This window comes from Homalodisca vitripennis, chromosome 7, assembly GCF_021130785.1.
Source record: "Homalodisca vitripennis isolate AUS2020 chromosome 7, UT_GWSS_2.1, whole genome shotgun sequence".
Taxonomy (NCBI): domain Eukaryota; kingdom Metazoa; phylum Arthropoda; class Insecta; order Hemiptera; family Cicadellidae; genus Homalodisca; species Homalodisca vitripennis.
In genome coordinates, this window is record NC_060213.1 from 92010771 (window position 1) to 92082859 (window position 72089).

A 72089-nucleotide genomic window follows, 5' to 3' on the forward strand; every position below is an offset into this window, starting at 1 on the left:
AATTGTAACACGTAAAAAAATCAGTGATATTTGAAACATTGTGTACTACATTGTAACACCTTTCACATTCCTTATTGCACTAGACCTACTTAATTCACTCATTTTTACAATAAAACACAATATAAAACAGTAATAGTCAACTACAACACCAAAGGTATGATGCAAACAACGACGGAACAGCAATAAACAGAACGACCGAACCGTATGACTTGGAAATAAACATACGCTTAGAAACAGCTGTCGTATAGCGCCGGTCTTTGAGCAAAGACGTGCTCCATAGAGTATAACGAGTTCCGCATTTCTTCTAGTTTAATACTATATAAAATAGTTCGTGATATTCCGTAATATATAGCCACTAGCGTGGTTTAAAGAGATCGCGTTTCTGACATCGCGCTCCGCGAGGTCAGCACTGGAAACAGGTACGCTAACATCGCGCTACGCGATGTCAGCACCTGGAGGGTTAAAATGTGAAATGTGATAATTTCGTGCAGTACTATCCTAATTAGTGTTGATAAAATATGTCTGTGTCGCATTAGCAACTCATAATTATTTCATTCTAGAAAAAGTGTGTGTGTTATAACAAATTGTTGTGTTGTATTCAATAAGCCCTTTTACATTTTTTACGCACCGAACTAAATAAATGTAGACTCTCTTTTGTGGCACAATAATAATACACTTTCCCATAAAATATATTTTAGTAAAAATGATGCTTTAGACTGAGATAAAAACTAGTAAATGCTAAAAAGCAATCTGTAAAAGTGAGTAGTATATGTTTGTATAATTGCTCCATACAATTTGTAAAATACATTGTATTGTAGAAATTTATTTATACACACATCCTTTACAGGATTGATTACTATTTGCATTTTATTACACCAGTAAATGCAATATTCCTAGTTGTCTTGATTTACATTGAAAACCAACTGAATATTTGCATAGCTAATATAACCGGTTGGAACCTGAAATAACCTGCGATACAGTGTTCTATACGTGTAATTTAGAACTATGTAGATTGTTTTGCATTTTATAACTTCCCTCTGTTTCAAAAATGACTCTTATATCTATCTCGATTGACTCAATAATACACGTTGCAATAACTTATAAAATAATTGTAATTCTTTGATAAGTTTCAAAACATAAGGGAGTTTTAAGCTCAATTAAAAATACACAAGACTGATTTAATAATAGATAAATTAATAATTATTGTATATACAAACTTCCTCCTCCACTTTAATGTATAAGCACACTAACTATAAGTAGGAGGAAAAACATAAACTGTAATAGCAATATATATATATATATATTTGTGTAGTAATGTACAGCAGGATTATCACTTCAACCGAAATGGATTACAAGCAGGGAAGAAGGCACATTTTGACTTTAGTAGGCTTATTATTTTAACGTGTATATACATGTGTGCAAGTAGACAGTGTCCCAGCTATATCGTTGGTAAAATAACACATATCATAAAATAAAGAGTAACAAAATTTTGTTATGAAACAATTTTTTTATATTAGTAGTATATTACTTTATTAGTTATAATAATTTTACAGAAATATGTTTTGTTGTTTAGAGGCGAGTTGTATGTTTATGATTGCCAAACTTCGGCTTTCTCTTATGCATTACTAACGAAAAGGTAGTACATTTTGTGTCTACCAGCTATGCACATTTTTATCTTACTTGAAATGTAAATAATTTATTGAAATTAAAGTTAGTTATATTAATAAATTTTGATACACATAAAAATTAACTTAAAACTATGTGCTTGATGCATGCTTACTTACGTTTTAATGTTCCAAGTTATCTTATATGTACTACTTATATGTAATGTTATTACATATTTTTATATTATATAGTTAAACCTAGTTTTTCATTAACGGTTATTCATTTTAACTTCACTATGTAAGAGGGAAACTCTTTCCATCTTCCACGGAGCTTTTCACTTTTATCTGTTTTCAGATATGTTCAATAAATTATACGTAATATTTATACTATTTTCTTATACTAGTTACATAGAAGCTACGTAAATATCACGCATACATAGAGGTATGATGAGATCTATGGGATTCAGTGATTTATGTGTTCTGTTACTAGAGTTCCGTCATGTGACTGAGATTTATACTTCAAATATTAACTAAACGAGTAATAACAAACTATTAAAAAAGGAGTAATAACAAACTAGTATTATTAACCAAAGAATTAAAGTTATTGAATTTATCGATAAAAATTATAATAAATCTTCAAATAATGTTATGACAGATTTTTTAAATAAAAAAGCTTAAGAAATACCATGGTTTAGAATTTCTATTCATGTTCTTTAACTTGCTGCGTAACGTAACTTAAGCTGATATAAGTTTAAAATTATTTTTGTAAATCATTTGCTACAGTAAGAATGGATTTTAAAACAAAAATAACAAATTGATTAAAACTATACCAATATTTATGTGGCGTAGTATTTATGCATGGAAATACAAAAGTAGAACAAGCATTGTTTGTGAGGTTTACATTGGAAAACTGGATTCAATCCTGATTTGAAACAATAGCTAACAAAAGCCGATTTTGATTGGCCAACCACTATTGTACTCTGTTAATAAAGGTGATAAAGAATACTTCTAGAAAGTAATGACATTTTCACGTGAACGTATGCCAATTTGAAGTGTAGTTGAATTCACCTACCCCATGGAACACTTGTATTAACAAATAATATACTACAAATAAAAGTTCTTTACATCTGAATACAAAATACTTTACAAGGTTTAGTTTATCTGTATGTGTACGTTATCTATTCCATACAATATTAATAATTTAAGTCTAATGTCTTCAGGGGCCGGACAAAAATTTCATTTCTGTCCCTGCGTCTATCTCCCTCTGCCTATCGCTATATATAGTAAACGAACTTGCCACTGGGGTTCATTTCTACGCAATAATTATTATAAATTAAAAGAGAATAATACATATGTTAAAACAATTTGAAATATATCTGTGAACAGAAATCTTATACTACACATTTCGGATGTATTATATTCTTTAACCAACGAATTATAACTACAGTACACGAGTGTAACACGTGAACTTAAATAAATACTTTGTTATATTTAACCTAGCTATACAATAATTTGCCTTTACAAAATCATTGGCATGGATTTTTATTACTAATCAAGAACCGGATGAGAGTCATAGTGATAGATTTTAATACGGAATTTATTAATAAAGTATTGTATACATACTTTTCGTGTAAAACAATAACATACAGCATTTAAAAAATATACCTGTTTGATCTATAGATTTAAAAATGTACACTTAAATAACATAAATTTTATTTGGTTTTAGAATTTATTTTCGAATATATTATTCCACAATAATGTTAACTGTTTTACATTGGAAATTACTTATTGATGTTAATTACAATAAAAAAGTTTATTGTAACCCTTCATTGGTTAATAAATTCTAATTACAAACTATAACGAGATAAAATCCGAACGACAGACATAACAATAATTGGTCTACTCTAGTGATCAATCCAAACCATTAGTACCGTTGTCTGGGCTGGTAACTTGTCGTCCTGTCAATCTCAAACATGGTTCCTGACATTTCATCAATCTACAACTCTTAACGTTGGATTGTTGTAATAAACACAATTCTCATTCACCATTGAGATTTTTTAAACAAGGAAAGTGTTTTTTGTTATACAATTAGCTGGTTTCTTATAATTTTAGTTTAACACATATGTTACAATACAAATTCCGATTATAATTCATAACAAACACATTATGTAGTAATATGGCGCCGAATCTCTTGTGTTGACGTGCAATTTTTATTATTATACAAGGTAAACTTGTATTTTTACTATTTTTAAATTCCACAGACCTTTGTAAGAATAAATTAGTTCATAAAGATTTCATACTTTGTCAGTCTGTTAATGAGAATTTGCAATTCATCTCAACTCACTGAATGTCACAGACAGCTTTATCTTACTACGTTGTGAATATCCAACCTTGCTGTAAGTTCTTGGGACATCACCTTATAAAATAGCTGAGGTTAAATGGATTATAGTTCACCATATAGTACAAGCGAAACTTAAAAATATTATTTCAGCTTGCTTTGTAAGTTATTTTGAATTTTCTACTGATTCAAAGTAAAAGTTCCAACTCATTACATAGTTCTACCTACTAGCTAGCTAAGACGAAAAATAATTTATAACTACCCCAATCACCAATTTAAACGGACTCTACTATATTACATCATAACTGCTTAAAACTTAGCTACTACGATATATTTAATGTTTTCAGGTTTTAATAAATAGCATCATCACCTTGAACGTAAAATCGAATGATTCTGAAGTGGACCGGGAGACTGGAGTATCTTCCAAAGACCATTAAATTACTCGTATGTGTGTGTGTGTGTGTGTGTTTATGTGTGGCATATAATGTGTTTAATACGTAATATCGTGCAAAGTTGTGCGTAATTACTAGTTACCTTTAAAAAAACTAACTATAAGTTTCACCATGTGTTGCCTCCAAAAGGCATTTAATACATTTTCCAATTATATATAGGTACCTAAGTTTCTCTAAGGTATTACAGCTTCTAAGTACCAAAATCAGAAGTTATAGCTGATTCAGTTGTATTAATTTTTGTAATTAATTTGTTTCATAAGCTAATCAAGACAGACAGTAAAAAGCATATTTCGTATTATCCATTTTTGTACTAATCTGTATTATTCCGACCCTATCAGTATCCACCGGGGTTGCTGCACCCTACACAAGAACCCCGTACTGTAGTACTGACTGTTCCATGGCGAGATAAACAGTTCTAAGCCATACTTTTCCAGTATATATCATTGATAATTATTGTAAAATCAGTCATCTTAGGTATTAATTAAGATATAGTATTAAGTGATGCAATTTCAGTCAACACTCCGGTAATACACCCGAGTGGTTCAAAATATTATTTCATGACAACAGTTCAAAGCTACAATTGGACACTCCACCTTCCTGACAAATGAGCCAGATTCCTTTAAACTTATGTAATAAACTCTCTTTTAACGTCAAAAAGCTTGAGCTTAGGGAAATATCATGGAAAATGTATTCAAAATCTTGTTTAGTTTTTAACCATGTAGATTTAAAATTAAAATGTTATCCTCTTTTTAGTTAATTTTTAGTTAAATAAAATTTAGACCAAATTATAAAATTTTATGCAAGCAAAATGTTACAACTGCCAAGAGAAGACTTATGTGTTCGTTATTACCGTTATACTACTGATAAATAAATATTGTATTAAAATAAGTTAATCTATTTATCTAAGTTATATTGATCAAACGAAAACATTTATTTTCATCGTAACTTCTGCAATGTTATATGTATACGTGTCAAGTACAAACACATATGTATAAGGAAATTGTAATCCTGTAATCATGCTACAAATTCAATAAATCTGTTTTACTTCAAAAACTTTAAACATAATTTTTATTCACTCAATATTCATTTAATATACAATAAAATTGCTTTCCAGTATCAAATATTTCTCTTTGAATAGAATCAGAGTGAATAGAATAAAATTGCTACTATTTTCGCTGCTTAATTTCTAATCTAGCTTTTCCATTCAAACACAATCTAGATGTCTCAGTATACCTATTCATTATTTATGGAGGTTTAATAATAAATTTTGGATTATAGGTAATTTAGTAGTTAAACATCAATAAATTTATAGAACAAACAAGTTATCTAATTTAGTGTCCGTAACTTAACAAAATTGTATTTTGATACTGTGTTCCAGTCAACATACCTGTACATATAGTATTTGTCCGTTTTGTTAAGCATTTCTTTGAAAACGTACACCATCGTTCGGTACTATCGGTAGTGTATAATAATTACAAAAAATTTATACTTATCTAGTCATATTGCAGAAATTTAAAACTTATAACTGTCTTTGTAAAACATATACTTAAATTTGTCACCTGACTTTATTTTACATTATTTATTATGCATCGTCTTTCTTAACATAATGTTTACTGGAGATTTACATCTTGGTAAAAAATCATTTTATCTATGTATACACTCCATTAATATGGACTGAATTTTCTAATGATTTCTATACTAAACTAATTTATTATCTCTAGGAATGTTATACTACTCTTAAAACTGCCTATTTGTTATTGCTACACCTTAAAACAGTTGTATATGAGATCAAAACGAAACTTTAAATTACAATTTTGTTCTTGTGAAACAGTATTTTAAATTTAATTTCAATATAGAAACTTCATGCATTTATAATATAAAAAAATAACTGCACGTAAGTTTTTTTTTGGGACAATAATATAAATTCATGTTATCTATAAACATTGGTAAAGGCCAACAGGTAATTAAAGCAAAAACAAATTTATTTATTCAATAATCTTTAATACAATGGTGTACTATTTCATATAACAGTAATTTATATACGTCTACTCCGTTTTATGTTACAAAATATTATAATTAGAAAATATTAATATTTTTAATAAATCACTTTTTATAGTCGTGACATTTCCTACGTGTATTACATCAAAAGGTCGAATTTATTGAATCACCAGTGGAGGGGGGATGAGAGCATCATCCCGAGGGGTTGAAGTGGTAGGGATATTCGATGAATCTTTCACCGAAGAAGATGGAAGTGTTGTAGCAGTAGTATCGGAAGAACTTCTGCCGTTGATAGTATACCCATACGTTTTAGATGGTTCCTCCTCTGGACATCGAATGAATTAAATTGTTTGTATTTCATTAATTTAGTAACATTTTAATCGTAAAGGAAAGTAATAAAAGTACTATTTGTAATTAAGTACGTAGTTTAGTATAGTGATCACAGTGTTTTTCACACGTTCACCCTAGATCAAACACTTAAATAATTTAAACAAATAAAAACGAAATATTCAAAAAAGTAATACTTGGGTCATAAACTTGGTGATTTTTTATTTAACATTATTAATACTTGTAATCTTTTCAACAATAAATTGGAATATGGATTCACGATACGTACCCAACCTAACCTTGTGTGTATTTAATTCCTACACAAGTAACCCCGTATCTCATGATGGCAATAGTCCCCTTTTGGATTTAGCTGAATTTTGCTACCCTCAATATGACTCGAGAGGTTTATACTTTAATCTTTACATGAAACGTTTAACTAGAATGAGTTTAGTGGTTTCGCATGTCCAATTGTCTATATTTAAGTGATTTTTCTTTCCTGCACTTTACCTGTCTGTCTGCCCTATGCAATTTCGAGCTATATCATTCGAATTTATAACTTCCTTTAAGCGTGTCACGTAGCGCTCGTTGTGGAGTACTCTTACCTTAGTAATATAATTGTTTGTATTTCTTTTGGAAATTTTACATTACGAAAATTACAAGTAAAGGGCACATATTGCTTAGTGATAGTATTTATTGCTAAAGCATTTACATATATTTTGGGCACTGTAACTACCTTGAACTCTTACTTTAAAACTTTGAACTAAGGAAAGCTCTTCTCCTTTCATTAATAATACATATAATAATATAAACTCTTAGTATGGCCCGTATGCTAATATTATTCTTACTATTACCAAAACTATATTCTCCTAATTTCTTTTTGCTACGTTTCCATTACAGTTATGAGAATTAAGTATTAATTTAAGTACTCAAAAAACCTATATTTAGTATCAAACTTAAAAAATACGCTAGCTGAAGCAGTTATTTTAAAACTATAAATTTATTATGTTAATTAACTTTGATCTCCATTTTAATATACTCTATTACCTGATAATATATACCAAAATAGGTATTCTAAAAAAATAAATTTTTGATTTATTAATATTTAAACTGTATTAATAAACATAATTTTATACTTATTAATTTAATTATTATGATAGTTGACTGACTACTACGTATGGCAGTATGTAGAGATAAAATTCTATGAGTATATTAATATTACTAGATCAATTTCAATTTCAAAGCATTGTAAAAAGCAGGCCGAACCATGTATACGATCCATTTTTGGGTCAAGATAGGTATATTTTGATGCAAATATGTATGAGTTGCTCAAATTATCAGTATGTACTATAGTGCGGATCAGAAAAGAATTAAAAACATAAAATGTATTTTGCAGATAATGCTTCATACTGAATGGTATATTTAATTCGTATCAACACAAGAACCAGTATAATGCTTAGCAACATACTGTAAAACATGTCAATCTCGTTGAACGTAGCTGTGTGGGAAGGCTACTTGACAACAGAATTAAATCAAAAATTTTGGAAGCTTATCACGCTCCTTTTACTAAGTAAGTGGAAGTCATCAAGACGATCAAACGTTATTCATATTTAGCTAACTTTAAAATTTGGAAGATATTCTAGATAATAATAATAATGGAAATAATAAAACGCTTTTACTGTTAAAGCATACATACCAGATTGATTTTTTCATAATAATAAAAGAATGCCTAATGTCCAATTACACTTAATAACAACAGTTACAAATACTATGCAGTAAAATAACATTAAAATTTTAAAGGTAGAATTAATAATAACACATCAAACTAATCAAAGCCCATTACTACAAAAATGTTTGTAAAAATCTTATTTAATATAAAACTTAAGTATTATTTTCATTCTTCATATATCAATTTATACTCCCACTAAATAAAAACGTTTTAAATGTTTTTTTTACTTTCGAAAAGTATAGTATAACACAATTTTGGTAAGGCCAATATATAGATTGCCCCGAAGTAATAGAATCTTCTTTTTCCGTCTTCGAGCCTAACTTTAGAGAAGTGAGAACTTCTCAACCCAATTTTAGATTTCATAACACTCCAAAGATTTGTATTGTTCTAAGCTTTCAAGGTACTGAGCATTTTTAACCATGACTGCTGAGCCGCCTCATGCGTTCTAAATATAAAGCTGGTGAGTACTTACAATAAAATATTTCTTAATAATAAAGTAATTAATTAAAACGTTAATATGACTTTAAATATTAAAAGTAACTAATTATTTGTAACATTTACTTCATCGTTAAAACCACTTAAACTTACCGACTACGTTGAGCTTGAAGTCTTGCGTAATCCAAGGTTCCGCATTGACTTGGCACAGATAAATGCCTGAATCTCTCAACTTTGTGAAGCCGATCTTGAGCGTCCAATCGTCTGTGTCGTCATCATGAATAGAACGGAACCTCCAGTCACTCGTGTAGGTCACATTATCGAGCGTCAGGAGATGCACGTCTCGTACACGAACCCAGGCAACCTAATGAGTAATAAAATTACATAGACTTTGTTGTTTTGTATTATCTTTAAAAGTTCTAGTATGAGCAATTCTTACGAGTCACAACTCCGTTTATATCCGTAAAGCTCACATCAATGTACACTTAAAAAATTATTAATCCTAAATAGAGAACAAAATGGGTGTTTTTTCGTATATGACGAGTAATAATTGATAAATAATGGACTGAACTAAAATCAAATAGTTTTATTAGCAAACTAAACTACATAGCTTTACGAGAACAAAGTGTTTGTCTATAATCTTTTTACTTTGCACAAAAAAGTTATATTGTTGGTATATATATATATAATTGTTGGTATATATATATTACTAACGCAAAAAGGACAAGATTTACTTATTTTAAATAGAAACGTATTGCTGTATTTTTCTATCAAAAAAGGTGACAAATACATTTAGTCATGAGACATTTTTATTTTTCCTTTGTTAACTTAAAGCGTGTACGGTATATAAAACTGTATTAACTTCATATGTACTCTAAATATTTTGGCACCTGTTACGAGGTGAATTTTAGACGAATGCATGCAAATTACTTCTATTAAAACAATTTCTAAAATGGATAGTAGGATTTGGGAACGCAAAAGTCTTACACGTAGAAATGATGAGATTTTCCTGGTATCAGAATCTTTTTAGCTTATCACAATTATTTCTTAAATGTTGTATTAATAAAATGAAATTTCATGTTGTTAGGAGAATTTAATATTTTTTATTATAACGTATTCATTATTATTATTTATATTCTTCCTATGTACTCTTTTGTGTTTTATGATATTATTTTATAAAAGAAACAACATAATTACCTATATTAAAGAGTCACTATTCCGTTATTTAATAATGACCACTTTATCTATAACAGTCGTGTTTATTAGTAAGTAAGGGATACAAATACTTTTATATTCGATTTCAAAAATAAAGGCTATTATTGGCCACAGAAAACAATGAATAAATAATTAAACCAAATGAAAGATAGATGAAAAGTAGTTGGCAGGTGATGGAATCATGATTAAATAGTGATTCAAGTGATGTCTATAGGTAACAAGTAGAGCTAAGACGATATAGGTCGCTCGATAAGAGCTCAGGATCTTCTGAGGAACTACAGGTGCAGATGAAATTTGTCAATCTTCCTCTGTTCTATTTTATCCCTTACAGCTACTTTATTTATATGTTCATAAATAGTTAATTGTAGTTAAATATATATAGTTATAAATTGTTATAAACCGTAGATAATACTGATATTGCATTTACTAGTCATGATTAAACTACACATATATGCACAAATATGTACGCTTATGTAACACCTTATAATACATTAATTCTCACTTCATAATTATTTAACATAGGAAAATGTGAAAATAATACATTTTTAAATGCAAAGTACATCCATAGTAGTATATACTATTTATTCAGAAATTGTATTGTCATACTTACTAGATGTTCTAGTTTTCATATTAATGTCACAGGAATTTTTTCACTTATGAAATTACATATTTAAAAACGAACACAGATATAATGATACCCATAATTTGAACCGGTACAGTAAGAAGGATATATTTGAGCACTTCCGTCAGACCTCTGAGAATGAAGCAAACCTGTAAATTACCTCTATCATTGGCCAGGTTTTTACATCTATATTCTACTCAATACATACATTTCACTTGGTTCATAAATCTGCATTTTTCACAGAACTTCTTACGCAGCAATTGTCTTATGCAATTATTTTATAAACACTGTTCCAACATAGTTGTTCTATAGCCGACTCAGTATTTGATTAAACAGCACCTCCAAGTTACAGGAACAGCTAATATAATTTTTTGGTTTTAATTTATACCAACTGATATATCGAATAACTTCTCATTTTTCAGGGTTAATATAGGGTGAGAATATAAACATCTCTGTCTAAATCAAATAGGATCGCAAATGTTTCGTTTCCGAGAAGATTTAGAATTCGTAAAAAGAATAGTAGTGTTTGTTCCCTTTGAGATTCGGTAAAAATACGCAAATATACTTAAATAAAACTTCATTTCCTTTGTCTTTAAAATAAAAGAACCAGATAATTTCAAAAAGAATGTAAACAAATATTATTACACCAAATTTATAAATTCCCCCCGTTACGTTGATGCAAAGCTGAGCTCTTTGAACATCGAATGCATTAAATTTTAAAAGAATCTGAAATATTTTAATTTTGGAAAAAAATTTATGTAATTTTTAAAATTAGTATGGTAAGTAAACTATAGTATTTTTTTGTAAATTGGTTCTTTTATAATTTTAATTATAATGATATATTGCGTTTTTCTAGCCGAGCCTCAAAGGGTAAAGTAAGTGTTGCCTACAGGTAGGTGTTTCACAAATTCTAATTTTTTCGGAAATAAAACATTTGCGGTCCTATCCGTATTTAGACAAAAAATGTTTCTTTTTACATCATCTCTTTATAATTGTTGTAACTCTGAAAATTTGCAATTATATTGAAATAATCCTGGTATATAAAAAAACATTTTGTATTAGAAATCATTCTTCCTACAGATTTAGCAAGAGATATAGAGATCTACTTCCAATTGCAATTTCTATATTTAAAATTATAAAATAAAAATCTAATGCTTAAAGAAATTGTAATATGTGATTCATATGTAAACTTTATAAAAATATACCAATTAGCACGTTATTTAGATTCAATAATGAAATGCATTGTTCGACGTAAAATATTTAGTTACGCCCATATATTATAGTGTAACCTTGACCCTGCAGTCACGACTATGTTTTAAGATGAATAAAATAAAAATCGCTTATAAACTTACACTAGAAAACGGAAAATCTTACCGTTTTATTGCCCAAGTTCTTTACACGGCAGTGCAGGTAGGCACTCTGCCCCTCGGTGATGGTCACATTCCTTTGATAGAAATTTTCAAAGTAAGGCTGTGATATTAGATGATCGCCATGTTCATTCGTGTTTATTGTTGCGTCTGTAACTTCTACTTTATTATTTACGTGCAGCCACTTGTGTTTTCAGCAATTTTAGCCTGATTAAGAGACAAATTAGAGCTATTTTATATGTTTAGTATATTTGAGCATAACATAAATAACACAGAACACTACTTCAGAATACAAAAGTTTGTAAATTGAACAGGCAATAATTCCAATGCTTATAAACATAATTTATCTCAAAGACAAATTTCTGTTATTACTGTATATACTGCATAACGGACAATATTTATGAAATGAAAAAAAAAATGGTTCAAGAGAATTCTTGTGACGGTTGTACAGGGTTGCGCAAAAAGAACGCATGGATTTGAGTAACGTAGTACCAGTGGAGTCGTGAGGAGCGGTCAGTGACCACCGAGCGACGCCATTTTGTTGGTTGGAGCGTCCAGTTTTAGTAGCAATGGAGCAGTGGAACGTGCAGCATCGCGTCTTCACTGTTGATCACTATTTCAGATCAAATGAACCTGTCATCTCTGTTCAATGACAATTTCGTTTACAGTTTAATGTCGCGTGTAATGGTTCGGTACCCGATCGCAACCCGATACATCCTTGGGTTAACTCGTTTCGTACAACAGGGTCAGTGTTGAAGAGTAAATCGACTGGTCACCCTCGTACGGCGTGAACTCCGCAAAATGCTGAACGTGTCAGAGCCTCAGTTATTGAAAGTCCTCACCTATAGACGGCGTGCTCCGACCTTGGGGATGTCACGTCGATCACTACAGCGCATCCTGATATGTGAGTTACAATTCCACCCTTACAAGATAATGATTGTTCAGAAGCTCTATTAACGTGACTTCCACGAACGAAGAGTTTTTTGCGAGTAAATGATTGATGTCGTTGGATATGACAATAATCTTTTAATGCTGAGTGATGAAGCTCATTTCCCCTTAATGGCTCAGTAGAATTGCCGCTACTGGGCAGCTCAAAACCCATAGGAAATTCATAAAAAACCACTGAATTGTCCTAAAGGTACAGTATGGTGTGGGGTCTCTAAAATTGACAACGTTGGACTATATTGTTTTTGAAGAGCGTGACCAAACTGTCACTGTTAATAATTCTGAACGTTACGTGACAACGCCACGCATATTTTTGCAGCCAAATCTTGAAGCTTTGGTGGTCGATAAGGAACAAACATGATTTCAACACGATGGAGAAACAGCCCACACGAGTAATCAATCTATGGCTGTCGTTCGAGGAATGTTTCCTGGTCACGTGGTTTCACGTTTCGGCGATCTCTATTGGCCAGGGACACACCTGAAATTCAAAGTTTACCGTCGTAAACCTCGGTCACTCGAAGAATTGAAGGTTGCAATAAGTGAAGAAATTGCCGCTGTATCACAGGACACGTTGGACTAAGTTAGGGAAAACTTTGAAGAGAGAATTCTATTGTGGATTCATGGAGGAGGACGCCATCTTTCCGATGTTATTTTTAAAAAATAGTTTTTTTATAATTGTTAACACCCGAATCTTAAGTTAATTTATGATTTTTTTGATGTAATTAAAATTTTAGTATATATTTAAAATTAACCATCTTATAGCCTTTTAAAATCCAAGCGTTCTTTTTGCGCCACCCTGTATATGCGTAATAAGCTAATATTTGTAATTTTAATGTTATGAGTGTTAAAATCAACTTGGATAATCGAAAGGTCCCTGCAATATGTATAATATGTAATATTTTATTTATCTTGCAGGGTGTCTCCATTAAACAGTATTTTTCAAATTATAATATATTTTAAACTAGAACGCTGCACCAGGAAATGCAATTTTATGAAATTGAATAATGCATTGCACCGTATGCAGTACAACAAATATACAGTTATTGCTAAATAAAATGGTTGCATAAAATACCAATTCAAAAATATTTCGTGACATGTTTATATGTCGTATTCAATACCAAACATTTCGGTTACCTGTGTTCTTTATATAATTCTATTTGCGACTTTTAGTGGCCTTCTGTTTTACAATAAAAAATAAATAAATCAAAATCTTGACTCTTACTTTGTTTTTCAAGTATATTTTATAGGATACATTACAATATTCCCCATTATAACACACCTGTTAATGTCATATTATGTTCGATATGTAAAAAATTTGTTAAATATTTAACAAATTTAATTACACCATTACTATTAATAATGACGCGTAATATTCAACGATAAAAAAGGCTATGGTATTTAATAGAAACATAGTACTCTTTTAAATTATGTACTTTAAAAGAAGTAAATTATACGCCCTAATGAAGGAAAAATAAATTTTCTCAATGAAATTTACAGGTTATAATAACATCTTACAACTAAGGTTTATTGTGAGATGTTTTGGTAACCATTACTTACACTGTAAAGCGTGTTTTAACATTTAAAACTAAGATTGGGTCCCGTATTTTCGTAAAGGCTAGACTGAGTGCTCATTTGAATTTGTTGATATTATGCAATTACTCTCCAGGCGAGGACCCACTTCACTCACTTTGAAGCATATACTTTCCAGTAGGCCTCGTTACAGCCATTAAAACATAACGTATTATCCTAAAGAAAACCGCTCACACAAAATGTTTCAGTTTAAAAAATATAATCTTTAAATAAAATTTAAATTAACATATTGCCTTGAAAGTCTTTCTTCAGACATCAAACGATATTTATGTTATTAGATATGTAGTCTCGAAAAGTTTTTGATAAAAGTGTTTTATTGTTTGTTGCTGTTATTTAGCTAGTTTTTAATGGTAAGGTCACTAATCGTCTATAAAAAGTTACAACTTTTACGGAAACGTAAATTTTATTCCGTTAGCTGCAATTTTGTCTACAGTCTCGTAACTACTCAAACTGTAATACGGTCACCATCTTTTATGCTCCTTTACATAAAATTATGTTTGTTTTTTAATGATATATAGCTCAGTATGACTATCTTTCGCTGGTGTTAATTTTCATTAAATAATTTGGATTTAATAGTTTTTAATTTGTTTGCAGAGGTGAAAATTGAATTTGTTAAGTAAATCAAGTGCATAGCAGTGTTTATACAATAAAGGTGTGAGTGAGCTAGGGAGAGATATAGTAATTATAGACTTAAAGATATGTAAAAGCGCTTTAAGAATATGCAACATTTTAAATTTATTTATTTACTACACATTACTTAAGAACTTACTTGTAACATATTTCATACCGGTATTTCTTTTACTTTATAATCAGTAATAAAAAATTTAATTTTATTGCGTAAACAGATCATTAAATAACATTTATGAAAACACTGGAAAAGCCCAATAATGAAACAAAAATCAGCATCGGTTATATTATAAAAGTGGCAAAAATAAAGTAAGAAAATACAAATATCTGGCACATAATCATTATAATTTTGCCACGTTCCTTTAATAAGATGATATCAGTTTCAAGTTTAAGTTAAATAAAGTATTTTGTACATGATGTTGGTATCATAAAAAATTTATACCACACAATTTCCGGTTTAATTTTTCAAATTTAAAACAAAAGTCTGAAATGGGTTGAAACGCTTATAAGTTCTTTATTTTTGTCTCCCCGATGCCATATAAATAAAAAAAATACAAGAATTGCCATATTTTACTTAACAGACTACCGGCAACAGAAATTAAGACGAAATATAAATGATAGTACCGAAATAAGCTTTTTGAGTATATTAGATTTTCACAACAATATTTGTTTATACTTACTTGTTAGGGATCAAGTTAAACGTTTCTATGACACCGGAGATACTTTAAGCCGGAAGTGTAGTATAAATTAAATTATACACTTATTGAATATGCGTTTTCAGAAATATGTAAGTATATAATTTCTTTGGCAAGGCAACGGTGCAAACGCTCATAGGGACCAAAACTGTTATTATACATGAGAACAATTACTATAATAGGAAGTAGTAACTGTTTAAAATAGAATAATTAGACCAACGTCTTCATACATCAGCACTTACTATAATAGATTACAATAACCTGTAATAGTTATTTTACTAACAACTGCCTTTATATGAAGTACAAGTAAAATACTACAAAGGGGCTGGAAAATACATTCAAACCGGAGTATATTATTTGAAATGTAATTATAAACTTATAAATGCTGGAAAACTGTTAAAACCTATGTATTAATTCAAGGATATAATAGTATTTATAATTAGCACTACGCATTTAAGAATATGTATTCTTTAAACTGCATATTGTCTCAAATTTAACGTTTTACGAATTCCAGTTATGAAAATGAACCAAGTGTGAAATCATTTATACGTCTTTGTTGGTTGAATGATGCTTAGCTCTTTCCAACTGGAATACCCAGAGAACAAGAGTGCCTTTTTATTAGCTTCATTATAGTTAAATAAAAGGTATTTTGTTTAGGATATAAATCACACAACAATCGCAAAATATGTTGGAAAGTTAACTATACGATCTGTTTGCATCACACAATATGTTATGTGCTGTGCTGTTAGGGAATAAAATAATAATAATTCCGTATTTGATTCCGTAGAAACTGATCTGTTATGATAAGTATAATGGAAACAGGATTTTGTAATCGTGATTTGTGCACTGAATTATTTACCGCGGGTTTTAATCTGGCTTTTTAATGTGCTTTTAATCAATAAAACAGAAAAAATCTATTTAGCGGTGTGCTTTAGGATTATTGATTATAGTACAAAATGGTTACATTTAAGACTAATATTGAAAGATTTTTAGTAATAATAGTGTGTAAACTTCATGAGCTACGTATTTGCTCATAAATACTAATGACTTCCATCACATTTGCCAAATGCGATTCATATATATTTTAACATAATATATTTAGGATATGTCAAATATTTATTCTAAAGTTATATATTAACTTTTTTAGGTTTCTTTCAATTTATGACAATTGTAAACAGTTGATATTTTTTTCCTATGCACAATATATTATACATAATTTGTTTTATTAGAGGCCGCTTAAGGGAATAATTATTATACACAATTTTCATTAGATTACGCAACAATCAAATAATGAGAGTTATTACGATATTATTCATATTTTCCTTGTAGTTTTTTTTAAGCTTTAGTGAAACCTATCGCTTGAGTGGGTGGGCTAATTTTATTTCGTCTCACGGTCCAAACGATATCTTAAAAACGAACTGACCTGTAACCTTCACAATCTGTAAAAGTTCTTTTTTACATTGTTAACACTACTGTTAATGATAGAGTGTGTTACGCTGGGCTGATATGTATTAATTATCTAATTGTAATGTGATTAGGTATTCATCTACAGGCTTATCCATTAACATTTATTTTTGCATAGAACAATGTTACCAAAATTTAGTCGAATGTCACTTTTAATATCAGTTTCCTTGATAATTGAAACAACCTTTACTACTTTAATTGTTTTAAACCAAATTGTGTTGTGAAACTAATAAACACCATTTAGGTTGAATTAATACATCTAGAAAAACGGAATAGCTGAATATATATGCTGAGCATTGGCGAAGCTTTTACTCAGATTACTAGATCTATTTTATTTTTGAATGATTGCAAGGTATCTTGTAAATTATTTGATTTGTAAATTGTGTCTTGAATCCGTTATCATTATTTTGAAAAATTTGTTCAATAAGTATAAGAGTAAATAAAGTTGAAATCTGTAAAGGTAAGTCGTTACCTGCTTAGGTAATAATAAGTGTGTATGGTTGAGACTAATTAATTAATTACATGAATATAAATAGCATAATTTTGATAGAAAAAAATCCATTATCTAACACATTATAAAATGTACATTATAAAATATAACTAATGTTATATTAAATGATTATAAAGCTAACTTCTAACCCGTACCTACTAGCTAGAGTACACGTTTCGTAATATGTGTTTTAAAGAACCTACCTTCATCTATTATAGATCTTCCGTTAGTAACCGAAAAAGAAGAAAATAATATGAGCACTAAAGTTACAAAAAACTGACAACTATCCAAAACAGCCATGTTGACCAAGTACTGCTGTGTTACAGAATGACTTGAGAGAGCTATATTTTAGGAAAGTTATCAACACCTCTGACCCTAGATTTATCAATATGAATATATCAGCAGTTATTGTCGTAATTCATAGTATCATTTGTTTGTATAAACAAATTAATTCTAAGTAAATTCATGTTCAGTCATGTAGTTTATTTTTTGTAACGAGTTAGTATCTAGCATTATCAGATGTAATAGTTAACGTAATGAACGTTGCATTATATCGGATTAAACAATATTTTCCCATAAACTGCATCGTTTATCGACTAGAAGACAGTGGTTTAAAGAACAGATTAAAGATCCTACAGTGATAATCCTGAAAACATAATAAATGAAATGTTTTACTTCTTTATTTTAAAGTCGATTAAACTATAAGAAATTACATAAAACTATCTGGAATTAAAAAACTACATAACTTATTTCTAAATAGTTACACTTGGTTACCATATACTTATTTCCAAAAGGAAATCAAAAATTAATTTCCTAGGAAGTGATAGTTATATCAACATTTCATCCTCGTCCAAAAAGTAACACATATTGAATTATAAGTAAAAAAATAGTTGCTCCAATATGAATAGTAATAAATATGTGATTTGTTACTTACATTGCTTATGTACTTATATTACATTGTTCTCGTCCATTACTTTAATTCAATAAACAGCATTCAGATGACACTGAGTTCGATCAAAGAGAAAGTTCTCCCATTGACACAGTTACTCAGACGTGCAATTTCAAAAACATTACTATTCCGTTTTTAAATGTATCCAATAAATGATAGATCCACTATGTTCTACTATTGACAATTCGCCTATTGTATTTTTACATTCTAAAAATCCGCAGTAAATATATGTAGCTCTAATATATTTATGTCATAAGTCAGGTCTTAGATGAAAACCTTCTTCAAGATAATAGGTAAGGTAAATTTATCTCTAGTAAATGACTCATTAAAGTGATAGTGATAGTACGTAATTTTTAATTTTTTTACTAAAATGTTGACGTATTTAATAAATTTAGAGAGAAGATTTTTTTTCAGTAATACAAAGTGTGCTTTTAGGTTTTTATGGGTTTAATCGATGAAACCGAAGGAATGTGTAGGGAATTCTGAATAAAGAACATAAACAGCAAAAAACTCATCAAGAGAGTAAAATGTTTTGGTGAGTAACCCTGATATAATAATTATGATTTCAAATTCCTTTTTCTCCACACATTGAACGGCCTCAGGGAGTTTTTTTTTAACATCCTGAGTGTTAGCACTGGGAAACAGACCTTTGCCTTACTAAGCAGACAATAGGGTAAGTCCCTAATTTTTAAACCACGGAGAATATAGGTATTTGTGTACGCTTTAAACTGGGAAGAGTCTAAGTTCTCTCTTATATAAACCAGGCTCTGAAGAATATATTGGGCGAAAACAGTCTCTATCTCAAGTCTCTGAAAAATTAGAGCACAGTGATCTCAATAACCAGCGGATGAGATTATACGAAATACTTTCCTCTGAAGGAGAAGCACAGCCCGCCGTGTTATCCTAGATCATAAGTCCATATATAATGTGACTATGAAACAAGGCATGGTAGATCGTGACCAAATGTGCATCAGATAGCATGTTTCTAAGTCTTCTGAAGAGAAAGGTTATTCTTGACAGGTTATTTTAACCTAGTTTGTAATTATGTGTTAAATGTTGCATTTACACTGAAGAAGAGATCAGATTGAAGACCTCGGAATGTAGTTTTACTAATGTTAGTATCACTGTATGGCAAATGTCTGGGAAAAAAACATGTTTCCTTCACAATTCTTCCATCGTCAAAAACAAACTTCAAAAAAATAACTAATACTAAGAGTAACTTAAATGTATTGCTTAACATTTTTCTGTTGAACATATCTGTTCAAAATATCATAAACAATTTTCAAATTATATTATAATCTACCATAGAGCCAAAACAGCAATAAGTTTCTGGGTGAAATTGGTATAATCGACGGGTAGTTCGAATTTTGAAATAACACTTACGGCTTTTATAGTCATAAACGTGTTATTGAATATATTTAACATTTTTTCTACAAATCGTCATAGAATAAACCAAAAAGTTTAAGTCTCTTGAAACCGATAAATCCTTCTTAAAATTAGAGATCTCGTTAAAAATATTTTTAACATAAAGCGCTTAAAATTAGCAAGTGCTCAATAAGTTTTGTACATTTGTATGGGTTTGTTTTGTTTAATTTTTTGCATACTAAATATTTTAAAGAGCTACGAAGAAACTAAAGGTTTTAAGCAGAACAATTAAACCTTCAAAAAAATACATTTACCGTAATGCTAAAATAAAAGATAAGGTTAATAATGTGGACAAATTCAACGTTGATCTGATGGGATAAAAATCAGGTTCATTCGGTATAACCGCAAATAATTTTTAAGTTTATATTATTTTACTAGAACAATGTTTCTGTATTATACATCACCCTCCCTTTCTTAAGGTAAAAAAATATAAAATGAATTAACATTTAATGAATTTAAATGAATTTAAAACAAAACAATTTTGAAAGTTTAAATGCAGCCACACTTCCTTAACTGTAAATAATTTAAAGCTTTTTTACGTGAGATGGATGTAGCAGACAGTATTACGCTAGCCCAGCATGTTACGTGGCTACTACATTATACATGGACATTCCAGTGTATTGTAAAGGTCCATTTGGCCTTTCATGTGCATTATACTTGCAAAACAGTGAAATGAGCTTCTGCAGCACCTAGATAACACACCAATCCTGATTTTAGAACTCAGTTCAGGAAATCGTAAAATGTCTCTTTTCTTTTACATTAATCTGTTACATAATATAAAATTTTATTTGAAATACAATGCATGTAATTCAATAAATTACAAGTTAAATACAAATTCAGGTAGTAATATATTGAAAAAAAAAAATATATAAAATTTGTATGTTCATAAATAGCTTACTGGTTTATTGCAAAGCCTAGTATTACAATCAGCTCATATAAGACAACTAAAAGACAGGAATACTTGGAATATTTTGCTTGAAGCTTTGTTTATACATTGGGAACATATTTACAAAGGTCTTAAGGACAATCATGTTTGCGAAACATTTTTTGAACGAATTAATTTTTATGCAGAATGAGAAAAATCATTTTATACTTTTTAATATGTGGAATACTAACATAGGTAGCGCTGGAAACATTTTGAACGAGGTCCCCAAACTTAAGAAATTGGCAAACAAACAATGAGTTACGCTTACATCCCTAGTAGTAGTTTTGTTATTGAGTTGGATAAGCTGTATTTGTAACTACCTAATACGTTATATTCTGGGAAAACGCAAATAAATAATAACCCATTTAAAATATTTACAATACTAAACAAGTTGTTTTTACAATTCTACGTTAAAACATGCATACCTTAAATAAAATACACATAACGTAGTTATTGTAGGAAATTTTGATATGTTGAGAATGGCTTATGTCGAAACAATGCAAATAGTTCATCTTACATCAACTTTGTAATCAAACAATCTCTTCAGGCTTACAAGACTACAGATTCCTAAAATCACGAATGTGAAAAAATCAGAGTTTAGACGCTGCACTAATCGGAAAATCAACTCAACATTCTCATAAAAATATAAGATTTTTAATTAAAATTCAAATATAATTATAGATTATATATTTGTACTCTATGTTACGTGGTCATGAAAATTGTTTCAAATCATAATGTAATCTAATAATTCCAAAATATTGTTAAAATACGAGTATATAATGAAAATTAAATATGTACAACTCTTTAAAACAGTTACAATAATTTTTATCTCGATAAAAGTACAAACCTTTCAAGGTAAGGTACATTTCAAAGAACGACATTAATATAATTGGTTTACTGTTGTGATTAATCCAAACTATTAGCCGTTGTCTGATTTGGGAGCTTGCCGTGCTGTCAGTCTAAGACATGGTACGTGACATTTCATATATCTACAATGAATAACTTTTTGTATATCTTCCAATGGATGTCGATTCCAGATTCCAGGAGTCAAACCGATCACAGCGTGTGAGTCCAGACACAGTTGAAACACTAACCCCTGTTCACAAGCGACCACAAACCACACTCGCTAGTTAGTGAGCGACGACAGGCAGTAATTGCATATAAGAAGGTTTTCTCTCGGCCAATTACCTGGGGTTGGTGAAATTGCCGTCGCGTCCATGCCATACATTAATTTACTAATACATTTAACTAACAAGATAAACTGTTTCATTGACTAATGTAAAACATTTTAACAAATGTATCAAAAGTAATAGGCCACTAATTTTATGATAGGTGTATTTATTAAAACTACATTAAATATTTATTGCTTAATTGTATGTTGCTAAATAAATGATGTAGTGCTCAGTTATAATTTCAAAATTATCTTCAAATAATAAATATAAAAATAGTCTTTGCTAATTATAATAGAGATATAATATCGTTTTCGTAACAAGTACTATTCATACTTGAAATTATTTAATTATTAATTTCATGTACATACGTTTTTTATTTATTTTAGGAATTAATATATGGCTTTATATGTCATGATGTTTATATTTGTTTGAATAGGTATGTATAAGGGAACCAGTCAAAATTGTTGGATTAGTAAAGCACTAACTGACCTTACATGTATAGTCTCAATAACCCATATATAAATACAATACGAATTATATTGAAAAGCAGCCTCCACGATAGTTCGATATAGTATCAATGTTAGATATCGAGAAGATATATAAACTATAAAAAAATGTATCGAGTAAAAACATTTGACGTAGATATCCATGGGCAAGTGTTTTCATATAACAGACACATTCCTAATAATATTATAAATACTAAAGTACCTTTGTTTTTTTTTTTTTGCACGCGTAAAGTAATCAACTGAAAGTAATGAAGATTTACATGTACATTCCCTGGGATGAATATAGGCCTGCTCTTATCTCAAAAAACCGTACTGGCCCCGTATTTTTAAAGTAGTGAAAAATGCCATATTGGTCCCTAAAATTTTGTAATATTAATTTAATAAGCTGTAAAATGTAATCAATTTTTCTGTGTAAACATTAACTGTTTATAGTTGTTACATTTATAGTGAGTGACCAGAATTGAACCTTAGAAGACTCAACACATCTGAAAAGCAAAATGCATTAGTGTATATTAGCATATCCTAAAACATAAGAAGGTCAGAAATAGACTCCAAAGACTGCCTTTGAAGAAGCCGAAAAGAACTATACTAGATAAAATTTTGCTGGAGTGTTCTTTTGAACTATCAAGCTCAAAATGTAACAAAATGTTGAAAAACTTTACTAAAAATTATTAAAATAAAAACTTATATAAAACCCATCTAAGATAAGTTATGACAGAGTTAAGCTTCTCTGATATGATACATATATACACCCCCACACATGTATATATATATATATATATATATATATATATATATATATACATAAATCTAATATAAATGTCGAAAAGAATTTAGATTAGGTTCCTCATGTTCCAAGTGATGTAAAATCAAATGGTAAAATAAGGAAGTATATAATACAAAAAATTTATAATCCTGGAATAAATTTGTGGTCCAATATTTTCATATTATATTGCAGTGTTAAATAATTGGATCACGTGAATGGTTGTAAAAGGGTTATTATATCTGTCATGCACAATAATCGAGAAATAACTCACCTATAGACATGGAACTATGCATTAAGCGTACTTTCCATAAGCAACACCAATTTTGATTATAGGAAAGCTAACTGCATGGAATTTTATTACTTAATCATGAAAACAATTACAGGTATATAAAGACACAATAACGCATATAAGTTTGTAAAAAAATCGATTACAATAGTATTGCATTTCAAAGTAAAAATATATATTATTGCTAAAATCTAATTTCTGACAATTACGCAACACGGGGTAAGGCGTAGTGATAAGGAAATAAATGATAAGGGAAGATATATAAATTACGTTTCAAATTGAAAACGAGTAAATTTAATTGATCAAATAAATTGTTAGTTTTCTATTATAAAGCACGCTTAAAGTACTGTGACACTACCAGTACTTTTCTAAACGGTTTTAGGGTCTTAAATTGCTATTTTTATTCCGAAAAATATAATTCTAACAAAGATTAATAATACACAAACACTAATGGATATAATATGTTGGATGATTTTTCTATTTCCACACAATAAAGATAACATTTTTCACATAAATATATGTCATATTTTGTGGATGTAACTTTGCGTAAATCAAATGTAATACTGCTCTGGATATGTATTAGAAAATATATTGCTACAAATTCAATAATATATGTTTTGCACCGTAATGCAGATGGGAGGCACATTCCGAGTGACTGATTTGTTATTCTACTGTCTGATTCATATGGAACAGTACATAATGTAGACTGATTCGACAATGATTTGCGTCGTATCAGTGATTGTTGATACTAAATCATTTCCGGTTGTGAGATGTTATAAAAGCACATTCGCTACATCACTATTTATGAATTTATAGAATATTTGTGTGGCTTACGGGGAAACTTTTCAGTGCGACGTAGTATTACAATTCCTTTCAATGGGCAGAGATCCTGTATTGAGCCCTTTCAAAGAGAGAAATGATTTTTTATGAAACATCTGCGTTGATAATTAAGTAGGTTTTCTTCCTTATAAAATATTATTTATAGTTGTAGGTAGTTGCTAACGTATGGTTCAACAATGAATTTAATTATACTCTAATTGATTGTATCCTGTCATTTCACTTCGGAGGGACTATTTAATATAAATTATTTTTAAGTAATGGCTTGAAAATTTAAAATTTGATAAACTTAGTTATTCAAATAACATTCAAATAGTAGGTTTCTTGTAGAAAGTACTGGTGAACAAAACATTCAATTCACACTTCGATGAAAATATACCTGAAGTATGAGATGTTATGAGAGAGAAACTCAAGCATTCTCCTCCAGGAGAACTTTGTTTGTAATGTAAATATAACAAGTGCTCCCTCCTTTTAGTTCTAAGCATTTTCGTTCACAACCCTTGAGATTGAAATATTTTTTTCTTCTAATGCTTTCTTCCTATTTCGGTGTAAATTAATGCTATATTTTTCTGCAAAAAGATTTGTTAAAATATGCATTGTTTCAAATAATCTTACAAGCGAATGTTACTGTATTTAAAACACACATAATTTCATTTAGTAGGATAATAAAATCATCCACCTGGATATTTAAAATGTTTATAATAAAAAGTCAAATGAGTATCAATTCCATTTTTTAATTCATTTATAAAATTATTGGTAAAAACGTTTTTAAGGAAACGATTAAATCTAAGTATTTTTAATACAAATTATTACTTTTTATTAAAACTAAACTCATATTAATCAATATTTGGAGCTTTTTGGAGTAGGTATTTATATTAAATACATAAAAATACATTAGACAAACCAAATAGTTATAATGATTTAAACATTCTACCGAATATTATTAGATTATGACTGCATTTATACTAGTAGCATATTTTCTAGTTATTTTATACATTATTATACTGCTTAAGCCTTAAATAAACTATCTATTACTTTGCTAAATATTTTTATTTTGCTGTCATCTTTTAAATGAATTTCTTTCAATTTTTAAAAATTGTATTTTATTTCTTATTACCCGCTGCTTCACAAGTAATTTGAAATGTTTTTTTTACGTATATGATCACTTTTGGTTCCAATGAATAATATTTTCGAGTACAATGATGAGTTGTCTTGTTTGCATGATCATTAAAATCCGTCTAAATGTGTATATTTGTTGCTATTATTCAGTGCAGTCTTAATATATATTAAATAGTTTATTTTTGTACTTTGCCAGATCAAAAATATACACTAATGCATAGATCTCACAAGCCTACTTTTGTTAAAAGACCACAAGAAGGGCTTTTAAAGGGTCTTTTAATTCAAAGTAAAACCTAGACAGTACTTTTGTCTACCTGTATAAGATTATCTAAAACTGTACAGCTAAAAGTATATTTCAATCATTATATCTGGATATGTTGAAATAAACAATGTCTATACAGAACAGTGGATTACATTTAACAGCCTTTTCAATTATTATTTCGCAACTCTAGAGATCTCGTCAGATTTTTTTAAATTTTAGCTACCAGTAGTACGTGGATTTTAGAATTCTTAGAAATATGAATAGGCCTAAATTCATACAAGGGCACTCAAGGAAACTTTGAGGACAATCGGTTGACTAGTTTACGTAATGAAAAGGAAAACAAAAGCAAACTTAAAACAGTATAATATCATTAGTATCATAAAATAAACAAATACAATATTTGCTTTTATAGTTTGTACATTTTCCCAAATGTATTTGAGATAGTCGGTATATATTTTGCTAATAAAAAATAATCATGATTAAACAGAGATGTATTATCAAATATATTTGATTTAAACAATTGTAAAGCCAGCGTGTAGGTGTGATATTCAATGTAAACTTAATAGTATTAATTTTTGTCAACACTAAAGTGAAATAATTTCTCTCAAATCATTTAAATATAAATATATAATTTTGTTATATTATTAGGATTGTTTTTGAATGCAATATACATTGAAAATTGTTTGAGAATACTTGAATTGTTTACGGCAGAATTTTAAACATAAGCACACTTCATTTACAGCGCAATAAAAACAGATTCAAATTGTAAGTATGAGTAGGTAGTATGAGTAGGTTTATATTTAAAGATAAAACAATATCAAGCACTCTATAAGGCTTTGTAATACTACATACTTAAATAATACCCTTTCTTCTCATGGAATGCAGATTCCTATATTTTTAGTACAGGGTGATATTATTTAATAACGATAGTTTACAGAATTTAACTGAATAAAAATTAAACTTTTTCTAAATTTTCAGCGAATATTTTTCTAGATAACAATACTCATTGGGATAAATGTCGAGAGAGACATTGAAGCTGTAGTCTAAGAACAGTTATTTCCAGAAGAGGAGGAGAGATGGGAAGTGGTAGCCATCTATTCAAACAATACGTGAGATACATCAGCTACGTAAACTCCCTAAAACAAATTCGCGACGGTATTAGCCATTTAATGATACAAATTACTATTTATAACAACGTGCTCGTCGCCATAAGGACGACGCCACAACCTTTATCTATCTCCATCAAGCAAATAAAAGATCTTCAAGGGTAAGTTACTTTACTATTCACATCTTTACTTTAAGTTACATTCATTTTATACGTTTGGCATCAAAGGGCTAATTTAATAATACGAAAAGATAGATTTTACTTACGGACAAAGCGCGCGAGGTCTGATCGGTTACGTAGTTGGGCTGCTACTAAGGGTAGAAGGAAAAAATTCATACGCGTGCTAATTAGGTAGTTACTCCGCCCAATAATTTAGTTCCGGAACATTGGATGTAAAATAATATTATATTATACTAGCTGATTAGGTTGCGAAATTTACATTGTATGAAATTGAATTAACTAATTTACGGTACAGAATATCCCCCCTGTTTTGATTTCGCAACCTAGTTAGTCGCTTTACTTTAAACATATTCTAAATAACAAACTTAATTCAACCTTTTATTCATTACATAAATTCAAATTCAACCATAACAATACGATAGCGCGGGGTTTCAAAAGTTTCCTATGAAATCCGCTAGATCGCATGCCAATGCAGTTCTATGTCTGCTCGCTTAGGGACCAAAAATAGAAAATCAATTTAGGCAAACTATTTTCATGCAGTGCACGTTGCAGCGTTTTAGAATTTGCGGGTCGTTGCAAGAATAAGGGCATTTAAGGCGATTAAATCGTAAACAAGTGTAGTGTAGTGTTTTGTTATATAGGCGCCACATTCGTACTAGTGTTTGTGTATAGTGTTGTGCCATTAAATACCCTGAGACTTGCGGACAAGTTACCAATATGGATCGAATACTTTGGAATGAAACGTCCCCTCACGAGAAGCTGTCTCACATTTCGTATTAATACTGCATCACTCTTAATATATATATTTACATACAACATCCGATACATCTTACATCTATATGAATTTTAACACTTCAAATATATCTACAAAATTCAACATTTCGGCATACCTACAAAACACAGACAATTTTTTCATATTTGGTTCCCTCATTAAAAACAGTCAGGATCAACTTTGTCTCGTTTCTTTACACTAAGTCTATTTACAAATTCTTTTTCTATATTTTATTTCCATTGACACATTCTTTAAGAATTCACCAAACAGTTAACTTCCTGGATTTTATCTTATCTTTTAAATTTGGCAGCAAGTGGTTCCTTAAGCGTGGGATGCTACAACAATTTTTTTTTTTATTTATACAGAACAGGTCTTAATTTAATTTTAAATCTACAATATGAACCTTTTTTACATTCAAAACATTTTCAGTGTGTTGTACAATACAAGTTACAGGGCTTAAAAAATATAAAATTCTATAAATTCCTACATATGTTGGTGCTAATTTTGCACAAAACTTTTCTACCTTATTGCTTAAATAGTGGGTTCTAATCCATACTAAGGAATGCAACTTAAAGGGATGTTTTACATTTTGCTCTGAGTACTTTTGTCTATTACTTTTATGTGCTATACTCCTTTTTATATTTACCACAGCTCTCTTTAAATTGTTTACAACAGTTTCCTTGGACAAATTCTCACCAATTAGATCATTTAGCTTCCATAAATTAGATAAAGCATTATTACAGGAATGATTAAACATTAAATCAAAGGCAGCAAAACCTGTGCTTTCATTATGGGCGGTGTTTTTAAACTAAAATTGTATATAGCCTAGGTCATTATCCCAATTACTATGACAGTTGTGATAGAAACTACGTAATAATGTAGATATGTTTCTAATATGCCTTTCTGATTGATTTCCATTAGTCCTGTAAGGCGCTAGTCTACGGTGTTCAATAAAATTCTTAAATAAGAACTTCTTAAAATACAGTGATGTAAAATATGCGGCATTGTCTGACACTATTATTTAGGTACAGAAAAGTTGTTAAAATTATGCGGTCTAATTTATTACATATTTCAGCACTCTTACATTCCCTCAAAGGGATTAGCCATAGAAATTTACTGGCGGCATCTACAACTACAAGTAAATATACATTGCTGTTTCTAGTTCTCACTAAGGGACCTAAAAGATCTATGAATAAACAATCCATATTGTTCTTAAATGGCACAGATACTAATTCGCCTTCATATTTTTCTTTGGCAAACTTTACTCATTTTACAAACATTACATGCTTTCACTTTTGCCTTTATAATTTCGTCTAAATCAGGTCTATAAAAAATACTGATTAATTTTTCTTCGCGTTCTAGCAATGCCTAAATGACCTCCTATTAAAGAACTGTGGAAGAATTCATATACTAAATCAATTAACTGTACAGGCAAAAATATCTTACTCTTACTTTTTACATTCCTTTTGTACATCAGTATATTGTTTTTTTATAAAATAACATAAATTGTTACTATTGCTTTTTACAGATTGAATGATTCGCTGAGTTTCTTTATCTTGAAGTTGATATTTTTCTAAATCTTTAAACGCTAATAGCAAATCATTAATTAACACAACCACAAATTATCCTTGTTATTGCACTTATTATTTATCTGCATTTTAGGCTTTTACATTAGATGTTCGTTTACATGTTTGCCTTCGGGAGGAGTTTGAATGGCAGAAGGAAATCGATAATCTATTTTTGTCCTGGTCTGGAACGTTCCGGCAGTCACTGGGGCTCGGATCAGCTGTTCCCGTCGACTCGCCCTCAAACATACGTGAAAGGGCGTCTGCCAGCGCATTATCGTTGGAACTTTTAAATTCCACCTCAAATGGCAAATTCAAAATCCTCTCGATCCACCGGGCAAGTCTTCCTACCTTCCTTTTGTGATTGAGGACATAGGATAAAGCTTGGTTATCAGTTATTAATTTAAAGTTCTTACTTCTAAAAATTCGTGCCATTTTTCTATGCAAATTAGTGCACCCAAAGCTTCTTTTTCATAAACAGTATATTTTAATTCGGCATCAGTAAATTTCCTAGAGTAATAGGCTATTGGCATTAATTCATTTTGGTCGTTTTACTGTAACAAACAACCACCTGCGGCTATTCCACTAGCATCTGTCATTACTATAAATTGCTTTGAAAAATCGGCTAACTGGAGTACAGGAGGATTCATTATAGCTTCTTTTAACTTTACAAACGAATCTTGACATTCACTTGTCCAAACAAATTTAGCGTTTTTCCTTCTTAAACGATTTAAAGGATTACATAATTCGGCATAATTATTTATAAATTTTGAAAAGAAATTGGTCATACCTAAAACTGTGAAAATTTGTTTGGCGTTCTTAGGCAGCATAAATTCTCTTATTACTCCTTGTTCGCTCGGGGATCTATAGTTACTGTATTATTTTTTATTAAGTTCCCCAAAAAGGAGATTTCCTAAAAACAAAACTTTGCTTTCTCTAGGTTTGCCGTTAAGCCATGTTTGCTTAGTCTATTTACAATCTCTCTGACATGTACTAAATGCGAATCAAGGTCTTTACTGTACACTAAGATATCATCAGAAAAATTTATCACATATTTAAATTTTATATTGTCTAGGACTTTATCCATATAGGCGGACAATACAGCACTACCCAACATGTAAACCAAAGGGTACTCGTTTAAATTTATATTTACCAAATATAGTGCTAAATGAGGTTAAGATCTTGACTATCAGGTGATAATGGACATTGCAAAAAACTTTTTCTTAAATCTATTATTGAAAAATATTTGGCTCCACTAAGATGTTGATAATAATTATTTAAATCACCAATGGGAAAATCAATTTTCTGTAACTTTTTATTTAATTCGGTATAATTGACTACAAGTCTGTCCTTTTTGGATAAAAAGGCTGGACTGGAGTAGGCTGAAGTACTGGGTTCAATTATTCCTTGGTCCAACCAATCCTGTATTACTGTTTTCATCTTATTTACAATAGGAGGGCTCATAAAATAAGGCTTAATATTTACAGGTGTGGGGTCATTTAGAATTAATCTCACTTCCAAATCTAGAGCCTCTCCTAATTTTGATTTAAAAAACATTTAGAAAATCCCCTATAAGGTTTTGTATCTCAGCCTCAGCTCTAGTGCACCCTATTTTTACATCAATGCTGTTTACTTCATGTTCAAAAGGCTGTTGTCTGACAATAGTTATTTTCTCATTACAATTGAATTTAAAATAACATGAATCTCCATCAAGATCTAAAATTAATTTGCTATTAAATATAAATGGGTTTCCCAATACAATGTCCCATTTTAAATTATCCAATACAATAAATTTTACTTTCCAACAAAATTTAGAAATTTTTGTCTTAGCATAACAGTAACCAAAACATTTTATTTCAGTGTTATTTGCAGCAAACATTCTATCATCTGACTTCATTAATTTAGAAACATTTTTATTCAACAATCTGCTATCATAAAATCCTTTACTAATTATATCTCTTGTAGCACCAGTATCTAATAAGCAGTTTGTTTTTACCTTTTTACCCACTATAGCTTCAATTAAAGGCATATTATTACACTGTCTAACATTTAGTCTTAAATTAGGTTTTCTATAGTTTAATTTACTCCAATTTTTAATTACCTTACCATAGACTCTCATAAAATAGTGTTTTTCTTTTCTTACTGTATTACTATTAATAAAATTATTATTCTTAAACTTATGAAACCGGGGAGGGATATTTTTAGGTGTTGTGTGTAATACCACTCCCCTGCCAACTAGTTTTTTTTATTCCTAAAACAGTTTTTTGCTAATTGGCCAGGCCTATTACAATTGAAACATAACTTTGGGTTTCTGACAGTAGGCCTACTTTTTCTAAGTTCAACATGTGGCGGATACATGTTGTTAACATATGTCTTACTTAAATTGTCCCTTAAGTTATCATTAAAGGTTATATTGTTACTAGCTATACACACATTTTCCAAATCTGTAAAACAAATGGGATTGTTTTCAAAAATTAACTTATTTCTAACTGTAGGCTTAATACCTCTTTTTATACAAGTTACCAAGTCCTGTTCACTTATGTTACACAATAAAACTTGACTGAGCTCATTGATGTCATAGATGTATTCATACAGTGGCTCATCAAACCTTTGTGGCCTATAAACTAAATCTAGTCTCAGTCTTTCAATTAGGCCTACAGGGATAAAAGCACTAATTAATTCCCTGTGTAGGTAGTTGACATTTGGCAATGACAGACTTACACTGTATTATTTTGGCTAAAAGTTGGACCTTTTGCATAACATGGTAACAATGCTAAAATTTCATTTTCTGATAGGCTAGTTTCACATTTTAGTTTTTAAACAAAGTTTTCAAAAGTTTATTAGCTCAGGTACTACTAAGCCATTTGTTACTGTAAAATTTTGTAAATAACATTCTACAGGGTTGTTTAACTTATTAAACATATTTAAACCAGACATAGGTTGACTAATACAATCATTGTTTGCATTATAAATAGGCATTATAGGCAAAGTGGGGGTACTGGCAGTAGGCTGTGAATATTGTTGGTGGTTGTACAGAAATAGGGCCTATTTGTTCTTTCACTGCCTGTTCCATAGCCTCATCTTGTTCTAATGATTCATTTAAATTGGCTTCTAACACTTTAAGCTGTTCTAGGTTCACTGTAGGTAGCAAGTTTTTAGCTAACTGTTGTTCAACATTTACTAGCCTACACTTTAAAGCTGATAAAGTTTCACTATGTACAGAACTTAGTTCTAGCTGGTTGTCTAAAAATAAACGGTTTATTAAATGTTTACACTTTTCTTAGAATTTGGTGATTTCTAAAGGTGAACTAGCACTGTTCAATTCACTGCACCCATGTTCTAATAATATCACTTTTTCACTGAGAGGTTTTACTTCCTGATTGTGGTCTATTTTTAATAGGCTACTAGGAGTAGGTAAAATATTGTTTCTCAAACACTGTCTTAAGGACTTTCTGAGTTCATTTACTGTACTGTCACTATTTAAATTTAATACCTCTAGATATCAGTGAAAATACCAACTCATCTTTAGATAAATATTCTATTTTAATGGCAGGCATTGTGGCGTTTTCACTCAGTTTCACCCAGTTGATGGCAGAGTAGGCACATCAATAGCAGAGTTTAGCAATATATGTTGTTTCTACTTAAATAGCAGAGTTGCGCAATAAAAATTGTGTATACCGTATGACGATAACACATGGGGGTGGTGGGGTGGTGACTTCTGAGGTCGTAGTAATAAATACTAGAAAATACAAAGTGTACTTATGAGTTCAGTTTAATTACGAAAACTTAAAAAGCACCACTTTTAGAAGTTAAAGGAAAAGTTATGTACTGCCACGTTGCTGCCAATTAGAATATAATAACTAAAAAGTATATCTTCTAGGTGGGCCTAAAAATATCCAATGTTCTATTGAATTATGCGTACGACGTTTTACTTTACAAAACAATAATATTTCACTTCCTTTCACAATAGGTAGACTCACAACCCGGGTGTCGGCGTCTTGGCACGAGACATTGAAGCTGTAGTCTAAGAACGGTTATTTCCAGAAGAGGAGGAGAAGTTGGGAAGTGGTAGCCATCTATTCAAAAAAACAACACGTGAGATACGTCAGCTACGTAAACTCGCCTAAAACAAATTCGCGAAAGTATTAGCCATTTAATGATACAAATTACTATTTATAACAACGTGCTCGTCGCCATAAGGACGACGCCACAACCTTTATCTATCTCCAACAAGCAAATAAAAGATCTTCAAGGGTAAGTTACTTTACTATTCACATCTTTACTTTACGTTACATTCATTTTATACGTTTGGCATCAAAGGGCTAATTTAATAATACGAAAAGATAGATTTTACTTACGGACAAAGCGCGCGAGGTCTGATCGGTTACGTAGTTGGGCTGCTACTAAGGGTTAGAAGAAAAAATTCATACGCGTGCCAATTAGGTAGTTAATCCGCCCAATAATTTAGTTCCGGAACATTGGATGTAAAATAATATTATATTATACTGGCTGATTAGGTTGCGAAATTTACATTGTATGAAATTTAATTAACTAATTTACGGTACATAGTGACACCAATTTATTTAACGCTTATTCCCTTTTGTATTGCTGGCTATTGCCTGAGAACCTCAATCAAATCCATTACTTGTCACATTAAGTATACAATAAAACAGCCATTAAATATTCATTTTGGTTTATTTTGATGGTACCAAAAGTTTTTTTTAATTATCTAAGCAAAAATTCAACCAAATATTATTTTTGTTTTATATATCCCACTTACATCTTTTCAGCATCATATTATTTTGATAATTAGAAAGTAAATTAAAATTGAAAATAATCGTAATTATGGCTACAGTTCAATGTTACGAGTAATCGTGTAAAGTTACTAAGGCTTGAAGATACAGTATACATACATTGAATAGTTCAATATCGTGGAGTAAATTTTTTATTATATAAATCGGTATATATTGTTCAGGCACAAATGTGAATTTCGTTATGTTGCTGACTATGGTTTAGATTTCATTTTCGTTTCTGGCTATGGATCTATCAATAGAAATAACCGTAGTAAAAATGTTTACTGAAGGTATCGCGTGATGCTAAAGCGTGTTCATGTGACATTAGCGAGTTCAATAACCAAACACATTATTACTGACCTTACATGCAAGTTACTGGGATAGTATTTAAATAAATAGGAGATTTTTATTCTTGAATTTTGTTAATGGCAAATTATGGATTTCTATGTATTCAAAAACCAAGTGTTTTTCGCTTGACACAGAAATGTTTCTTTTATTTTGCGTTTGTTTTTGGGTCTCTTGTTTCCTTCAAGTAATAAGATTGTAATAAATTCACATAGTATTCCAATAACTTACGGTTTTTATCTTTTACAATAGCTGATTGTGTGTTGTGACTCGATATTTTCTAATCTCTATTCTTACGTAGTGTATTTATGTAATAGAATACTGTATTTATTAAACAAAAATTGATTATTAAAAACATGTAGTTCTAACAACGTTTCTAACAATTATTATATACTTTCAGTTAAATTGTTGTTCTAATTATTTATCTTGTCATATATATTTAGATATATCATATATGTTACTCATAATAGTGACAAATTAAATAGTTGTTGAAATGACCACATATTAGTAATTATTAGGTAATAACCGTATTAAAGTGTAAATGATTGGATTTTTATTTTTAAAAATGGTCTTAATAAAGGTCATTTAGACAGTATTTACAAAATAATCATAACAAATACACTTCAATTTAATGTCGTATAGCATATTGTTAACTGTACAAACTTAAAACTCTTAATTCTGTTTTATACAAATATTTTGTTATATTAAAGGTAACTTATATTGATGAAGATTTCTCAGTTATCACCAAAACAAGTCGTTACTCCAAGCTTACTTTCACACAAGACATGTTACTAACTTACATAGTGGTTAGATATGTTCTTTTTATTTTGTTGCAAGAGAAATATATTTTTCCATATTTATACGGGTAATCAATTCCAAAAATACACCTATTAGAAAATAACATAAACTAAGATTGATTTATGATTTTGTTCAGGCACTTCCATGTTTCATTAATAAGTACTAAAGTAAATCTACAAGACTATTGATGTACTTTACGTTATTTTTGGGTATCACGTTACTGATATGCAATAACAATCGATAACAGATTAATGTCATTTTCGTTACATATTGTAATGCCGGTAAATGCTAATTCAGCATTATTTTGTAAATTTGTTTGATGATGAAGCCTCTATGGAGCAAATGGCGTCAATAAATAACGACCAAGTCAAAGCTAGTTGGAGAAGTTAGCAGCTATAAACGGGTCATCTGGTCGATTAATTATTACAACCTACATTTAACACACTCAATTGCTTATCGGTTAGTTAGAGTATGATGTAAATCTGGACATTAGTAAAATAGAAGGTAAAAGCTATTGCCTAAAAATTGCACTTAAATAGGCAATCTGTCCCACAGTTATAAACTAATCATAAAAATTTTTATATTTCGTACAAATAACTAATTTACAGTATGATTTCCCTTAAAATTTTAATTTATTAATTGAAAAGTTTAATTATTTAAATACATTGTTTACTCGTGCTATTATTTGCGGTGATAAACAACATCTGTTTTAAGTCATTATTATTCTTTACATATAAATAAAATAATTAATTACAAGTAACTAATTCTTGGAGTTTGGGTAACTTTTTACGAATACGTTAATAGATCTCCAGCCATAACCAACATTAACTCATTATTTAGACTATGTATGCATGATCCAATAAATTTGAAAATATCAAAATTTTGAAAGTAATCTTAAAAGTAGACCTTAAAAAAGGAATATTTATAGTTTGTTGCGTTTATTCTCAATATGTTTTACGATTTTAGGTTATTTATGGTTTTTGTGGGTAAAACTTTTATAGGACCATAGTTTTATTCCAGAAGCACTTGTCAGATATGAAATTTATACAAGAGTTATATATTGTTGTTTACTTTTTAAAATCTTATATATGACACAAACATTAAAATACAAAATATTGAATAGTTTAAAATAAAAGCTCTGTGGAGTAGTAGAAGCACGCTTACTCAAAAGACATCCGGATTTTGAATTCCGGCGGAGCAATTACTTTTTGTGATTTAATATGAATAAAATATATACATACATATATATAAACAATAGAAGAAAAAGACTTCATACAATTCCTTTAATATTTAGACTTTATTGTCGTTTTCAAAAAGGTACAAAAAGTGTATTTAATGTAAGAATTAAAAGTAAACATATAAATTTTTATAATCAACTGAAATGTTCTATTCTGATTTATAGTGTAATTTATAAACTCCTTGGTATATTATACTAAAAAAGGGCTTTATATTAAAATTAAAATTTAGATTAATAATGTAAAAAAGGCGTTCTAACAGCATAAAAATTAATTGAAATATTAAACAATTTTGTAGTTTTGTAGTTGTACATTCATAAAAAATTAATAAAATTAATAAATTTAAATATAGACAATACATTGTTTTAGATTTGCTAGATTAATTTAGACTATTTTAACAGATCATTGTCCAGGAAGACACACCGCTTGCGGTGGCAGAGTCACCAAGGACAAGCACTCGGCAAAAGACTGCTTTGCCGATTCTAGCTCCGGATTCACCAGATGGCTGATGGGGCTGGGCAGGGATCGGGTTAAGCAAGTGATTGCCTTGATCACTGGACACGGCCACTTCAGGAAACACCCTAAACACTCTAGGTTTACGAAATGAGGACTCGGAGTGTAGACTCTGCAATAAGTCTGAAGAGACTGCACAAACACATAATACTGGACTGTGAGAGACTGGGAGCAAGGAGAAAGGGCTCTTTTCGGTGATAAACAACCAGGGCGACGAACCAAGATGCTAGTATCGGGGAAAAGCTTCTTAGCCTAATTAAGGGCACGAAGATAGGCTTACCCCTCTAACATCAAAAGGGGCACACAATAAGCTCAGGTTGACGTGTGAGGATCTATGAATCCACCCCAATATAAAGGAAAAAAAAAAAAAAAACAGATCATTTTCTTATTTAATGCAAAAGGTAATTTTGACTTAGTGGCTAATTGATATGCTTGTTCTAAATTTTCTAATTGAATTTTTTGAAGAATCTTCTGGTACTTTACAAATCCCTTTTTAATGTGTAACAATTATTAAATATTTCGTTATGAGCCAATGCATGTTGCGAAACCAATTTGTCGTCTTGTCTGTTGGATGAAAGACCGATGGTTATTCAACCTAATATGTAAGGGATTTGTCGTTAAACCATTATAGTCTTTGGGACAAAATTTGCAAGACAACTGATAGATTACATTCTTCGATTTACAGTTAATGTTATTTGAAATTTGATATGTTTTATTAGTTGTGCTACTTGTAAAAGTTTTAGAAGGATTTAGAATTTTGCATGTAGCACAACGCTTGTCTTCGCAAGAATGGCAACCTAAAAACTTTTGATCAGCATCTGAATTTGGAATTTGGTTAGGCAATAATTTAGGTCTTACCAGAAGGTTCTTCAAATTAGGGGCTTTACAAGATTAGAGAGATTAGAGTTCAAATTCTTGACAAAGGGACAAAGGGAACCGACAAATATTTATTTTGGATTTATATTACATATATCAAGTTTGATATAATATAATGCATATTGTAATATGTAAAACTATTTATTCTCTGATATGATGTGTAACCAATAACAAGATATTTTGTTCTTAGCGTTAACATAAAAAGTAAAGGAGAAAACTTACCAAAGTATGGGTTCTCTCCTACCCACTCTATCTTAGACATGTTTAATTATTTTCTTCTAAATTTTTAAAGACGCTTTATTAGATAGTATCATTATCATTGTATGTACATGTCCCAATTACGAAGTTCATACTATTTATTTTTCAACGTAACGAATCATTTCCATTTTTAACTCCACGTAACTTAAACTTAACTTTTAACTTTTTTTACTTAAAACTGATTATGTTTTCTACAAATAATATTGTAATAACAGAAAAAAAGTTTCGTATTACACAATGAATGTAACACACTTTTTTATTTATCAATAAATATTCAATTGAGATTTAATTTAGCAACCCTAAGTATCATTGCCTGTAAGTAATTTTGTCATAAGTATGTATTATGTGTATTATGTTAAAAATATAAGATTAAAAAAATGATATCGTTTAAAATCTTTGTGGTAAATCTGTTTAAAAATTTGACTAAAGAAATCATTATAGTTAGGATGGCTAGAAAGTCTAGGGGTTTTCTCTGTCAAACTCTTTAAAATACCTCACTACACTTTGTATGGAATATTTAAAAGTTTACAAAAAAGTTTCTTGTCTGTCTAGAAATTATTAAATCTTATGATTACACATTTTCCATATGTATCAACACAATATTATAAATCAGAAACACTGCTAATTACTTTATGTAGCATTATTAAACCTAAATGAAGTGAAGTTATTCATGATTTAAAACGTAATGAATTGAAGTAAGAGGTGGTTAGTTTTCCTTAGATAAAAGGTAAAAATTATTCATTGTACAAGAACTATTGTAGAATGGAACCTTCAAAGAAAGTGAAAGTGGGCCCCAGCCCGGGGTGGAATTGTGAATGCAGACAACTTCACAAGAGAACCCTGTTTAGCCTTTATAAAGGGTAGAGCTCAATCTGTACTCCCCTTGTTATGATAAAGAACAGTCAATATTTGAGATAAAAATGGCATGATTAATGAATATTTGCAACGGGATAATAAATCGTTATTTAGAATGAATATATCATATAATTTTTTATAAAGTACATAGTTCATTAACTTCAATTGAAATATTTGTTGCCATAACTTATGCATTGCTAATAGTATAATAAAGTGTTATTTAAACTAAAATTTGGTTTCCTTTGAAAATTTATTGCACAGTGATAAATCTAAACAGCTAAGTAAATGACTTAAGTTAATTAACTTAAGGCACACTTAATTTTATAAGTAATATTCAACAAAGTGCCAAAACAATGTTATTTATCTGTTTAAATTTAACACTAATTGTTTAAGTTACAATCTGGACAGGAAATCTAACACAATCTATACACATGTACTTACTATAAACTCTTTAATCCTCTTTGCTACGTCATCAACAGGCTGTAAAACTTCATCAAGAATAATTTGAGCAATTCAATCTTGAATTTATTTATGATTTTCTATAGGACTGGTTATCAATTATAACGTATATAATATACACCACCAGATTTTATGCTCAACAACAATGTGACATCAGTTAAGCTAGTAGTCCAAGAATCTTAATGACCTCTTATAGTCGACTGGTCTGGAAAACTTAATTTTCGGGCAGGACATGTGCCATGTCGGAGATTATAATTTTTTTTCTTTATCTCTCGAAGAGTGTAACACCTCTAGTAAGCGTTTCATTTGAATAATGTAACATTTAATAACATTCTTTCCTTTTACTAAAACATTGTTTATCGCGGATAAAACCTGGGTTTATTACAATTAAGTTAATTCATCATATCTGCAAACGTTTTTATTTTCACTGACCATAACGATTAAAAATTAAGTTATTTAAATTATCCATAACGATACAATGCTGTGTGACACTAAATTCACTGACTTGCAGTTAACAGTGCCTAGCTAGGTGATTTAAATGTCTCTCTTACTACTTATTTACTACTAATTTTGATGTTCCCTTTAGATGGGAAACCGTCTTTATGATTAATTTTTAATCTTTCTGGTAAGTAAATGAAGAGAAGTTTGGAAACATTATCAATTAACTTAATTTCCCTAAAATCAGGTTTCTTCCACGATAAACAAAATCGATAACTAGTGAATCATAAAAACAATAGTACTAATTAGGTATAAACAATAAAAGTATTACAATAAAGCACTTTTAACACCTTATTATAGAGTAATAACTCCCAAAATAATTATTTCACAAGTTATGTTAATAAAATATTGAATCTTTATACTTTAATATATATTTAATACTTTATACCTTAATATATTAAGTCTAAGTTTGCTTATGCAAGAATTTATTGATTTCGACAGAATCTCAGAAACAAATAATTTGTATCATCTATAAATTTAAATTATTATAATCCAACTACATAAAGTTCATTTGATGATGGTTTTTCAGCGGCCATTAGTTTAAGGCAACATGTGGTAGCCATATAAAAAAGGCAAATAATTATGTATTAGTTAAAACCGTTATATGTAGTAGGTGTCAGAAAAATATGTTGTTTCAAATTATATATCCTATAGATATATAAAATATTTGTAGGTAAATCTTTTTAATTAGAATCATATTGTTTAAAATATGCTAATGTAATATTGCAACTTTAACACGAAAAAGAGTGATATTTGCGTACATTATTATTCTATTTGTTATTGACACAAATGGGCCGCTTCTTATTGAAAACTCGTTAATATTTCGTTTTAGAAAAATGATAAACCAAGTCAATGACTGACAAAACTTTTGGACCGAAATGTTGCCAGCAATACAAAATATTTACATACTACAAACCAGTGTTAAAAGTGATTGATATTCGTTTTATACCTTTCTCCAGAAAAAAATTATATCTTATTGTTAAAATTGAACTATACACATATATTTTTCTCAGATTAAATACTTTTTGCATTTTACTAAACCAATAAATAAAATTTTCCCCTATTATTCTTCTATTACATAGGTAATAGAACGCATATCCAGTAAGTTACATAAAATATAACCTGATGGAACCTGTGATTAATCTGCCGCTGCAGTACGGAGTGTTCTACATATGTAACAGAGAATTATATAGATTGCTTTGAAGTGTGTCATTTCCTTTCTTTCCAGTGTTGCATATATCTTGTTATGTATATCAAACTTAATTCAATATCTCCAAGTAATTGCGTGATAAGCTCAACTGAAAATACAAACAAATAAAACATGAATTACTAGTTATTTTGTATCAATACTTCTTACTAATGTTAATTTATATTGAAAACAACTTATAACAAGACAAAAGAAAAAAAAAAATTGTATAGCATTAAACAGTTAAACAACATTCTTATGTACACCATGTGTACTGCATTGTTAAATTAAAACTATACATAATGTACTTTGCCGATACTACGTTATTTAGAAAACTGTTCTAATAACAGTGAAGAGATTCATCACTAAAGTAGGTCATTTCAGAAGTAATGTACAGCCGGATCTTTTACTCCACCAGGAATGGTAGCGGAATTAGGTGCTTTTTGACTGTAATAGACTCATTATTTCTAAGTATTGATATATACGCACATATACATAATTTATTATATTACTAAAACTAATCTGTTTTTTTTTTCTTAAGTTCAAGAGTATATTAAAAACTAATCAGTTTTTTTTCAAATTCAATAGTACTTGTTCTATTAGCTTAAATTATTTTATAAAATTCCCTTTTTATAAATAGGTTCTTTTTGAATATTGAGTTTATTATTAGTAATATCTTACTCTTTTAGCCACACAAAAACACGAGAACAATCAATGCAAATAAAATTAACTTGAAACCGTTTTCTTAATCTATGCCTACTTGCGTTTAAGTGCACCAAAACTCTGGCCTTAAAAATGGATCAGAGAGTTCAATGATTTTTCTGTCTATATTAGGTAAATCTTCAGATAAGAATCAATAGTGTCCTATTTGCCATTTAGTAGTTAGTAGCCAAGTAGATTATCCTAGATAATGGTTGCAAATAATGTTAGAAAAACAGATAAAGGATATAAATTTTACACACACACACACACACACACACACACACACACACACACACACGCACACACGCGCACACACACGCACACACACACACACACACACACACACACACACACACACACACACACACACACACACACACATATATATATATATACAATGAAATAAAAATACACCGTATAATCCTTTTATAGGTTAAATTTTTTAAATTTTACTGTACATGTATTTTTATGATTTTTTGAATACGAAGTCTTTTTCTGTTACTGTTTAAAGAAGACTCTGCGCATTTAATTTCTGCATACAGTATATAATACGTGTGTGTGTGTGTGTGTGTGTGTGTGTGTGTGTGTGTGTGTGTGTGTGTGTGTGTGTGTGTGTGTGTGTGTGTGTGTGTGTGTGTGTGTGTGTGTTAGATCTAGCATAGGAAAACATAAATCACTGAATCCCATGGATCTTGGCATACTTCGCTGAAAATAATCTCCAAACAAATAAAAGAATAAAAGTTCTTTAGAACATGCTAAGGTTTTTCCTCTACTACAGTGATATTAAAACGTAGAACCAAATAATTGGTCTAGGTTTCTAGTAGGCTTCTAAATCCTATTCAAGCTGGTTTTTTATTAAATTATTTACGAAGGGGTCGGGAGAAGAAAGGAATAAGTCCCCTTTTGTTAATTGTTCAGGAACATCAGATTACTATGTCTAAACTTAAGTACAAAACAGTATTTACGTAAAGTTATGAGTTGAAACGGGTTTTATGTGTTATAAGTATATGAAAAACAATGCTTACGCAAACAGTGAATTCGATTTTTTTAATACCTTTTGTTTGAGTAGATATGAATTATAGCACATACACTATTGGAAATAAAGGGATATGTACAACGGCATTATCTCTTTCACTCCGCAGTTGATGATCATAAATAACTAGACCATGTAGTTTCAAAGCAGAAATTACTTTATTGTTAAATTATTTTTAAATAAAATACATTTAAAAGTTAGGGGTCAAAAGACCTCTCTTTTTCCCAATTCCATAAAAAGCCGCAAAGGCATATTTACATACATCCTACTATTTTGTTTCACCTTAAATTTTCCTCCTTACTCAGTACTTGTAGCTTCTTTTTGCCTTGCCTCCTATCCAGGTTTCCTATTCCGTTGACGAACAGCAGGTACAACATAGATTAATCCGGATAAGTATGAATCCCCTTCGTCAGAGCTAGCAAATCAAGTTAAAGGCATTTAGGATTGATTTCTTGGCACCATAAGGTACTCCCTCAAAACAAATTAATCTGCAGAGGCAGTCTTCTCCTGTTATGACTAGATAAGTTAATTTTTTTCATTATACCAGAAATTCTTCCCGAGGCTTTTCTTTTTCTACTTCCCCTACTCATAATCTACTAACGTCATCACTATCACTGTTTTCCATATCAATGTAATTATAAACTATTTCCTATATACCTAACCTACCTACACTTCACTCAACACAATCATACTTGAAATAAAATCTGAATTATAAAAACAATTCACAACACCATAATAGAACTAAATTATTGAAAACTGCACGATAATTAATTAATTAAGCAACTGTTCCGCATGAAAGCAAGCAGGAAACTAAGAAACTTAATGTCAGTAAAAAGACAGATCCCGAACTGTGTGTGGCGCAGAGGACCGTGAGAAATCCAAGTAAGTGCGAGGACTGATCTCTCTATTTCAACTTACTAGTTTGTTTCAAGAAAAGATCCCTTTCTTTACCCTGAGCGTAATTATGTTTTATTATTTTTCTGGTTTCGTTGAAAGCACAACAAATCGTCCTGGACGGTATATTTGCTACCTAAGAATGAAGAGGCATAGATCGTTCGCATATGTTCGAAAACAAAAAAATAGACTTATCCCCTTTTTCTCTCCATCCGTCCATATTCTCGGTAATAATATCCCCATGGTTTATGTGCAGTCAAATTTTATTTTTTCCTTGAACGATTTTGCTCCTTTTGCATATTATTACTATATACTAATCCTTAAAACATTTAGTCTTATGCTTCACATTTAATTATATTAAAAACTAAAATCACAAATTTCATGTTAATAATATTAAAGCTGGGTTTTTAAAACTAAATAATAATAAGTATCAACATTGCAATGATGAGCGAATATATACGATTCAATCACGAAAGGTCTTTTAAATTTAAAAGTTTTAAATAGCGTAAAAGATGCCTAAGAATATTCTACTTAAATCCGGTAATTTATTAGAATGAGATTTTCCAAGAATGATTCCTCACTAATTCTTTCCGGTAAATAAAGTAATTTGTCTTCATCGATGTAATCCAGAGTCGGCTGGGTCACTTTATCTTGTTTCCTATTTGTGTTACATTAAACTTCTCTCTCAAACTTCTGAGCTTCGGTTTGGAAACACTTTATAAATAAAATAAAATTATTACCGTATATTTTATGTTGTGCAGAAAATGTACAAACATATTTTACGTTTTATATTAGTAGATTTTATAAAGTTTAAAGTAACTATCCAAAATTACACAATTCTTATGCTATTACTTTATTTCCCGTGTTATAGGGACATTTATTCAATTATAAATTAAATTTTCCTTGCGTATGTTATGAATAGGGAGAAATATTTTGTGAATAAATGTAAAGTGGTTATTGTAATTTTTCCTGTGTAAAAGTAAATTGTTATTTCGTATTTCTTGGATATTTTATGAACAAGCAATGTATACGTTTAATTGTGTTAGTAGCCCTTTTCATAGTAAAATTATATGTTTAATTTTTCCTATTTAAAATAAACATAGTATACTTAGTTTTCACAGCAAGAAATACACTGGTTTGGGCAATATAAATGTTGGATATTTAAAGGAATACTTGTTTTACCTAACAGCTGGAATAGCTTTAGAAATATAAGTAACTTAATATTAGTACTGAAATGGGTTTCAATCACACACTAGTAACTGCAGTTTTTATTCTGTGGTTTTAGGCGCATATGTAAACACATACTTGGAACAGCCGTTCTAAAGCCTTAATTTCTACAACTATTCACGACGGGAGGAGACCATTACCATAGTGCGTTGAGTTTCTACATTCTCCTTGAAATTGTGAAGTATGTAAGAAATTTTTATATTATATTCTTTTTTTAAATTACAGTATCATAAAACACACACACACAAACACACCTTTCTACGAAGGGGGAGTCAAAATAAAAATAAATAAAATTTTGTTAATAAACAGCCTCCCAATTATTTCACACTTCGATACTTTTTGTGACACAAGGAAACTTAAAAATTTGAAGCCAAATAGCCTATTTATTGTATGGTAACCCTCGTAGGAATGCATATATAATACACAAGTTACGAATTCGCCAGACTACTTCGCTGATGCTGAATCTAAAATTCTATAGCACATTTCATTAGAACACATGTGTTACTATATTACATATTAAAACCATGTATGATTTAAATCACGTAGTTCCAAAATTCATTTATTCTATGAAAGACAGAAGTGAAATGTTCTAGCACTTCGAGTAAGATATTTTGTTAAAGACTATCCAACTTAATACATCCATCCTTTTTCTGTTTATATAATAATGTCTAATAACTATGTATTTATAATAACAGTTCTAACTGTTCATAAGGTATATGAAATATAAGAAGTAAAAAATTAATCATTTTTAGTTTCACTATAACCCGAACAACTTCTAACTTGTTATTTTAGTTTTGTTACTAAAACATTGATACTTATTGTGTTTTATTTATTGTGTTATACATTTATGACATACATTTGCTAATTAAAAAAAGTCAGTGAAAACACATTTGTTAGTAGAGTGAAACGCCGCCTACCGCATCAGAATACGACGATCCAGTCAGAAATGGCAGCGCATAATGTACTTCACAACGTGTACCTAAAATAAGCCGCCATTTCTGATTGGATAAACCTTTTGAGATGCGTTTTGCGGCATTCAACTCTACTAAGTGAGCTCTTTCAAATGAGGTATCACTCGACCCATGCTTCAATTTAAGATTTCCATGTTTTCCTCTGTGGGCCGTCCCCCTATGGTTGGCATGTCATGGTAATAGCAAGGAAAAATAGTTTACATAGCCATATGACACTGTGCAAAGTTTATAGATGTTATCACCTATGGTTTTTAAAATATTGAAGCCGTACCCATACTTTTCAAACACCCTGTATATATATATAAATATTATATATATATATATATATATATATATATATATATATATATATATATAAAACAGGCAGATCGCCTAAATATAACTCTAGTTAATTGACATAAACACGTTAGAACTCTTACCTTTATGTGAGAAAGCACTGTCACCACATAAAGTTTTTAAATTAAGGTCATAAATAACTGCGCAATGCCTTAAACATCACTACAATAAAAGCACATACTGAGAAAATACATAATATTAAATAGCTTCTGTACTTTGTAAACAGTAAGCAAAATAAGCATTACTAAGATAATAAGTATTACCTTATACGATTAAATTAAAATATTAGCTGAGGTTACATATTCCATCAGAAGCTTGTCCAAAGTAAATGCGAAAGATGGTGCTTTCGTTTTCGTTTTTTTTATGAGGACAAGATGCATTTTATACTCCATTTGGTCAAATAAAGCTCTGATCTTCTACTTTGTGTTCCGACCTGACTTACATGGATAATCTACTTTCTATGTAGAGTTAAAGACACTCTCTTAATTTATTTTTATAACATGTGTGTACACATGTTAGATGGAAACTAGACATATTATATTTAATGTTCTAGGCCAATTATTATTACATCTTATTTTAACTGGGTACATTTAACTTAACATTTCATTTAATTAAATAAGCAATATACATAAAATACATGTTAAAATATATGAATAACAATTACATTTCAATTTGTGTGTCCCTATGTTTGCAACGGGAAAAAATTAGTTAACAATCTGAGAAATTCATGGTATAACATTTCACCAAATAAAAGAATCACGAGTGATAAAGACATTTTGTAGTCTGGTAAAATTTACTTTATATAATTTTGAATTTTCGAGACTACGTTGTATCGATTTGTATAAGGAAATATATATGTCCATTTTTATTATTTGATGTAATTTATTTTAGTAATACAAAGCAATGATTTTGCAAAGTTGAGTGCGTTATTAATGTAATAAGTAGAAACTTTAGATGAACTAATTATTATGAACGGCATTATTTGCCTAATGTAAATAAATACTGTTTTTCAAAAAGATTTAAAATTTAGTGAGACGCAAAAACGACGGAGTATTTTACTAGATTGCCAGGGGTTGTAACCGATACAGCTTAGCAGGGACCTTCTAAAAGGTTTCCCCTCCCCGTGCTAAATAACTGGCTTACCGCCCTTCAACTACTAATCCAAGCTAAAAATTGTTTTGTTCTCATAGTGAATGTAGTGTACAGTCTGCTTTTGTTTTAAAAGGTATTAAATTATTATACACAAATCAATTTTTAATTTAGACTATGTGACTAGATATGGAACTATTATTGGTTAGATGTTATCTTCCTGATTCATATTAGAAGAGTAGTTTACCTATATTAGTCTTCTCATATTGGTAATGAAAACCATATTTTCTGCTATGATGTAGTTCTGTATTATATTATATTACCGGGTTCCGAGTAAAAATTGTTCTTACTTTAAATTTATATTGAGTAAACTATCTAAGAAGTAACTATAACGTTTAACAGAATTTTAGATTTTAGCGATTAAGTAAGTAATAATATAGAAAAATATTAAAACATTTTTTAAAGACATAAGGTGAGTATTTGCCTCCAAAAACTCTCTATGAAGCAGTCGACAAAAACTATACTATATGAAACTTCACTGGACTATTAATTTTAACTTACGTACTAATTCAAGCTATAATTTTTTTTAGATATTTAAAAACTGTTAATATAAATAAAAATACTGATATAAAACCCATCTTAGTTACAGGATGACAGATGCATTATCTTTTATCATCTATGTTATATATTATCTTCGTTGGAAAACAAAACAAAAACAATTATGCAAGAAAACATACCGAGAACGTAGTAAATAACATATAAACATAGTTGTAAACATTTCATGTACTTTCCTGATCGTTGACTTAAGGCACATTTTAAGGTTTCGTCAGAAATATAATTCACTCTAACCAGCAGTATTCATAAATATTCATCGCCTAATGCGTGTAAAGCAAAGGATAACAGCCAAGAGTACACATGTAAGAGACAATGTAGTATAACTTTTAATATGCCTTTAAAGGTAATTATTAAACCTAGCTAAGCTGTCTTTTAAACATGTATAGTATATAATATATAAATATACAATGTATATATAAATATAAGTACTTTTTGTGATTCAATGTTTATTGAAATTAAATAAGACTATTGCCATTTACACAATTTAATGTAAATAAAAGTCGTTTGACAGGTATTTTGTCTGCCGATCGTATGTTAATTTGCTTATTTAAACGCATATGTGACAGATACGACCAAGTACAAAATAATTAAATCGGAAAAAGTGAACGCTCTGTGGTTTAATGGTAGCAAATTCACTCGGCAAGTGAGAAATCCGGGTTCGACTCCCGGCGGAGCAAGTACTTTTTGTGATTCAATGTTTATTGAAATTAAATAAGGCTATTGCCATAATTTATGCAATTTAATGTATATATATATTATATATGTATGGTTTGTTTGGTTTCATATGATTAATTTACTAGCATTTTACTGAAATAGTACAAATGCAAATACAATTGAAAAGCAATACTGTTTTGGGACAGGCTAGTTAAACTCATGTAATGACTAAGACACAATTGGATTATGTGGAAAAATATGTTGAATATATCTTTAGACTTTTAATAGATACATTTTATTCGTAAATAAAAGTTAGTTCTCAATCAAAAAAATGTTATGGATAGTTATTAAATACGTATTTTTTAACAAAATATTTAAGTAGAAAAAAGTTATTTAAAGCCGTACATGATTTGTACTATACAAGATACTATGCAAACAGAACCATGCTGTATTGGATTGCCTTAAAAATGTTTTGTCTCGCTGTTTCAATTTCAGAACAACCAATAGTGGACTTGATTGGAAAGATTACAGCTGCAATGTGGAGCCAATATGGTGAAGCCCGCGCTCGTGAGTCAATAAAAACGTAAAGGGAAGTCAATTTTCAAGTTTTAATAATTATATATTAAGTTCGAATGCAAAATTCTCATATAATGTCAGAACCATTAGGCCCACCCCTATGGTATATAGTTCACTATCACTCACTTTGGCAGCAATGTAGCAATACAATATTATATTTTTAACATCTAAAAACGGTGCTTTTTTGTTTGCCAGATTTAAAATTTAAGTAAACTTTGCAAATTGAGTAATCATTACTACGATCCCAGTGGTATCCAACCCCTTATGTGTTTCGACCATTCGGTACAAAATTATAAGCCATTAACAAAAACCGAGTGAAATTAACAGTGAACCATCGATATTGTGGTATTTAACTAATTGTTAGTCTGCTATTTTACATCTTGCGTATTACAAACCCTTCCTCGACTACGTAGGGATTATCCTTACACAAATGTCCTACTCATCTACGAAATTGAAAATATGGATATAAACTAAACGGCAATACAAATGTATAATCCATTTATAGTTTAAGCATAATACAAAGTAGGAGTAAGCGACACCACTTACCACGGTTCCATAAAATTTTATGGAAAGTTTCAACACCATATTTTTATTAAATATTGAGATTTCCTTCATACTGACAGGCTGATACACAATCATAAGGAAAATAAAACTTTATATCCCTGTACAAACAAAATGTATAATTTAACGTAGAGATAGGCTTCAACGACTCTTTCCCAAGTTTCATGGCCTTAACATCCATATACGATATCCATCATGATATAATTTATTCTTTTCTATGTACAAGAAAAGGGTCAGTACAGAATTAGATGTTACGTATGAAATCCTCTTGAAATATCTTAAATAATTCCATCACATATATTTTCAATAAATTTTAGTTAGGTTTCGTAGTATTTTCTAATTGACGATTGTTCCAGTGAAGCACTTCCCTAACGCTAAGGTTCTTGGTAATAGTAAAAATCTATATCCTGAGATAGAAAGCGTATATATAATTTAAGGTTATTAAACTTTTTAAGCCAATTTTCGCATTCTAAAGAAAAACAGAGAAAGAAAGTAATGTTTAATAAATATAATTATACGAGTGCCATTATTATATCGTAACTAGCTTAACATGTTGAAGCATTATTATCTTTTAACTTTTAAATGTATTTCGTACAGTAAATGTAACAGTATGGGACATAAAAGAAAATCACACGGTATTAAGATTGTGTCTACGTAACTCAAGCCCCACTCAAACTGATTACAACTCGGGGTACTCAAGCTGATGCTCAAAGCCCACTGATTAATTTCTGAAACCTTGAACATGAATCTGATTGAACCAGATCAGTCACTGTCCCAGATTCTACAGATGTAATCACTTTAGTTTTTCACTGGTTTGAGTAGAGATTAAGTATCCTTTCTATTTATTGTATTATATGTCTCATTAAAATGTTTATATGTTCAGATATGAGGTTTTGCCACGTTCAATTCAATGAATGACATCTTTTCTTATATCAGTTATTCAATTGAAAATTTAAAAAAACGACACCTAACGCTGCTGAAAGCTTAATTAAACCTTAATGGTGAGTTTAGCTCTTGTTCACCTTCCGCTCAGTGAAGCGTCCTAACTAAGATGCTGTCACATACTTAAATCCAGAAATCTGGAATTTCCATAGAGACTTTGGATCGTGTCAGTTACAGTATTTTATGGGTAAATAAACCAAAAATATCCAAACACAAATTTAAGTAGTAGTTAATTTTTATTTTTAGCACATACTTATACCACCGGTATTGTTTCATTTCCTTTTCTGTCTTATATAAAAATATAGATATTACTGGAGACGTTTAGAAGAGACGGTTTCTTTTAATGATGATAAGTCACCGATAATGTTTCACCTCCATGGCGGGTTTCATTTAAAAAGGGCACTTCAAGCTGGTTCAAGGTCGCCTGTGCTGGAAAGGGCTACTTACGATACCTCTCTCTTGTCAGTAATAAATCGCGGGCATCGGCAAGTTTGGAGAAACCCAATCTGTCTATCGTACTAAATACAGAGTTTAAAAAGGAACACAGTGGTCAAGAGTGCTCATATAGGTATACAAAAGAAAATCAAGTTAATGTAAGAAGTAAACAGTCTAATAAAACTACGATACATTCGCTAATATTTTCCTGTATTGATTAGAACGTCAAATTTATAAGAACTAGAGATTGGGAAATCTGCGTAAGAAAAAAAAGTGAGAAACTTTAATTGTTGAGGCTCTGCTATTTGGTCCTAACGTTACTGTATAATTCATTTATTTTGTATACACCAAGACATTTTATTTCGCGCTATTTTTCAACATGTACATCCTGCTGTAGTATTCATTAAATATTGTAACGTTGGATTATCAATATCGTGTCTACATGTATAGCTTTAGTCTTAATAATAGATTCTAATATTAATTATATAAATACCTAAATATTAGGTAGTAAGATTATATCAAATATTTTCATCTGGGGTTTGTAAAATTTCAGAGAATTGGTCCTCAACAACCGCCTTTAAAGGGTTCCTTTTTTATTTCATAACATGCTAAATAATTTTATAAAGTAGAGTTTGTTTGTTTGCACCTCTTAACAGTGGAAACCATTTAACTGATTATACTAAAAATGTACATGAACATTCCTAGGGTCGCTGGTCAACATAGAGACTTATTAATACTTCAAAAATCCCATTGAGCTACTCCCTACTAATCTCTAAAGATATCAAAATCATATCATTATCGTTAAGCTTAAAACATTACAATCAAATATTATAGTTCTTTTTAAACATTGTTTAGACGGAAAACCTACAGTAAAGTAACTTTAACCACTAATTAAAATTTGTTCATATTGGTAGCGTTAAAACATTGGCTAAAATTGATATTAACACATATATCCGTATCACCGTCGATATTTCACTGCAAAATCTTTTTAATGGACTTACTTGACCTTAGATACCATTTTATGTCAAAGAAAATAACCTGATATGCAAATTAAAAGTTTTACTAAAATTTACTTCTAACTATACTTTCTTTAAGAAATATTAAGTATGCGCTGAGTAAGTACTGTAATTCAGATATAAAATGCAAATTTATTTACTTATATTATATTTAAGGACAGTTTAATTCTAAGAATTATATGTCTTCAATATGTATATTGCTTTCATATATCAGCAAACACGTAAAAAAACAACAACAGTATGGAAAAGAAACTTGTGACTGAAGTAAATTACAATGGACGGAAATATAAAATTTTGACACATTTTCTTGATAGATTAAATAAGAAAGACTTAACATAGATGTCTGAAATTGTATTACTCATACAAAAAGTGCTCATACACGTATAAAGTTTACGGAATTACATGGAAAGCCACGGGTAACTTCTAGAAGAGTTATAAAATGAAATGTGTTAAAGATTTCGTATTCCGAAAAAGATATTAGTAAGAGGTGGGGGACATTTTGCAGCACGTGAGATAAAAACTATTTACTTATGGACGTGAAACAACATATTGAATTGTATTGGAGTTAAATTTTTAGCTACTTAAAGGGACTGAAATCGGTTAGAATGTATCATGGTAGAAAAACTATTATATTAACCTTTTGTATTTTAACCCTTTCGATATCCTCTGATACCTCTACAATATTTTGCAAAATGAAGGATTTTTTATAATAAATTCTTTAATCGACTGTAAAGAAAGCTTGTGTGCTTATACGTATGTAAATCGGCTGTCGGTAACTGAACTATTACTTTGAAATTTAAAATAATGATAAATATTTGTAAACCAAATAAATAGTAGTATAAGTAATAAATAGGATCAAGACTTTTATCCTACTAGAAATCCTATTTAGGCAACTGTACATGATACTACTGCATCTGCGTCCACAAAGGGCATCGGAGCCCAAGACTGCAGTACTGCAGCTATAAAGAAAACAGACAGTTTGTTAAGATATCGCTCATCATGAGACAAGGTTCACTGCTACAGCCAACGACATATTCAAGGACGGCTCTAATACGCACACACCTTGGTAAAGACAAAATAAGACCGCTACTGCTACTTTATGACACGGCGAGTTCCATGACTAGGCTCACTCATACTATAAACAAAAATTCAATGGGTGAGACATTTTTCGAGCTGATGCTACGAGAGCATGCCGTGATTAGAACGACTCTGATAGTAAACTGGCGGGTCTTGCGTCTCCTCTGGCTGGGCAGATGGGCAGTCCGGGTGACAACAGATCACCAACAGACAAAGGAGCAGAGCAGGCAATGTCTGCACAGAGAGACCGATGGGAACACTCAATGAGTTCCATCAATGATATCAATGGTGGTTACATCGGACGATGGGTCAGAAGTACAGAATGAGCTCACCGATTCATGAACTGTTTAGAATATCCTGAACTGTTTTAACTTACAACAAGGAGTATTACTGTAAATAATAAAAATAAAGCCTACAGTATATAGATATATTCCACATAATATAAATGTTTAGTTTTAAAATTAAAAGTAAAACAATCTGTGGGTGCAGTGAGCGAGTTGAATAGAAATATTGCTCATTCATTTGGAAAATAACTTTACTCGCCATATCCCCTTTTTGTCGCTTATATGCAATTATTTAAATCAACGGAAATGTATGTATTTCCCAGCCATCACAAAGCTTATAAAATGTTTGATTTTATATTAAAACTTTTATTTTTGACGTATGCCCATTATTTTATTAATACTTGTCCACATAGAATTACAGCAATGTTCACTGTTTGTTCTTAGAAACTGAAATTATTGGCATAAAGATTTATATATACGTTACTCTGTGAATCTTTCCACCTCTACTTTTATATTTATAAGGCTACCCATATCCTTTGACGAGACGCTTTTCTATGTTGGTTTGAAAATGTATAGATGGTTTCCAATACCACCAAAGTATTTTGTATATTTATTAATATAATCAACAGGATACAAAATAATGTTAAATTACAGCTCAACTATAAAGGACTAATGTAAATACGTTAATACGTTTTTAACAAGAGTTATAAAACAAGTATTGAATTGAAATACTGTTTTAATGTAACAACTTTTTAATGGAATAAAAATATGTTATTATATTAAATATATGTATAGTATATAATAAACTTCATTTTTGTATTATTTAATAATTTGTTTGTAATATATGTATGTTCATATAAAAATTTTGAATGAATGGAAAAATTTAATAGTATTTTTCAATTATAATTTAAAGAATTATTATTATTTAATTTCCTAAAAGCACAGTACATAAGGTATCACGTAAGGTATGATGCGTACAAATGGTAAAAAAAACTTCTCAACACATATTTTAATACCTTTAATTTTATTATAATGAAGCTGCTTATTGAAAATTCACACTCGTGCTTTGGGCTTTGCAATTGGAAGGGGCGAGGCATCATTCACGAAACAAACGAGTATAAGTGATTTCACAATTCAGTTATTTTTCGAAATTGGAAATTATAATGCTTACGTGCAATACAACTTGCGGGGTAAAAATCCAGTGTGCTTAAACATAAGTTCATTTTAGCCTTTAGTATGTAGTTGTCACTTTCAACGTATTAAAATGTTTAAAATATTTATTTTGAAATAATTTAAGTAATTAATTTATTTGTTATAGGAAAATATTTTAAATACATTTTTTCCATTAAGATTAAAAATTTAAACAAGTTTAACAAGAATGACAGACCTGGAAAATATTTTATCTTCTCTTTTATAACTGATAGCTAATTAACCTTTGGAGGGTTTTGAATCCGTCATCAAATAACTAGTCACATGGCTTATGATAAAGGTCAAGCAAGTCATCATATTTACTAAGGCAGTAAAATGAGGCCGTCTCATTCTTATTTAAAATTTATTGTTTGAGTTAATATTCCCCATATGAAGAAACTCTTATCCTATTAACATTATTTTCAATACGATAGATTTATATATAATTATTCTTATATTAATAAATTATTCCTATTGGTTTGTCAATAATTTATAATTTACTATTGCAGAGCTCTTCGTACAGGTTAAACCTATACTTTTCACCGTCACATACCTATTTAAAACAATTAAAGCCGACAGAATGTAAATATTAAATAACGTGAGGCTTATCGAACTAGATAGCACTGAGACTAAAAAATAATAATAAATACATAACTATAACAGAGAGTGAGCATTTTGCGGTTCGATAAGTTATGAGTTTGCGCACAAAATATCTGATAGCTGAAGGAAATCCACTTTTTAATGGAATTTTTGAATATTTATGGGTGGTTGGTAACCTGACCATTTGAAACTATACGTAAAGGTAATATCGTTTGGTAACTACGTCAACATGATCATTAAATTTTTTTCCGAATAATATTTCTGATAATTTTTCGTTTATTGTTGTTTCTGTGAGATAAAACTTTGGATTATTTTGTCAGTACGAGTCCTACTGGAAAGTGGAAGCTTCAAAGAGAGTGAAAGTTTGCCCCAGCCAAAGGAGGAATTGTATAATACAGGCAAATTCACAAGAAATCTTTGTTTAGCACTTAGGAAAATCTGGGCTCAATCTTTCTTGTACATATAAAATCATATCTTACATTTGAAATCTAATTATTAAGCATCTATTAATGAGCCGTTATTCTTAGGTGTTTTATATATATATATACTGTACATTTTGTAATGCATTTTTTACATTATTAGAATATATCATTTACATGTTTATAAGTAAACAAATAAAAAAATACGCCATTCTCAGTATATTATTACGTCACGCAGCAGCATTACTAACATTGTAAACAACATAACTTTATCGGACATTTTAGTGTTATTTATACTAACCTTCATACCGTCTCGGTAAACTCCATTTAATCAATACATTTGACATCAAAATAATGTGCTTTCCAGATTTTGTCATCCGTAGCAATATACTTGAGCAGACCGACTTTATCGATAAGAAATTATCCTTATTTTTGCAGGTAAACTCCCACATATATTGCTTCCTGTGTCTATGGCAGTTACAGATATGTATGATGTGTTTTAGGTTGGGAGCGTTAGGATACACAGAATTATCCACTTACAAACTCAAGACACAACAATACCACCTACACGACAAAGGCCAAAGCTAGGTCCTTGTAGTTAGGGTTGCAAGTGGTCAAGTGGTATATTAGTGACGCGATACTAATATACCCCACTGTGGGTGGAGGCAAGTTGAAACATGTCGGTCGTCACTCTCTTAACTTCAGTTTTGCCTTTGACGTATTAGTAATGTGTCTGTGTTGTCGCAGAGGTGAGAGTGTTTTTGTGTTTACACTACAAAAATTGGTAAAAATACAAACAATTTCACTTGGAATTAAAATTCAAAAAGAGGTTTTTTAAGTCAATACAAAGGGGTGCCATAACTATTTTAAAACAATAACTCGATTGCTGGTTCATTAACTAGTATTTTAATAAATTAGCACTAAGGCTGTAGGGAAGCTAGATCTTAAAACTATATTAAAAAATATTTTTTTAATCTTACGTGAAAAATCAGATTAATAAACTGTAGAAGTACGGCTTGATACTGACCATAACCGGATTAATTCTGCTGGTAACGCTGTTTGTTTTTCTTTGCACGTTCTAAGTCGGAAATATAATCCCACTTGGTAATTATGTTCAATTTTTTTACTTATATTTTCTGTTAAGTAATGTTAAACATCTTTATAGTATACTCTATCGTGTTTAAACCTCATTTTTGCAACGCGAGGTTTACTAACAAATTACGACTGAGCACGCAAACTAATCTTATAATTAGCGTAATGTTTTGTTAAGTAGTAATTTTAAGAACGAATGGACCAATTCAGTTAATATTTTTTTTTAATATTCGTAGAATTTTAAGGAATATGGATATAGAGATAAAGATCTGGAAAATTACCGGAAATAAACATTTTTATCCCAAAATATGAGATAAACAAAAAGATCAACTAACTCCATCACCTATTTATTAAAATTCCACATAATTTGGAACATATACATTATATATTCATTAAATTATACATAAAATCATGTCCATGGACTGCTCGTGAACGTAATAAGGAAGTACATTAACATCGATGTTAAATGATTTTCTGGTCAACTTATACGATCGCCATACGAAACTGTCCTTAGATTAAGATTTGAAAAGACTAGATTGTTTAACATAATGACTCAAAACAACGTTGCAATGACGTACTGTAGTAATAAAAACAGTATTTGTTAATAGCAATGTATCGATGTATTAGATATCTGTGTTGTGTTTATATTGGTGTGAGTATGTGAGTGTATGTGTTTGTGTGTGTGTGTGTGTATGTGAGTGTATGTGTTTGTGTGTGCGTGCGCGCGCGCGCGCGCGCGCGTGTGTGTGTGTGTGTGTGTGTGTGTGTGTGTGTGTGTGTGTGTGTGTGTGTGTGTATGTGTGTGTGTGTGAGAGAGAGAGAGAGAGAGAGAGAGAGAGAGAGACTCTTAATTTTGTACAATAATTTCCTGCATATAAACATTTTTCGAGGTTAGGTCTAAATTTCATTTCTTTCGCCCCATAAGAATTATTTTATGTCTGCTAGTCAATTGTATCAAGCAAGACTCTTTTCAATCGAAAGATTTATAATTTTCTTTTTTTATTTCTATATTAGTTTTTCATATTTTCATCTACGTTAGCCAGTTGCAAGTAATCAATGATCTGTTTGTTATATGAAGTTAGATAACTCAGGAAGTTATCTACATTCCACAATATTTTTAAGACGAATCTAAAATCTTTAAAATTACGCTTGTCTTTTAATAGATGTTGCGTTACAGACCCTAATGTATTTATAATTGATTATAATCGGCATATTTATACAAATATATATATTAAACTAGAAAGTTTATAGCATAGCTAGAAAAACAGTCCTTGTATTATAATAGAAAGATTAAAAATGGAAATAAAATTGTTTCGGACATTAGTACATTTATACATTATTTGAATATTGATGAAATGCCAGCTTCTATATTTGAGTTTGTCAGCATAAGGTCCCAGTCCACCCAAACAACGGCAATAACGGTTTAGATTGATCACTTTTCTTTACCAATTATTGTAATATCCGTCGTTCTTATTTGATCTGTAGGTCTTTTGAAGTCATATTGTACTAAATATCTGACACGTTATCATAATTTTAATAGTGTGATTGAACTTTTACAAATACTTTCTAATAAATCAAAGTTAACATTAATGTTTAATAGTGCATTATAAAATATCACTAAATTTCAAATGAAATTCACACTATTAAATATTAGAATTGTACATTTATTGGACAAAAGTTTGTAGACTCGTACTTTTGTTTAGTACTAAATAAATCCAAAATTTTAATTTCATGCCTTTTTACATAAAAATAATCGATGTAAAGTCTTATTAAAAGTATTTTTTTTTTATAAAATCTAACACTATGTGCCCTATCCTATTGTTTGATTATTGACTAATACGAAAATTCCTACGAATTAATTTAGTTTAGCCAAATCTTGTTACTGCTAGTTTAAAATTAACAAAATATTTTTATGTGCGTCTCCTATTAAAGATTTAATAGTGTTTCAATCGATTATATATGGAACTCCGGAAAACACTCAGACATTGCATACACTTTAAAAATGTAATTTACTTCTAATTTACTTATAACTTACACATGTTTACATTTACATGCTATTGATACTTTTAATGAATTTAATTCAATATATTGTTATAGAAAATATTTATTTTATTAGAATGTTTACTTTGTACACCGATGAAAGGACACACGAGTTATTAAAATACTGGAAAAATTAATTTTGGAACACAAAATGTTTGTACAAATACCCACATCTACATACTGAACTCCAGTATAGCAACACTAATAAAAGTACACCTCACGACGTATACGTATTATTTTTCGTAATAAAATGTAAATACATCAGTTTCTTCTTATATTAGCTTTACAAAGAATTTGGATAGTAGGAATCATATGAATCATTTGAAAGTAATCTGAGATCCACCAGATAATTGCTAATGTGAGTTTAAGTATGAGAACATATATTGATGTGTCTATGATAATTATTTGAACTAAGTAAATGAACTACGTAGTCTTAGCTTATAGAAAAGCTAAATAATTTTACAATAACGTTATTATATAATAATAAAATACCTTTTAACTAGGAGCAATTATTGTCCATGGTATATAGTTAATAAAATAAAATTTACAAAACAATTTTTACTCACTTCGATATTTACATTACACTATCTATTTGCCATACCCAAGCCGTCTCAGTGAGTTGGGTAAGGGTTATATATAGCCTTAAATTGTTTAACTTTGAACAAAGGAGAAATTATAGTGGATATTAAAATATACTTATTTTATTTATATTTTTATGATTCGTATCAGCACGAATACAATAGTATAAATTACCTTTCACAATGAATGGGTTACTATATATTGCTGTCTCACCATACTTAGGTGCTATATAAACTTCTTCATTGAAAGTAGAATTGACCAAAATAGTAGATTTTTTTAATAAAATTATAAGATGTAACAATCCTGCGGATGTTTGAATTGTTCGGGAATTTATTTTGGTAAAGGGCCTTGAAATTGGTTTATTCTTAATATAGATACGTACGATATTGATATCTTTACATCCAGTATGTGATTTCGTGTTTATAATATAGTTTTAGGTTGTACTCTGAGAGCTTAATCTGAGGATAGGGTAATTATATTTTTGTTGCAACTGTATATATATATATATATATATATATATATATATATATATATATATATATATATATATATTTCTGATCATATGTTAGTTTGGTTATTAAACACATATTTAAAAGAAACGGCCAATTACAAAATAATTGAATCGTAAAAAGTAAGCGCTCTGTGGTGTAATGGTAGCATATTCACCCGGCAAGTGAGAGATCCGGGTTCAAGTACTTTTTGTGATTCACTGCTTATTGAAATTAATATAAGTAATAAATATACGTGTATATATATATATATATATATATATATATATATATATATATATATTGTTATTATGCTTACAACACTACATAATTATCTCTTATGTAGTGTTGTATTTAATATTTTAGACATTTAAAATTTTAGTATTTTAGACGAAATATAGAGAATTGTTATGTTTAATTTTCTGGTTGCATTAAAGATACGTATATATCGTATATAGAGGTTTAAATTACGTCTTGATAGGCCTTGATGGGTTCTAAACGGATTGAGATATCAATGTACAATCTTCACTAAACTTATTAAATTAGTATTTTCGAACATTTTGAGGGTAAATAAAACTTCCCCCTTGTTTTCAAAGGTGGGTTACAAGGACGAACTTAATATTTGAAAATCGCAACTCTATATTTTGAGATGAAATATGATAAGTATATTGTTATTTTTTATTAAAATAATAAATACCTGACTGTACGATTTTTAAAGTCAATTAAATAAAAAATAAACTAATAAAATGTAGTTTGTGCAATAAACTTATTTAAATTGAATCTTTATTGATTGCAACATGTAAACTTAATGCTGATTCCTCAGATCTTAAGCATTAAAGTAGCTGTTAAAGTTTAAAATATCTGTAAAAAATTACAATCAATGTAAACCACATGAAATCTGAGTACGGAATGATACTGTTTGAGCGAGATTATCTGTTCAAGGCCGGTAAGCCAGGTATTTAGAGATGGGATGGGGATCCTTTTGCAGGTTCTCTGTTAAGCTGTATCAGTTACCTTCTCTGAGAGGCTTGTATTCTGCCTAGTTGTTAAAACTAAAGTATTATTAAAAGATAAATTTTAAGAATTAATGTAAAATTTATAATAACAGTATATTTAATTTAAAATGTGTTAACTAAACATGTTTAACCGTGAAAAGTACATAATAACCCTCTTTAGATCTTTAAGTTTTGCCTACTACTTCACATCGGTATTAAGCCATATATAATAAATTAAATATTCATTTCTCATTGAAATTAATATTTTCTGATTAACATACGCATACCAAATATACCTCGGTAATCGTAAAATTATATAAATAGAATTTTGAAAATATTGAAAACCATATAACTATAACTTCGAAGTTCTGGGTAGAAATTTTAACGTCTCAGGTATTAAAAACGATACATAAATTAAATATTACCATCCCTTTGAGTCATAGGCTTCTCAAACATTCATTCATATATGTTAATATATAAGTTTATACATTATTATGAAGTATATTAAATACGTAAAAAATTTTCTTGTAATCAAAATTGTATAAAAAGTTTTTATAAATACATAAAAAGAGGTGGCATAACTAACTATTTCCAAACGAACAGGCTTTTTGCTTATGTTATTATTATTATTAGCATTTAGGCTTTAGTAAAATGACATCTTGTGATATTATTTTTATTCAGCAAAATATTTCATATACCTTTAAGTACGAAATCATAACACTAAACTGTATAAATACGGCTTGTTACGTTCTTTAACCGAATTAATCGTGTCGCTCTTTTTCTGCCTCACATATAATTTCTATGTCGTAGAAATAATCCTAGTCAATATTAACATCTACTAGATAATTATGTACTCTTTGTTATTAACTACTCGGTTCTTTTAAATACTATTAACTTACTCGATTAAGATTAATATTTTTTAATATTTTGTAATAAATGGGCAGTTACTAATAATCTGTTAGTAGGATCGCAAAATAATTTTCTAAAAATTAATGAAAAATGTATCGTAAAATGTGTAGCTAACCTCTAATATTGAAAACGGCTACACCTATTCTTTAATGTATTTGGAATATACTCCTACAATTCCGAGAAATATATATATATGTATACATCTTGTGTTTGATGTTATCACTTTGAGACAGAGAGAGAGAGAGAGAGAGAGAGAGAGAGAGAGAGAGAGAGAGAGAGAGAGAGAAACTCTTATAATGGTTGTAATACATTTTATTCACACACACACACACACACACACACACACACACACACACACACACACACACACACACACACACACACACACACACACACAGAGAGAGAGAGAGAGAGAGAGAGAGAGAGAGATAGAGAGAGAGAGAGAGAGAGAGAGAGAGATACTTTGATACTTTGATACTTTCTTTATTTACCCTGCCCCGGTTTGGACCAGAGGTCCACTCTTACACCGGGACAGGCTCAAATTTGTACAATTACATTGTTTTTTTACAGAGTTGTAACACACAATTTTATACTAACACACATGAAACATTGAGTATTATTTAAATCATACTAATCTTACTTAACTTTATCTAAACTTTAAATTTAAGTGTTAATTATAATATATTATTTGACTAAAATTATTTTACTTTATAATTTTGGTCGATTTAGAAAACACTAGCTACAATTATTTTTTACGGAAAAAGTTTACACAATTTATATTAATCTATTTAATTTATTTACTAAAACTTAAATGCGCAAATGTTTCTACTTTTTATATTGCTCACATAAAAACACATTTTTTACTGTTTTAAATATAATACACTATTACTTAATCAAATTAACAACAACAAACATAAGTGGAGTTACTCTAGACAATTAATATAAATCTATATGATTTTAATCAATTTATCCTACAATGCTTAAATTTTCAACTTTAGACTACCCTTTAAAGCTAACAAATCGATTTTCAAATAAAACGTGTATTACAATAAAATCATACATCACAAGATAAGAATTAATTTTTCCTGCTTACGGATGGCGTACATTAACACATTACTCATATCTTTTTACTAACTTGTCCTTCAATAATTTTTTAAAAGTTTGTTCTGAGGGAACATTTTTTATATTATTGTCTAAAACACTCATTAGTCTAATAGATTTTACATGAAAAGAATTTGTATAAATCACCGTTCTGTGAATAGGAAATTCAAAGTTGTGCTTCCAAAACGAGTGTTTCTTTGATGAACATTATACATACTAACGAAACGCTCAAACAGATAATCCGGTTTTTCATTTTTCAATATCTTAAACAACATTGTTAACACAGAATATTCTAATCTTTCTCTAATTTTTAACCATCTTAAATTCCAATAATAAATAGTTACATGATCATCAAGTTTTAGGTTATAAATATATCTTATACACGCATTCTGTGCTACCTGTAATTTATTCATTAGTGAGTTATTTAAATCACAATATGCTGCTTGAGCGTAATCAAAAAAGGGGAACACCAATGTCTGAATCATTAGTTTCTTTACATGTACTGATGGATTAAAACTAAGTCTTTTAAACTGGTATAAACATTGATAAACTTTCTTAACTATACTATCCACCTGCTCGGCCCAAGATAAAGTGTTTGACATATTAAGACCTAAATTTACAAAACTATTTTTATATTTCAGTACTGTTCCTTCAATCACGATCGGTAATACATTTTCATAATCTATATTTGCTAAGGTTCGGGAGGTTCCCAATATCATAGACTTACATTTTAAAGCATTCAAATTTAACCCATGACTTTTACACCAGCTAGAAATATTACATAAATCGGCGTTCATTGCATCAACAGCTTCATTTACCTTATTTATATTACAACTTATGTACAGCTGCATATCATCAGTATAACACATAAATTTGCTAAACATAATAATTTCATATATTCTATTTATATAAAGTGAGAAAAGTAAGGCTGACAATGTTGATCCCTGGGGAACTCCTACAGGATTAATCTTCCAATTAGATAACATTCCACCACTAGTTTTTACTAGTTGATTTCTATTCAATAGATATGTTCTGAACCATTGAACTACATTGTCACTGATATTATAAGACTCCAAAACTGCTAATAACAACTCATGATTTACACAGTCGTAAGCACGACTGAAATCTAGAAGTGTTAAGACTACTATTTCCCTTTTATCCATTGACAACCTTATATCGTCCGTGATCCTAATCAGAGCCGTCTGAGTACTATACATTGGTCTATATCCAGATTGGTATTTACATAAAATATTACACTCATTAACATATATAGATAATTGTTGATACACCAACTTATCCATTATTTTACCCAAAACACACAATATATTAATAGGTCTATAATCTTTAGTTTCTATAGGACTCTTAACTTTAGGTAACGGAAGAATTAATGCATTTTTCCATTGACTTGGATAGCTACTATATAACAAAGAAAAATTAAAAACGTGTAACAACACATCTCGTATTTCATGAAATATCAATCTAATAAACTTTATATGTATATCGTCATTACCCACAGCGTTAGATGATATATCCATAATTGCTTTGTAAACAGCTTCAACAGTTATTTGCGTGAAGTTAAAATTATTTGCTTCCAAACATCTCTTATTTTTATAATATTCTATCAAATCCCTGTCTATTTCATTATTTATGCCACATAAATAATCATTGAGACAATCCAACTGAACAACCGGATCACCTAGCTGTTTCGATTGTTTACCAGCTCTCTGATCTCTAATGAGTTTCCACATATCTCGACTTGATCTCTCCTCACTTAAATAATTTTTAAAATATTTATTCCTCTCGTCCCTAATAATTTTCTTAACTCTATTTCTCATTACCCTATATTCTTCCCATATTTCTCTATCTTTGGATCTAACGTAACATTTATACAACTTATCTCTATTTACAATTAATTTTTTGATATCTTCATTGACCCAGGGACATACATTTCTTTTATTACTTACATTTCTTAGATGAATATATTTGTTATACAGACTTGACAATGTCTCTGACAGAACTTTTACCTTATCATCAATAGTATTACAGGTATACAAATTATCCCATAATAACCCAACACACTCCTGTTTAAGTTCATCAACCTGGACGTTTTTAAAATCTCTTACTACCCTTATATTTTTATTTACATACAATTTAGTTTTTAAATTTATCTCTGTATAAATGAAATCATGATAAGAAAGCCCAGATATAGAAATCTGCCCATAATCGTTCACTCTACTCAAATCGTTTGTTAACATGATATCTATCCAAGTTTCAGATTCTGGTCTGTGGTATGTTGGGTTTAATGGTAATATAGACCTATTCAAATTTTTAACAGTATCCAATAAATACGTTTTTTCGAAAAACACACGATCAGTACTTAAATCTATGTTAAAGTCTCCTATTACTAAGACATATTTATACACTGGAAGTAAATTGGCTAAAACATCGAAAAATTCTGAAATATACCCTAGTTTAGGAGGTCGATATAGTGCACACAACAATAACTTCCAATTACAATGCGATAGTTCTATGATTAAGAATTCAGGTTTCATACAATACATTGCCTGTGAAGATGCTATCACCCTATAACTGAAACACTTCCTCAAATAGATGGCTAAACCCCCTCCCTCCTTCCCCTCCCTATCATAGCGTATCAATTCATAGTTATCCACAAGATATGGAGTGGAAGGTATAATAGGCTTTAAAAATGTTTCAGATAACACAATAACATCAAAAACATTTTCGTTAAACAGACTAAAGACAGTTTCTCTTCTGACCGTCAAATTCTCTACATTGGTATGACCTATCTTTAAGCAATTTTTAGACTTTATAAATTTATCTTTTAATGAAACAAATGGTCCCTGATTATTTACACTAACGCTCATTAAAATTTATTTGTAATTGAAAATACATTAAAATATAGATCCCTTTGTAAAATCCTAAATAAAAAACCCCAAGAAAAATAAACACATTAAAACAAACACATTTGAAACTGTTAATACCAACTGAAAGATCCTCAAATAGATCAGATAACACTGCAAACAAACTATAGCAAATACACATTTTTATCATGTAACAAATCAATACATTGTAGCGCAATAATTTTCACAACTTACTTAACACTTCCATTGAGTCAATCACCACAAAGCGATCTCCAGGATTCTTGCGCATGAAGAACCTTCCATTTCTGACCCAAAGATACGTGTACTGTTTCTCCAATAGAGCAGAGGGAGAGAGAGAGAGAGAGAGAGAGAGAGAGAGAGAGAGAGAGAGAGAGAGAGAGAGAGAGAGAGAGAGAGAGAGAGAGAGAGAGAGAGAGAAAGGTCAACTCTTCCACCGGGACAGCACCAAAACATTACAACACAGAACATAGGTCGTGGTCTTACAAACGTTTGACCTTACAAACATGATTTAAACATTGTACAAGGAATACATTTGTTAATTATATATCTAGTTAAATATATATATATATTTTATATCAAAATATACTATCAGGTTTCTTACGTAAATATAATTCCAACACTCCATTTCATTACATTGTAAATACAGTCTACAAAACAAACACATAATATAAAGAAGAAAACAATTATAATCCAAATACACTTCAATCTATATTAACAACTCAAATATAGCCTTATTTTATTACACTGTTTATCTTAAGCATGTTTTCATAATAACATTTTTATTTTCTAACCCTATTCACTATATTTTAAAAGCAATAAACGTTTTATATTTTTCACAAATATTCTCTCATTTTGCTCTTCTTTTAATGTTCGTTCTAGTTTATTTAATAATCTCATTGATTGGACACGAAAAGATTTTGAATATATCACCGTTCTATGGATTGGAAATTGCAAGATATGATCACCAAATCTTGTGTGTCTCAAATGAACATCTTGCATTCTAACAAATTTTTCATACAAATATTCTGGCGTTTTATATTTCAAAGTCTTAAAAGCTAAACTCAATATACTTAACTCCCTCCGTTTTTTAATCTTTAGCCAATTCAACTCTTTATAATACCTAGTTACATGATCATCCAATCGTAGATTGAAAATATACCTAATGCAAGCATTTTGTGCAACTTGTAACCTATTACTTAGTTCGTCATTTATATCACAATATGCTGACATAGCATAATCAAAATGTGGGAAAATCAATGACATCACAAGCTGTTTTTTTGTATGAGTTGGTGGCTTGAAACATAAACGTTTGAATTAATACAAACTTTAGAAAACCTTTTTACAAACATAATTTACTTGCTCTTCACATGACAAGTTACCCATAATTCTAAGTCATAAATTTACAACTGAATTTTCAAACTTAACAATCTGCCCATTGATTTCTATAGGCTTAATATTGTCTTCACTAATAGTATTCAACAATCTAGAGGTTCCTAATATTATCGGCTTACACTTCAATATATTTAATTGTAACCCATGATCACTACACCAAGAGAAAACATTAGTTAAATCTACGTTTAATTGATTAACAGCATCATTTATTTTATCAGGTGTACACTGAACATATAACTGTATGTCATCCGCAAACAACATAATATTACTAAAAATAACACATTCATTAATTCGATTAATGTACAAAGAAAACAATAATGACGACAAAGTTGAACCTTGTGGTACACCTAGAGGATTAACTCTCCAGTCAGATTTCTTACCTTTGACAGTTCTAATTTGCTGTAGCCTCCCTTCCAAATACGACTCAAACCATTGAACAACATTATCACTAAAATTATAAGATTTAAGAATTGAAACTAACAACTTATGATTTACACAATCGAAGGCACGGCTAAAGTCAAGTAACATTAGTACAGTAAGGCACCCTCTATCCATCCCTAGTCTTATATCATCAGTTATTTTTACTAAAGCAGACTGTGTACTAAAATGTGTTCTATAACATGACTGATATTTATTTATATATTTATCAGGTTATTAGGGAGAGAGAGAGAGAGAGAGAGAGAGAGAGAGAGAGAGAGAGCAATATTTATACTAATCCTTAAAATTTACTTAAAATTCATAGATACTGGTAATAATTACGATTAATAATACAAAACTTAATGCCACTTAACACATTTTTGTATTTTCACCTAACGTTTGCCTTATTGCCTTGTTTTTATTATTATAAAGAAAAATTTTCGACCAGTGCTTAATCAATAGTTTTACGTATATTAATAATACCAAAGTTATAATCTAAATTGAAATTTTAATTTTACAGCAGTGACGAATTTATAACGTCAAAATCTGTTCACAAATACTTGTTAAATTATCTAAATAAGCAAAACTGTCAATATTTTCACTTAAATTACACGAAACTTAGCAGTTTAACAGTTGGTTCTGAAAACAGTAACCACATTAACGAGCCTATAGTACACATAATTTCCCAGAATATTGTGGATAATAATTCATATTTCGTTACGTCAAAACGTTATAAACTATTACATTGATATGTGACATGTGCGTATTTAGGATTTCCTCATTATACAAGAGATAGAATGGGGTTCCCTTATACCAGATTCATTTCTCCGTATGACCGAAAAAAGCTTCAATTCACTGTATGTCCGTAATAAGCTTCAAGTCTCAGTATGTATGAATATTCCCTTCATCTGTAAAGAAAGGCAAACTCAAATCTATCACACAGAATATATTTTACAAAGAGGAGATGTCAAGAGCAGACAATACATCGGATTTAACAAAAGTAAATTGTATCGAGCTACACACATATATGGTTTTTTAACTGTTGCAATAAAGCGTACTCAACTATGGTATCGTAATGGAAACTAAACAGCTTTTGAACATTTTAACATGCTTGATTGGCTTCATAGTTCTACGTATAGTATTATATTTTTCATCTAAACTACAAAGCAGACGTAACTGTAGATTGCTAGAATAGAAACTTCTTAAACCGTAATCAAGCAACAAGCAAACCCAGCCTTGGCGTTTTAAACACTGTATTTAGTTCGGACACGGAATGGTCCTACGCGTGTGTTATAAAAGTGCCAGGTTACATTATGAACCTCTAAATCATGATCAGTGCAATAATTAGTACATTATGCTTGCTTAAGTAAGTTTGGAAAACGGTATAAGACTCTATCATAATACAACATACATTTGTTATTATTTATGAACTGTAAGTATTTTAATCCTGAAAATATAATTTGAAAAGCAGAGTATCAGCTAGTATTTACATGGTGTTTCTTGTCGTGGAAAGTATGAATACGTCATATGTGATTTAATAGTGTCCTGGGGCTAATAAGGATAATCTTTTGCCGACTTTGCCAAACGTGGTGTAAATTAAATTACATGCTAAGTTAAATGATTGCTATAAATTTTTTTTTTAATTTTAATATATGTTAAATGATCTCTCAAAATCCATATCCTTTATCTATTTAGTCTCCATTTCTGTTTTGTATATGTTGGACTTTTTAGAATGAAACTTGTGGATATTTATAAATTTTTTATTGATCACAAATGTAACATTTGGCTAAAGCCAACATCCTCAGTTGACTCTTGCTTAGGTAGAAGAGTCCACCGGTTCTAAGCTCATATTCGATACGCTCTTCTGCTTCTGCAGTACCTACAACAACGTTAGATGATTTTTATATTCTTTGTAATACTGTTATGTTTCCTAATTTAGAAAGGATAAGGCGTTATAAACAAACCACATTTTTATAGTATTGATAATAATTGTATAATAGTTTGCGTATAGTGACATTTTCTCTAAAAACAGCACGTCACTAATACCTAGAGGTTTTTCAGTAATAGAAATCGAATTAGAAAATGGTTAATACACTGACTAGAAATTACTGATTTTACAACTCAAAATTTGTAAATCTATAATCTCTGCGTTGACAGTGATTTTCAGACTCCCGTTTCCATGAAGTATTTTTGTTTACGGAAAATACTTAAATTTCTTTTCTTTATAGTTTTAAACGTTGTGCAAACATTGTATTTTAGGTGTACGATTTATATTAGTGAGGTGAAATTTATTTAGCAACCCCTATATGTTTTAGTCATATTTTTTATTCAGTAGGATTATACTCATTCAAATTAAATTTTTAAACGTGATTTCCTTGCCCTAGTAAATTTCAATAACTAATACGAATACATTCGTAATAAAAAAATGTCTTATTTATCGATTATCAATTTTCCGTTTAACTTGACAACAATTCGAATCTTTCCATTATTGATGATCCTGTTCATACTAAAACAGATTTTCACAAACAGATGCATTATACTTTTAATTACATAAAATGAAACGTTTATCTTAAAGGCATATCTTAACGTCTGTTTAGTATGATTTTTTAAATGTTAGTTTAGCCATGTAAATGTAATTTTGTTTGAAAATATAAGGTAATAACTTTAAGAAGAAACTAATTAAACCTCTCATCATATATAGATCTAAAGAGCATTTCAGAATGCTTTCAGTCATATGATTTTTTTAATAGGTAAAATAATTCATAAGGGCAGCATCCTGAAAAAAAAAACAATAAGGAGATATAGCGGGCTCTCTCTCTCTCTCTCTCTATATATATATCTATATATATATATATATATATATAATATATATATATATATATATATATATATAATTTTCAATAAATATTGAATCGCAAAAAGTACTTGCTCCGCCGGGACTTTCGAGTCCCGGCGGAGCAAGTACTTTTTGCGATTCAATATTTATTAAAATTAAATTAGGCTATTGCCACTTATACAAATTTAATATATATATATATATATATATATATATATATATATATATATCAATCGTATTATCCTAGAAGAAGGGGAAGCTCTGTTCTAGGTTCTTCAGGTCAAAGTGGTTGGAGAAGCTAGTATCACACGTATTACAACAATCAGGCTCTAAATAGACTAAGCTTATCAGTCCACCCTCATACCCCAATATCATCACAGTATAGGTTCACCCTATATCGGGCGCTAAACGGAGTTTTCCTCCGTGTATTTTTTATTATTAAATATAGTACTACTTTTCTGATGTTGGCAGTCGTTTCCCGCAGTGTATTTCACGAGCATCTTTTGGGGAAGCGTAACAATAGCCTCCCGCTTATCTTTGTCAAAATCTGTCAGTATGAGGTCTACTTCCGTGCGAGACTGGACGATTCCTCCGTGAGCGCGCGATGTTGTGTTTGTAGTGCTCGGACGAAATCTCCGAGAGCGCCTTATAATGTTAAGTTTTTATGGAGTAATAATCCGTGTGCGCCTAAATGTGTGACCTGTGATGGTTTCTTTTTAAGTTTTACAATATATTTTATTTGAATTTTGTGAAATGGAGAATAAAGACGAGAGACTTGTCAGTACAGTACCCGTGTGCTAGGGAACATTTCAGTACTGTTTATGGGGTGAACATTGTCGTTATAAGAACCAGAAGGAAAATGTTTTGAAAATTTGTGTAGTGTTTAAATAAATTGTTAGTAAAGAATAAATTTTGATTTTAGAGTAATAATTGACATTACAATTGTATAATATCTCAAGAATTGAAGTAATTTGTGTTTGTAAGAAGTTAAAAACTAAGTTAAATTCCATATATTATTACAGCAGGTTAAACATTTTGACAATTAATTGCATTATTCCTTAAAATAAATCATGTCGTTATTATACAATAACATTTTTTTTTTATTTTGAATTTCTTATTTGGAAAATTTATTACATAA

At 29.8% G+C, this 72089-nt stretch overlaps 1 protein-coding gene across 2 annotated transcripts; it reads right to left on the reverse strand.

Annotated features, from left to right (window-relative positions):
* Window positions 1-6358: 6358 nt before the first annotated feature.
* Window positions 6359-18231, reverse strand: LOC124366052 (zwei Ig domain protein zig-8-like). Of its 2 annotated transcripts, none has more exons than XM_046822260.1 (4): window positions 18099-18231; window positions 12092-12234; window positions 9034-9244; window positions 6359-6717 (listed from the first exon to the last, which is right to left on the reverse strand). In XM_046822260.1, exons 1-4 carry the CDS (start codon window positions 18193-18195, stop codon window positions 6551-6553), a joined length of 618 nt encoding a protein of 205 aa, XP_046678216.1. In that variant the 5' UTR covers window positions 18196-18231; the 3' UTR covers window positions 6359-6550. The 2 variants fall into 2 exon arrangements, with proteins under 2 accessions (XP_046678216.1, XP_046678215.1); XM_046822259.1 differs by having other exon boundaries at window positions 12092-12243; window positions 18099-18214.
* Between the last annotated feature and the right edge of the window lie 53858 nt (window positions 18232-72089).

Bases quoted from the DNA above. Each gene is read 5' to 3' on its own strand.
- LOC124366052 (XM_046822259.1), bottom strand. From the start codon at position 18,195: ATGGCTGTTTTGGATAGTTGTCAGTTTTTTGTAACTTTAGTGCTCATA. The intron at 12,244-18,098 runs GTAGGTTCTTTA...ATAATAAAGTAG, and splicing joins AAGATCTATAATAGATGAAG to AAGTTACAGACGCAACAATA. The intron at 9,245-12,091 runs GTAAGATTTTCC...ATTACTCATTAG, and splicing joins AGAACTTGGGCAATAAAACG to GTTGCCTGGGTTCGTGTACG.